The following is a 72,089-nucleotide window of genomic DNA, read 5'->3' on the forward strand; positions in this document are numbered from 1 at the left end:
TTTTGGAGCCAGTCATCTTTTCTGATGTTATTACTGGAAAGGCAGGTATAACTCTGTGTAGACTCAGAGTTTTCAGAGGTAAATGTTGCCTTTCTACCTTTTGCTCCTGTTCATCAGTCTATGATTTCCTCAATCTTATTAAATCTGCTCACCATTGCTTTCTGTAAGTCCTGAATCTCCTGTCCAGTATTATGCTCCAAAGCCTTCATTAATGATTCTAAGGCATGGAGCTTGTCTGTCAGAGACACCATTTCCTCCCTGGACACTATCGCCTTCATTGATAATTCTAAGGCATGGAGCTTGTCCCTTAGAGATACCATATCCTCCTTGGACATAATCCTCATGGCATGTACTGTGCCTACTTGTATGGAAATCCTGTCAATTAATCTATCAAACCCTTTTGATAAAGTCCAATTTTCACATTCAATGGTTTTAACCCTCTCAGCTAATGTTTCAGCACTTACAGTCATGGACTGGAGGTTACGAGTCATTTTGGTTGTCCCCTCCTTGAGAACTCCAAACTCTGATCTAGTCTCCTCCTTGAAAACTCCAACCTCTTTTTTGAGGAGGTTGGTGTCAGTCTGAACTGTTCTTAAGGTTTTAATCTCTGCCCTCAACATTGCGGATTCAATCTGGAAGGACTGCATCGTCCTTATAAAATATCCAAACACCAGAAAAGCGACATGTCCCAAAAATAACCAAGTAAGAGGAATATCAGAAACCTCATGGAGGATATCCTCCAGGGCACAATTAAAAAGGCCATTGAACTTTTGGATAGTAATATTTTCTGACATGTTCAATCAAAAGAAATTGTTCTTGTATGTATGTATGTTATGTATGTATGTATGTATTTTCAACTGTAAAGAAAAATCTTACATGTAATGACCGTTGCCTGCCAGTAGGTGGCGTGGGCGCACCTGAATCCACGTGGCAATGTGAACCAACAAGCAAACTCTAAAATATATACACTCAAATCCAGAGGTTAAATTCACAGATCGAGCGCTGGGGAAAGACATTGCCCAATGGGGGTAGCAAAAGCCAAGGAAGTTAGTTGCGTGGCCCCACAAATGCTTGGAGATGGCTAGTCAGGGTAAAGGCCGTGGGGCTGCAAATAGACCCAGGTGCGGTGAGCGCTCAGGCTGCTAGGCCCACGCCAGGAGGGGGGAAAAGGCCCACGTTTGGGCGCCAGATGAAGCTGCAGGGCGATTGGTAATGAAAAATCCCCAGACTATCTTAATACAAAATATACAGCTTTAATAAACAGAAGTAAGACTTACACCAACTTACACCAGAATCCATATCTGGATGCAGGAGCCAGGCAAGAGAGAGCTAGTGGAAACACACTTGCCAGGTTTATAGACAAGCTTTAGCCTAAGGGCAACACGACCCACAAACAGAAAGTGTTTGGCCGAACTCCCCTATCAATCTCTCCAATCCTGAATGGAGTGTTTTGTAGAAGCATTAAGTGGGACAGAGTGCCATGACTCTGCATTTTGATTTGTGTATTTTTTTGTGGTGTTTGTATATTTCAAAGAAGTTTCCTTGATGAAGTTTAAGAATACACTTATAAAGACAAATAGATAAAAGGCCAATGTTTATAGAGTGTTGTTAGGAATTGTACCCACTTAGCAAATTAGTGGCTATTGATTCTCCTAAATAGTCAACCGTGACAGCATCAACACAGGTAACATTATATTGATTAAACAGGTTTTATTTATGAATATATGTGCAAATGCATTAACAATTAGTGAGAGAAAAGGACATGAACTTGATGGGAGGGCTTGATGGGATGAAAGGAAAGGGTCAAATGATATAATTAAATTATAATCTTACAAAAAGAGAAGAAAATTACTGACCTAGTTAAGCATATTTGACCATTAACAATAGATGCAGGAAGACAAGCAGTTTTTTCATAAAATCCCAGGTTATATCCTGGGTTCTAATTATACAGTATTCATAGCACTATTCCTAAATACCCTCTTCCTACAAAATCAAAGGTATGCACCTGAATAGCTAGAGTGTCTGGCTAGTGTGCAGAAGCACTAGATTAGATCTCAGATCCATATGATTTTGGGCATCGTAGTAAATTCCTATAAACTCACCTCTTTGACAGAGAGACAGAGAAACAGAAGTTCAAGAACATCCTTCCTCAATAACTATGCTATATGAAAATTGCCTTGGCCAGGTTTGATGGCAATTGCCTTTATTCCTGCACTCAAGAGGCAGAAGCAAGCACATCTTTATGAGTCTTAGTCCAGTCTGGTCTACACAGTGAGTTACAGAACAAGGTCAATCAAAGTTCTCTATGAGGAGCATGTATCAAAAAATTTTAAAAAAGAGAGAAACAAAAGAGAAGTAAAGAAATGAAGCAGGGCAGTGGAAGCATACACTTTTAATCCCAGAACTCTAGGGTAGTGGTAAGTAGATCTTTGTGAGATCAAAATCAGCCTGTTCTACAGACCAAGTTCTGGGACAGACAGGGGCTACACAGTGAAACCCTGTCTTCAAAACCAAAAAGGGAAAAATGAAGCCTAAAAACAAAACAAACAAACAAATAAACAAAAAACCGAGAGACAGAGAAAAAGATACACAAAGAGACTTGCCTAAAACAGATAAGAAACTGAAAAGCAAAAAGGCTAATTTTTATATACAAGATACATACTCTAAATGTAAACTTAGAATGATATTAATTTTTTAATTTAAAATTCTGCTTTTGCTTATTTTCAAATTTTATAATAGATTTCAGTTTTCAATTAAACATGGGATTGTGCATATGCGTGCTGGCTCCTATAGAGATGAGAAGAGATGATCCAGCCCTTACAACTTCGAGTTACTAGCTCTGCAGGTAGAGTTTTCAGTCTCGCCAGTCCACTGTAAAATAACCACACAGAGACTTCGTACTAATTATAATTCTCAGGTGATTGGACCAGGACATATGTAACTGGGCCTTCCATCTGGACAGCCCAGTTTCTAGGCCCTAGGCCCTAGGCCCTAGGCCCTAGATCAAACACCATTCCCATCCTCCATCCATCTCAGTCCATTTGCCAGTCATCAGTATGGCTCCTATGGGGAGGCTGCTCCAACACCTCCCATATGTGACCATGTCATCTACAAATCCCATTTTAGGGTTTACAGGAGACTTGATTATATATGGGATCCCAGGTCCAAGGAGAGATCCCCAGATTGTTCTCTGGACAGAGGAGAGGGTGCCTGAACCGGCCTTGGCCCATAACCATACTGATGAATATTTTGCTTATCACCATAGATCCTTCATCTGGTGAAGGACGGCGATACAGACGGAGACCCACATTGGAACACCGGACTGAGCCCCCCATGGTCCAAATGAGGAGCAGAAGGAGGAAGAAAATGAAAAAACAAATCAGGACTGCGAGGGATGCTATCACCCACTGATACAAGGGGAAGGATCTAATGAGAGTTTACCAAGGCCAGTTGGACTGGGACTGAATGAGGACATGATCTAACCATATTATGTTATGTTGATCTAACCAGATTATGCTGGCCCAGAGTCTTTCTGAAAAGCCATTGACTATGACACTGAGACTTGTTTCCTCTGTATATACTGGATTTTGGGATTCCAGTCTGTTTGAATACTCACCTTGATGGACCTGGAGGGAGGGGGGAGGAACTTGAACTTCCCACAGGGCAGGAAACCCTGACTGCTCTTAGGGATGGAGAGGGAGGAGGAGAGGGAGTGGGGGGAGTGGGAGGGTGTTGGGAGGAGGGGCGGAAATAGAAACTTTTATAATTTAATAAAATTAAAAAAAATAAAAAAAATAAATATTTTACAAACAAACAAAAAAAAAGAAATTTCTTAAAGAAATCTCTTAAAGAAATCTTAAATCTTTACCTTAAATCTTAAAGAAATTTCTTAAAGAAATCTTTTAAAGAAAGCCAAGAAAACCATGAAAACACAATCAAATAACCAGATAAACAATTTAAATAGACCTAAAACCCCTAAAGAAATGTGTAAATGTTTAGGTTTGTGATTCCTTTAAGACTGCTTATCAGATTACCTTTCAAGGTAGGTAATAAAGTGTTTGGTTCTTTCTTGTAACCACAATACACAGCCTGCCAGTGAAGAATACTTTACTTAGATGCTGTTACTCTCTAACCCCATAACTGTGGGTCCAGCATCCTGGAACTTCCGTGAGCTCAGGTCAGCTGTCTCTGTGGGTTCCCCATTATGACTCCCCTGGCTCATAGAGTCTTTCCTCCTTCCTTCTACAAAACTCTCCAGCTCAGCACAGTGCTTGTCTATGGATCTCTGCATCTGCCTCCCTGTTACTGGATAGTGTGACTCTGATAGCAACTAGGGTAGTCACCAGTCAGATTAGAGTAGATAGCCAGTTCAGGAGCACTCTCTACTATTGCTAGGAGTTCTGCTTGGGGCCATTTTTGTAGGTTCCTGATGATTACCCTGACCTCAGGGTTCTTCCCCGACCTCAGGGTTCTTCTCAACCCCATAATGGCCCCTGCTATCAATAATTCTCTTTTCTTACTCTCACCCTCTATACTGCCCCTATCCTACCTAACACAACCAGCCCACCCATCCACTCTCTCCACTTCTAATCCCTCTCCCCGCCCCAAAGCCCTCAGTTTACCCAAGAGATCTTGTCTACTTCCTCTCCCCAGTAAAATCTATGAGTCTCTCTTTCGACCTACCTTGTTATCTACATTTTCTGGGTCTGTGGATTGTAGTTTGGTTGTCCCATATCTTACTCCTAATAACCACCAATGAGTGAGAACATACTATATTTGTCTTTCTGAGTTTGGGTTATCACTCTCAGGATGATTTTTTTTTAAGTTTTATCCATTTGCCTGAAAATTTAATGATTTCCCTGCTCCTCTGCTGGTTGGAGTGCAAACTTGTGCAGCCATTTTGTAAATCAGTATGACAGTTTCTTAGAAAACTGATAAACAATCTACCACAAGACACAGTTATACCAGTTTTGGGCATATTCCCAAAGGATGCAAAATCATACCACAAAGACATTTGCTTACCTATGTTCATAGTAATATTATGCACAATAGCTAGAATCTAGAAACAATCTAGATGCCTCCCAATAGAAGAATGGATGAGGAAAATGTGGTCCATCTATACAAAATGGTACTACTCAGTGGTAAAAAAAAATTAGAACAACCTTAACAATTGAAGTTAACACACAATCTGATGAATTTCATTATGGCATTCTCACACATACACATAATTTACTCTGCTCTTATTCTTTGACCTCCCCAACTTCCATTCCTCTGTTTCTTTCCTGCTCTCCTACAATGCTGAGAGCTTCATTATGCACTCCCTATTGATTTTGCACTTACACATATCTAAATGTCCAAATCAAGAAGATTCCCTCTACCCAACAGTCACCCTGCTCACCTACATTCACTGGACAAAGATACACAACAAGAACTTACCCGCAAGTCTCTGATGTGGGAATCCCCTATGTCTGCTGTGATTGCTGTTAATGAATTAGACTGGGCAGACAAACAAGCACTGTGGTATTACCTGTAATAATGGTGCAGCTTAAGTTTTAAGAAGCACTTAGCATTTTAAAAAGTGCTCCAGGACAGTAAAGGATTACAGATATGCAATAAAAACAAATTCATAGAAAAAAGACCTATAATGGATGTTGAATAAATGTATGTATCCTTGTGATTGAGAAGAAAAGGAGTATAGAGAGTTATAAAAAGAAGTAAATGGTTTAAAAAAAACAGGTAAAGTCTTTAAAGAGATAGAGTACAGATAATCATAGATTAAAAGGAGTAAAAGAAAATAAGCCACATAAAAATGAAAAGTTCACAGAGAGTCTATTTTGTGAATTATGTATATTATTGTGTTTTCCCTGAATTTTTTGACTGTGAAGGAACTAAGTACAGAGAGACATTTTATTGTATGTTCTGCTAAGCTAAATCAGCATGTATATTATAAATGTATCAAGACTTCCAAATTTGGGTCTAAGGATATGTTGTTTAGGAATAAAGGTGCTTCTCTTGTTTCGACAGAGGATGAGAACCTGTGAATTGCTTCCAGACTTGCTAGAGTATGATCCCCTGAAAGGTTGTAAACACACTCAAAAAATTACTTTGCCCAACTGCTGACTGAGATGAATCTAGCACACAAGATACACCATGAAAGACCTGATTAATAGTGCCCCGAAACAGCAAGAATCAATATGGACAAGTCTGTGTCCATATTCCCAAATATTGTTTGTAAATGTTTCTTTACATTTAAATGTGGATATACTATAGAGATTTGCATTAATATGGATCTTGGTTATTGATACAAATTTAAGGTCAATTTTGTTATACTTTGTATATATATTTGAATTCCATGTATACAAATGAAGCTCAGTGCAACCTTGGGAGTCAGCACTCTTCTTCCATCTGGTGGGTGTTGCAGATCCAACTCAGGTCATCAGACTTGGCTCTAAAGACCCTTGTTTATTTGGTGGACCCTTACCCATCTCACCAATCCTACACTGTCCCAGGGATTGGATTTAGGGTCTCACATGTGGGTCAAATGCTCTACCATTGAGCTATGATCCCAGAAACCCTTTCTGTTTAAATTCTAGACAAGATCTCATTAAGTTCCCTGAGATGGCATTGAAGGTTTATATCCTGACTCAGTCTCCAGAGTATCTGTGATCACAGACTTGCACTAGCAGATGCAGCTCTTCTTTTTATGGAATACCGGCATGCAAAATCTCTGTTTTGCCACTGCTACACATCAGTCTCTTAGCATATCTTTCTTATTTAATTCATCATTTTTTTTCTATTTATTTTACATACCAATCAGTTTTCCCTCCCACTTCTCTTTCTATTTCCTTTCCCAAACCTCCCTACTATCCCCCAACATCCACTCTTCCTCTGTCTCCTTTTAGAAAGGGTAAATCCTCCCATGGGAATCAACAAAGCATGCCATATCAGGTGGAGGCAGGACCAAGCTCCATTTCCCTGCACCCCCCATTAAGAATGAACAAGGCAGGGCTGGAGAGATGTCTCAAAGGTTAAGAAAATTGACTGTTCTTCCAGAAATCCTTAGTTCAATTCAAAGAAACTTACATGAATGCTCACAACCACCTACAATGAGATCTGGTGCCTTCTTCTGGCCTGTAGGCAAACATGGAGGCAGAATACTGTGTATATCATAAATTATATATATTCATACACATATTCACACACACACACATATATTTATGCACACACACACACACACACACACACACACATATATATATATATATATATATATGTATATATATATATATATATATATTCCACCATAGGGGATAGGTTCTAAAGAGCCAGTTTATCTATCCAGGACAGGTCATGGCCTCACTGCTAGGAGTCCTACAAAAGACCAAGGTACACAAATGTCAGCCAAATTCAGAAGGCCTAGGTAGGTCCCATGCTGTCTCCTAACGGTTCATTCAGAATCTGTGAGCTCCCAGAAGCTCAAGTCAGCTGTCTCTGTGGGTTTCCCCATCATTATCTGCCCCCCCCCACCTTGGTCATAATCTCTACACCCTCTCTTGAACTGGGCTCCTGGAAGTCGGATCAGTGAAATAAGTTATTGTTTATTTATTTATTTATTATTTATTTATTGTTTTTTGAGACAGGATTTCTCTGTTGCTTTGGAGCCTAGAACTTGCTCTGTAGCCCTTGCTGGTCTCAAACTCAGAGGGATCTCTCTGTGTCTGTCTCCCAAGGTCTAGAATTAAAGGCAAACACTACCACCAACTGGCTACATTAAAAAAATATTTTAGTTTTATTTTATGTGCGTTGTTGTTTTGCCTGCATGTATGACTGTGTGAGGTTGTCAGATCTTAGAGTTACAGACAGTTGTGAGCTGCAATGTGGGTGCTAGGAATTGAACCCAGGTCCTCTGGAAGAACAGTTAGTGGTCCTAACCACTAACCCATCTCACCAGCACATAATGTATCTCTTTTTAAGTGGGAGATTTTACCATCCCCCTGCCCCAGCCTCATAAGCACTTTACAAAAACGTGCCACAGCTGGACTTCCTTATTTTATCTTAAAGCCCTGTTCCCCATGGACCAGATCTACACAGACATTTATCAGCCCTTATGTTTTTGCCTTTTTTTTTCTTTTGTCCCCTCTTGGTTTTTCAAGAGAGGGTTTCTCTGTGGAACAGCCCTAGCTGTTCTGGAAATAGTTGTGTGGACCAGGCTAGCCTCAAACTCACAGATATCCACCTGCCTCAGCTTTCCAAGTGCTGGAATTAAAGGTGTGTGCCACCACTGCTTGGTGAATTTGACCAATTCAGGGTCAAATCAGGGGCACCCTGATGTGATATTTAATCCTTAAATTGGACTTTGATCATCTGCGCAGGGGGAAGAAGTGGCCAAATAAGGGAATAGACCTTGGGGTTTAGCTTTAGGAGTGTAATCAAAGAATTATTAGCAAGGCAGAGGGCATTGTGGAGAAGGGCAAGGCCTGCCAGAGCCACATGCTTGAGTGGGCTAGTGTTCCCTCAATATAGTTTCTTTTTCTTCTTTTTTCCTTTCTTTCTTTCTTTCTTTCTGTCTGTCTGTCTGTCTGTCTGTCTGTCTGTCTGTCTGTCTGTCTTTCTTTCTTTCTTTCTTTCTTTCTTTCTTTGTTTTGTTTTCTTGTTTTTTGAGACAAGGTTTCTTTGTAGCTTTGGAGCCTGCCCTAGATCTAGCTCATGTAGACCAGGCTTGCCTTGAAATCAAGAAATCTACCTGCCTCTGCCTCCTAAGTGTTTGGAATTAAAGGCATTTGCACTACCACCTGGCTCATAAAATCTGTTTCTTATTTTGCTTTTTTACCCCCCTGAGAAAGACTGTTCTGGAATCCAGGCCTAGGCACATACTAGGTTGCTGTGCTGAAGACCTTTAAGTCCCAATTCATGCCTATACTTAATGATCAAGTTCTAAAGCAGTCTGGGTTACCTGATGCTGTGAAAGGGAATTACAGAGGAATTAAATCAAACAGGACACAGGGAGCACCATTTGGTGGAGCCTGGTCAGCACAGTACAGCAGTCTGAGGAGCCCCAAATAGTGACCTACTGTCTTTTCAACTGGTTCATTGATGTGGGCTCTTAAAGGGAGTTTAAGAAAAGTAAAAATAGGAGGTCCACAGTACGACAGGCATTTAATTCTAGCACCTGAAAGGTAGAGGCAGATGGATCTTTCAGGGTATGAGGCCAGCCCTACCTACAAAGCAAGTTCCAGAACAGCCAGCACTAAGACACAAGAAACCCTGTCTTGAAAAAAAAAAAGGAAAAAGAAAAGTCAGAATGAAGCAAAGGCAGGGAGTTTATGAAGATTAGCAAGAGCATACACGCATGACCTTGATTGATTGATTTTATGTGTATGAGTGTTTTACCTGCATGGATGTGTAAAAAACGTGGGGCCCAGTCTGTCCCTACATGAGGTGCAGGCTACACTATGGCCATGGCAGCCAACATAGGAACCTGTAAAAGCCATAAGCTAACGCCACCCAGGGAGGGCCAATATCTAAAGGGAAATGCCTGCCTTTCCAACCATTAGCTGAGCAAAGACCACCAGATGTGCTCAAGTCCAGGACTCACTTATTCTCCTTTACCAAGACCCCCTAGATAAATGTCAGCCAATCAGAATCCTGAATCCTGGAAATCCCGCCACCTCAGCCTCTACTGTGATAAAAATCATACCCTGACTGCACTTGGCACTCTCGGCTCTTAAATGCTGCTTCAGACAGAAGAGAGTCCAAGCTTCAGCTTGAATAAAGGCTCTTTGCTTTGATACACAGAACTCAGTCTCCTAGTCAGCTTTTGGGGGACTCTGTGATCTGGGCATAACATAAACCATGTGTGTGCCAGGTACCCGCAGAAACATTGGATTCACCACAACTAGCATTGGAGATGATTATGAGCCACCATGTCGTTGTTGGGAGTGGAACTCTGTAAGAGCAGCAAGTGTTCCTACCACTGAGGGCTCTCTCCAGGCCCTAGTGTAGATATTTTTACAGTCGCTGTGTGAGCCTAAGGCTTTTCTTAGTGTCATTCAATGTTCAAAGGGTTGATTTAAGACAAAGTGAAAATATTAAGCAAAGTATCCAAATACATTTGGGCTCAGCATGGTGGCACATGCCTTTAACCCCACCACTTACTTGGGAGGCAGAGGCAGGCAGATGCTTCTGAGTTCAAGGCCAACCTGGGCTACACAGTGAGCAAAAAATTGTGTTGGCCCGATAAAGCTCTTTACTTATGCAAATCAGACCAAGTCAAATTGAATTAGAAAACGCTCAGATTTAATGGATACCAGCACTTCCAGGTGGCATTCCAGCCCACAGAGAGGAAACCACATGTTCCTTCTCTGGGTTGCAGTTTAAATACCCTGTGGGGGTGGTCTTGAGCATCTCAGGGAGGGGTCATTGTTTGGCAGGCTTTCTAGGAGGTGTAGTCTAGACTGAGGCAACTCAAGGGGATGGGGCTTGGCATTCTAGACTCTTTGGATATACGGATGTCAGGGGCTGAGGTGAAGTTTTAACCCAAACATTGAGTTCCAGGAAAGCCAGAGATAAACAGTGAGACTGCATTTCAAAAAACAATGAAATTTAAGTTTGAACTGGAAGATGACTCATAATCTAAGGGTTCTTGCTACACTTGCAGAAGACTTCAGTTCAGGTCCCAGCACTCACATAAGGTAGCTCATAACCACCTGCAACTCCGGCTCCAGTGCTTCAAGGCCTCTTCCGTCTTCTGTGGACACCTGTACATATATACACACAAACATACACACATATACATAAAATATTTTTTTAAAAAATGAATAAATATATAAAGTCAAGTAAAAATGAGGTGACACCATGTGGGGGGCTGAGCTGCAGAAATAACAGACTCAAGCCTCCCACCAAGGAAGTGAAGTTCATGCCCTTTTCCCACATCTGAGTTAGATATTATAGCATTCAAGCATCTAGGGCACTGGAGCTGCTAGGGACCACTATCTCTGAAGTGTGTGTCCAAACTCAAGGCCAATGAACATCAATCACAGTCTCAGCTCAGCCACAAACATTTGTTCCTTTTCTCCCTGCAGGGATGGTCACTGCACTAGCTCCAAGCTCCTGCCACCTCAGCTCTGTGCTCCTGTTGCCAGCAGGAGAATAATCTAGAGCTTTGTCCTTGAGAAGATGCTTGTGCCAATGTCCTTGTAGACAGATGCAGACAATGTTGTGGCTCACAGGACCTGTGCAGCAGTATTTCTAGTTCCATTCATTTGCCTGCACACTTAATGATTTGACTGTTTCCCTTCTGATCAGAGTGCTAACTTGTGCAGCCACTTTGGAAATTGGTACAGCAGTTTCTTAAAACATACAGAAACAATCTACCTCAAGACCAAGCTATACATTTTGGGTGTACATCTGAAAAAGAATTTCGCAGACTCCTAGGGGAAAAAAACAATTTATTAAAACAAAACCAGAAATCAATAAAATCGTTCATAATTGTGGCCCAGCCTGAAAGCCAGCTATCAGAGCCGTGGAAAGACAGTGGCAGAGATGACTTCTAGATGACATTGGGTCTGAGAATGAAGGGGACCTTCGTGCCAGGAAGCTGAAGTCACCCCCTTCCCAGTAGACTGGAAATGATGACAAGGGTGGTCCTGATGGGGGCCCAGGCTTGAGCAAGAGCCAGGAGCTGGATAGCAGGGTTGGCCATTCTGATGAGAGTACCTGGAATGAAGAAAGCTCTGAACATGACCTGCTGGGGGATGAGCCTGCAGCATCACCAACACCATGGGAAGCCGACTCAAGTTTTGCTTGCAAGGGGATCCCCTGCTAAGCAGGTACATCCAGTTCAGCATGGACTCTCTGCTGGTTGACGGGTCAGGACTGGGAGGGGCTGACTTGCCTGGGCTCACTGAGGAGGAATATGAACGCTACCGGGAACTGCTGGAGACCAAGTGCCACCTGGAGAATGGTAACCAGCTAGGCTTCTTCTTCTCCCCGGCCTCCAGTGGCAACAATGCACTGGACATCAACCGCAGTGAGAGACTAGGCCATGAGATGGCCATGCTGGAGGAGGAGCTTCTGCACCTAGAGTTCAAATGCCATAACATTTTGTGGGCACAGAAGAAGAAACAGTTGTGTGAATTCTGTATGAAGGCTTGGCTGCTAGAGGAGGTGAACCTCTATGACCTGGCAGCCAGTGAGCCCCCAAAGCACGAACTGTCTGATATCTCTGAACTTCCAGAGACATCAGACAAGGATAGCACAACACTGGGAAAGCTGCCGGAGCACTCAGCTGCTCATGGAGCCTTTGTCCGAGATCCCCCTGAAGTGATCTGCTGCTGGTAATTTCAATTTGAACCTGACCCATTCTGGTCCTCCTGTCACCGCCCACCCCAAAGGGACTCCTTCACCTGGAAGCCCTGCCGTGGACCGGCTCAGGTGAGCCACTCAGACCGTGGGGGAACAGGACGACGGGACAGGAGATTTCAGAATACGGCGAAGGAAATGACAGACAGACCACCCTCCATGTATTTGAGAATGCTGCTGTGTTTTTTTCAGTGCAAGGCTTTAATATTTTTACAAACAAAGAACTTGGCAAAGGCATACATCATCAGATCATAAAATAGAAAACAACAGCATAAAACAGTTTTACAAAGAGAATCTTTAATGTTGCTTTGGCATGAGTACAAGGACTTTTGCTCCCTCACATTCTGTAAAGTCAGCCTTTTTTCTTGTTTTTAGAGAGGCCACTGTTCTAAAGTTAGGCCATCTTTATCAGCTTATACCAGGTGGCTGGCTGGGTTTAGCTAAGTGACATTGTGTGTCTGGGTGAGAAAGAAGAAGGCTACTATCTTCCTGGGAAAACTTTCTGCTAGGAAACTTTAAAGACATGATCTTAAACTTTTCTGAAACTCATCTCATACCATTAATCTCAACTCCCTTCCCTTCCCAACTCTCAGGGTCAGATGTTGTATTTAGCCTAGATTTTCTGGCCATAAGGAAGGCTGCATAGGCCTCCTGTTAAATCGCACGTATTTTCCCAGGTAAATGCCTAATACTGTTTTCCTGTAGAAGGTTTCTAAGGTTTTTCCTAGTAAAATTAACTCCTTTTGTTCCACATCATCAAGGAATTATCCTAATGATGACCCTGCCAATTCCCAGAACTGGCTACTTCTTTTAAGGCTTTAATGAATGGTGGGGCAGAGCTCAAAATGTCCTCAGCAGTCTTGTTTGTATCTGCAACTGCCTGGAATAGTCTGATCTGTTAGCAATATTCAAGGATCACAAAGAATACACAGACAAGGGTAAAGACAGACACATGTAGCTCCAAGGACAGCGAAGTCGAGTCAGTACAAACTGCGACTCAGATGGCATTATACCACAACTGATTGCCAAGGGACCACCTGGAACACAGCTCCGAGAAGCACAGATCCCAATCCTCCAGCAACACCTGCCCGTCCAGTCAGCATTTCTGCTACACTGGCGTGACAGCAGTGGATGTAGCAAAGCCCTGCCAAGTTCTGATTACTCTCTCGGGTTCTCAGGTGGGCTGGAGACAGCACACAGAGAAGCATGTCTGACTCAGCACCAAGACAGGTGTTGCTCTAGAAGCCACAGTTACTTGTAGACAAAGGCAACCCTGAATTTTGTGGTTTGTCTCATTTTCTGTGCTGTCCAATAGATGTTTTCATTTTTGTGGACCTGCTCTGGGGGTTGGCAGATCCTTCAGGCAGCCTGATAAAAGTGGACCCCACCGAAAGCTGGCTGGGAAGAAGGTTGGGTAAGGAAAAAAGGAAGGGTTGTTTGGGAGAGAAAGGAAGGAGATAGGGAAGAATAGGAAGCAGCTGTCATGGTGGTGTCTACTCTGAGGAATGTCAGGGAGGATCTGTGTTAGCTTTCTGGGTGCACCCGTGGGCCTACCTCTTTCCCAGTGAGTGAGATTGAAATCACAGGAATTGTGGGCACAGTAACCATCCAAAAAGAATTTGTTGATGCCTGGCCTATGCCACCTGGAGCAGAGACACTTTTAGTGACCTGAGCAAGGAGCTTAGATGTTCAGGGTTTTGAGAAGCCAAACCCAATGGGCAGCAGGGTAGTCTAGAGATCTGGTAGGAGTTGGGAGGCCTGGACCCAGTGAGAAAGGAAGATGGGCTGAGTGAGAGATGCCTAGACTCTCTTCCAGTGATGCAACTTTCAAATATGACACTTGTTTGGTTTCTCAGTCTTGGTGAAGCTCATGTTGGGAGGCTCCAGGAAACCCCTGTTCCCCACCTACATTCCAAGAATAAAGCAAGCTGCCTGTTTATTACGTTTAATAAAAAAAATCCAGATCCACTTAACCTAGTAGTACAGAAAGTGGGAAAGATTTGCTAAATCATTGGACTGGGAGAAAAATTTCTGAAAAGAACATTGGTAGTGTACAGACTAATGATGGAGGAGGGTTATCTGTCTATTGTGTTATTCTCATTGGTCAATAAAGAGACTGCCTTGGGCCCTTGATAGGACAGAAAATTAGGTAGGCGGAGTAAACAGAACAAAATGCTGGGAAGAGGGCTATGAGCCAGACGCCATGGAGCCAACCACCAGGTCAGACATGCTGAATCTTTTCCGGTAAGCCACCACCTCATGGTTCTACAGATTATTAGAAATGGGTTAATATCAAGATATGAGAGTTAGTCAGTAACTAACTCTCTAGAGATAATGGGCCAGGCAGTGCTTAAATGAATACAATTTGTGTGTTGTTATTTCTGGGACTAAGCTAACTGCGGGAGCTGGGCAGGATGAAAAGCAGGCCTGCCCGCAGCTCCTCACTACAAATGGCCGCCCAACGTGGATAACTGAATCCACAGAAAGCCTGAGAAAGCTTGGGAAAGAATAGAGTAAAGCATGTTTTTTGGTAGCAGCAATTTCTCAGGTCTGCTCTGTTTGCTAGAGCAAGCAAGCACTCTCATCTAAGGGAGGCTTCCTGACTCAGCTTTAGCTGCAAAACTTTGTAGCTCATTAAGAGGTCCTGCCACGAAACACTTAAACGGTGCTGGTGAAAAACTGAATGCATGCTTTTCGGTTTTCAGCCGCAGCAGGAAAAAAAGCTGCACTGTTTTAAAATGCCATCTTTCTGGGCTGCCCTGCCAGGGCAATCTCTGACTGTTTCAGGCAGGCAGTCCGACTGAGTGTGGTCTGTGAGCAGAATGCTGCAGCTTGCTTGCTAGCAGGGACCTTGAAATGCCACAGAGTTGTGGCAATAAAAATGGCTTCAGCAGTACCTCTACCATGAGGCTGGAAAGCTAAGAAATGACCTAGATCCAGCCGTCAAAGCCACGGTTTTAGGCTCATGTGGTCAGAAAAAAGGAGAGATATACAGTAAAGAGAGATTCAAAGACGAAGAAAACCTCTAAATGGTTTATAGTGTGTTACAAATAAATGCAGGATAAAAGTTAAAGTTCTTAAAGTAAAAAGAGAGTAGTTATGTGTGGTGGTACACACCTTTAATCCCAATGCCCGGAAGGTAGAGGCATATTGACCTCTGTGAGTTCAAGGGGTAGAGGTAGATTGACCTCTGTGACTTCAAGGTGTGGTAGCACACACCTTTAATCCCAATGCCTGGGAGGCAGAGACAGAAGGATCTCTGAGTTCAAGGTGTGGTAGCACATGCCTTTAATCCCAGCACTGGGGAACAGAGACAGACAGATCTCTGTGAGTTCAAGGACAGCCTGGTCTACAAAGTTATTCCAGGACAAAGATATACAGAGAACCTGTGTCAAAAAGTAAAAGTAAAAATAAAAGAAATAGAGGTTAAAAATAAAGCTGCATAAAGATGGAAAATACACAGAGAATCTTGATACTGCATGCTATTATGCTCTCTTTGAATTGTTTGAATGCTGAGGAAGGAGCAACAGCTGCTAAAAGATATTTGTTTATAAATGCTGCTGAACTAATCCAAGATAGATATGTTGAAAATACCTTGACTTCTGAATTTGGATCTAAGGATATGATACTTTGGAAAGGAGGTTCTTCTTTTGTTTTCACAGAGGATGAGACCCTGTGGATTGCTTCTATCCCAATATGGTATGATAGACCACGCCCTCCTGAAAGGTTGCTGTGAACACCCTCAAGAAATTACTTCACTCAACTGCCAACTGAGATGAACCTGGCAGACAGGTTTTACCATGAAAGACCTGATTAACAGCGCCCCTATACAGCAGGAAGAAGTTTGGAGAGAAATAACTACGTCCATATTCCCAAATATTGTTTATAAATGTTCTTTTACATTTAAAGGGGGATATGATATAGATATGAATAATTTCGTTGGTATGGATTTTAAGGTCAATTTTGTTATATGTATATATATATTTCTGATCTTGATTGAGGTATTGTGATTGTGTAGTTCATTTAAAAATGTAATGTATAATTAAAAATATAGGTTGTTAATGGATAATCATTGATAATAGTCAAGCTTGTAGTAATGTTAGTTTGATTTTCTAGATGTGCATAGATATATTTCAGATATGCATTCTTCATATCTTTCAAAGACTACAAAACATGGCATTTAATGTTTTAATAACTTAGGCCTTTTCATGACAATGAGACACGTCTGCTCCTGGCAGCACCAATCTACTTCAAGAGGAAGATGGGCATCGAAGAGGCTCCTTATGGAGTCTGATAGCCATTTTGGGCAAGAAACTGCTCTTGCCTGGACTGTTGTATAAACTGGACACAGAGAACCCGCAGAGAGAGGACTGCTGAACTTGCCTAAAGGTGAGATGATCTTTCGAGGTTCTTGATTCATGAAAGAGTCTGCGAGACATTCTGCAGGACACAGCAGATAGTGATTGAATTGCCTTTGAAATTTCCTGCTTCATGGAAATGTCTCTGGATATTATGGGCCTGAAGGCCGAAGATGGATGCCCCAACGGTACAGAGGAACTTTGGGTGACTGTCCAGGCAGCAAAATGTCTCTGTCATTTCTAGAGTTTTGGAAGTTGCTCACTTCATGCGTACTTAGGTAATATATCCTTCTGGAGCCTTTGATGGAGTTAAAGAATGGATAGTAGTAGTTATAGTTTTCCATTATTATGATATAGTTATAAATATTGTGACTGTAATTCTTGCTTGATAACTGTTTTGTTATGTGTAATTTTACTATGTTAAAACGAAAGCCTTTCTTTTTTGTTTAAACAGAAAAAGGTGAAATGATGGAGGAGGGTTATCTGTCTATTGTGTTATTTTCATTGGTCAATAAAGAGACTGCCTTGGGCCCTTGATAGGACAGAAAATTAGGTAGGCGGAGTAAACAGAAAATGCTGGGAAGAGGGCTATGAGCCAGACGCTATGGAGCCAGCCACCAGGTCAGACATGCTGAATCTTTTCCGGTAAGCCACCACCTCGTGGTGCTACAGATTATTAGAAATGGGTTAATATCAAGATATGAGAGTTAGTCAGTAACTAACTCTCTAGAGATAATGGGCCAGGCAGTGCTTAAATGAATACAATTTGTGTGTTGTTATTTCTGGGACTAAGCTAATCATGCGGGAGCTGGGCAGGATGAAAAGCAGGCCTGCCCGCAGCTCCTTTCTACAGACTAAGACTGACAATTAATAAATAGAGACTCACGGAACGGAAGAGCTCCGATAACGCAGACTACTTAATGGGAAATTGTTTTTACCAACTGCAAATGTGACAGAGGACAAATGTCTAAAACTATTTGAAGAAACCAAGAGACTATGTCTCAAGAAACAAATAATACAGTTATAAAATGAGGCCAAGAAATAAACTGAGAATCCTCAAAAGGAAAAATTCAAATGGCTGAGAAACACTTAATGAGTTGTCCTTTTGCCTTGTCTCACTCTATAATTTTCTCTGTGTGCTGGTTGTCTCTTGGAGAACTGAACTTTTCTAAAGGGTAATAGGAGTATTACCTCTATTATTTGGGAAAAAGTGTAGTGATGGGGCAAGTGAGTCTTTAATCTCAGCACTCAATGGCTGACAAAGTCACACATTCACTCAGATATCAATTTAAGAATTATGAGTTTATTTCAAATCTTATTGTATATTAGAGAAAGAAAAAGTATGGACTTGGCAGTAATGTCCAATAGCCAGGTATTATAACTTAATGGGTTGAGTTGAAGTTTACAAGAGACAACGTACATAAAAGTAGTGTATATGTCACTTCTAGGCATCCTTATTAAAAGAAACAGTGAGAGTCGCTAGTTCAAACATACATCTTTCATTGCATCATAGCAGGTGGTTTAGAACCAAAACTACAGCTGTCCCTTTTAATTTCAGAAACGGTACTTCAGTAAGATGTTTTCTTCTTTAACGTTTGAAGTGAATTTCTCTCTGGTCTTAACAAAATTATGCAGCACTTGGGGATAAAGATACATCCCAGCAAGCCTGCACCGGAGGCCAAGATGGAGAAGACCTCCACAGCCACCATGACCTTGCCCTTGGTGCTATGGTAGACAGGAAGAAAAGTGACCCAGACACTGCAGAACACCAGCATGCTGAATGTCAGCAGCTTGGCTTCATTGAATGTGTCAGGGAGATTCCTGGCCAAGAAAGCCACAATGAAGCTCCCTAATGCAAGGGAGCCATGGTATCCCAAGACACAGTAGAATGCAATAATTGAGCCCTTGTTACACACGACAATTATGTGGCCATGGTAATTCTTGTCATCGATGTCAATTGATGGAGGAGCAACTCCCAGCCAAATTGCACAGAGAATAATTTGGATGAGGGTACAGATGGCAATGATGAAGTTGGGTGCACCTGAAATCAGGTAGTATCTCATCCTTCTTCCAGGTGTTGTGACTTTGAAAGCCAGAAGCACAGTAACTGTTTTGGCCAACACAGTGGAAACAGCCACAGTGAATACCACTCCAAATGTGATTTGCTGCAGGATGCACATAGCTGTGTTTGGATAGCCAATAAAAAGCAAAGGACAAAGAAAACAAAAGATGAGTGAGACGAGCAGGGTGTAGCTGAGATTCCGGTTATTGGCCTTCACAAGTGGAGTGTCATGGTTCTTCATGAAGACCCCAAGAACCACAGATGTGAGTGCAGAGAAGCCCAATGCTATCAAGGTCAGAACCATCCCCAAGGGGTCTTCATAGCTCAAAAAGCTCACAGCTTTGTCAATGCAATGGATGTGTTCTGCATTGGCATACTGGTCCTCTGGACACTTTACACACTGATCCACATCTGATGGAGAAAAAGGGTATGATTAGTGCAGCTTGAGAATTTTCTTGACTGAAAATTTTAAATATGTTTGTTGAGAAACATTGCAATGTCTGCACCTTTCCCCAGGAGGTAGTTAAAGATATTGCTGCATAGGAATGCTTCCATTCCACAATACACATTCATTACTTTTAGTGGAATGAAACCAGACAACCATTATATTGTCTAATAAAGGCTTGTTAATAATGTCATTTTTCATGTTTCAAGGAAAGCACAGACTTTTCTAGTAGAAATTTAGGAGATAGAGAATGTGGGAGAAGAGAAAGGAACAAAGGAGAGGAGGAGGAGATATTTGTGCAGCTGTACAGGGAGGGTTGAGATCTTCCTATGAACAGAATAGAAACAGGCACAAAGTATACTAAAATGGCAATTTATAAATGTAAAAGGGTTGCCCCATTTTAGGATGAAGTGTTTAATTTTATTATTAGCTAAACTGGGATCGTCACAAGGTGGTTTTTGCTAGTTTGATTTCATTCATTGATAGCTGGACCATGATAATCCATCTCAGGAGAAGGATGTGACTGAATAAGGCAATGGAACTTGGTGGCTAGCTTTACAATGTAATTGTCTTAGGTTTTATATTTATTTGAAGAAAAATGACAACCATGGCAACTCTTCAATAGAAATCATCAAATTGAGTATCTTAGAACTAAGAAGTTCAATCCATTATCATTATGGTGGGATGTGGTTGAATGCAGTTGGACCTGGTACTGTAGAAGGAGATTTGAATTCATATTTTTTGAGCCATAGTCAAGAGGAAGTAAACAGATACACTGCATGTGGTTTGAACATATATGAGACCTCAAACTCTGCCTCCACATTGGCCTACTTCATGCAACAAGATGACACCATCTCTAACAAGGCCAATCCTCTAAGAAGACAACTCCCCATAACTTATGGTGGCAAATTATAGTCAAGATACTTTAGTAATCTAATGGTTTATATCAAGGCAAGAGAAGGACAGGGTTTGCTAGAGACATGTTTGCCATGCTTGGTCTGGCTAGAGTCCCTTCAGAATCATTAAGTTGTATGTGCGTTCATGTAACCTAACAAAAGAGGTCATGAATATGGTGGTTATTTGGTTCATATGGGGTAAGTTGGAGGGAAAAATAAGGAACGAAAGCTATATAAAGATAATTTTGATGTTTGAAAATGTAAAGCAATTAAATAAATATGCCCTTGGTTTTGTCATCATGGACAGTACGGAGTTGCTCCCCTTGGTATTATTCAATGAAGCCTAAACCTGGCAGTTTTCAAGACCTGACAAGCTGGTGAGAGACCTGCCTCCAGGCTGCACCACCACTCCTGCCACCCACTGAGTCCTGTCCCTCCAAGACACACTTCATTACCATACCCTAAGCACCTCATCATCCTCCCCATTTATAGGCATTTCTCGTAATGCCAGTGGTCTGCTGTGGGACAATCGTGTCGTACCCTGTAAAGACTTGTGTCTTCTATTGGTTTAATAAAATGCTGATTGGCCAATGGCTAGGCAGGAATTATAAGCAATGTGACTAGAATAGGAGAATTCTGGGAGGAGGATATGCTCTGTCTGTAGTCATCACCCAGCAGAGGTTGCACGGAGAGAATATCTCACTTATAAATGGTAGCAAGCCATGTGGCTAACACAAATAAGAAGTATGTGTTAATATAAGTTAGAAGAATTAGTTTATAAGACATTCTGAACTACTAGGCTAATTAGTTTATTATTCAGGTATATATCTGTGTGTTTCTTTGGGACTGAACAGCTGTGGGATCAGGCATGACACAAAACCTCTGTCAACAACAGTCTACATCAACCTACGTGCAAACCACACCCATCAAAAATAAACAGGTAAGTGACCAGGCTCCAAGTTGGACCATCTCAAAATTCAGAGCCTAATTAAAACTCCAGGCATATGTCATGCTTCTCCAAATCCCATTGCAGCACCAGCAAGACACCTTGGCACTGCTCTAACCACTGGTGAAACTCCACTGCTTTGGTGCCTCCCTACCAGTTGAAAAGCAGATGAGAGACCAGACTCCTGGCTGCACCAAAACTCCTGTAACACATTAGATTCTGTCCATCCAAGACCCACTCCACCACAAACCCCACATCCCTGAACAACTTCCTTATGGCCAGCCATCCTTTGCAAGGCCAGAGCACTATATAGGCACAGCTAAAAGCCATATCTTTTGGAAAAAAATCAGCAAGATAACTGGACCTTGTCCCTAACACTGGTGGAACTTCACTGCTGTGGTGCAGCCCCATCAGTTGACAAGCATGTATTTGAACATCTACTTAATGGCCAGTAGTGTCCTGTATATCTAGAAGACTATAGAGAATCAAATACAAACCACAACAGTTGGAAGAAGAGGCACAGACACAAACTATACCAGTTAGAAGCACAGACTATTTAGGCACAGACATAACCCACACATGTTGGAAGAAGAGATGAGCAAATGCCAGAACAAGAATTCTTTCAACAACTAAAAGTGCAATATTGGATCAGTGGTGATTCTACAACATTAAGACCTGAACATGTCAATACAGCTGAAACACTAGAAAACAGCCTTAATATAACACTATGAAGTTGATAAAGGCTCTCAAACAGAAAATGAAAATTTCCCTTAAGAATTTGAAGAAAAGACAAACAAAAATTAGGAGAAGTCAATAAATCCTAAAAGAGACAAAAAAAGGAAAAAGTAATCAAACAGGTAAAGGAAACCATTCAAGACTTGAAAATTGAAATAGAAACAATAAAGAAAATACAGAGAAAGGGAATTCAGGAAATGGAAAATCTGGGTAAGTGAACAGAAACTACTGATTTAATAATCACCTACAGCATACAAGGAATAGAAAAGAGAATCACAGACTTTAAAGACCCAATGGAGGAAATGGATTCATAAGTCAAAGAAAATGTAAAATCCAATAAATTCCTAACACAAAATATCTAGGAAATCAGAGACAGCATGAAAAGATCAGCCCTAAGAAGAAGGAGAAGAATCCCAGCTCAACACAGAGAAAACATATTCATAGAAATATGGAAAATAAAATTATAGGAGAAAACATTCCCAAACTAAACATGGACATGACCAGAAAAGTACAAGAAGCTTACAGAACATGAAGTGAACTAGAAAAAGAAAGTCCCCTAACCACATAATAACCAAACAGTACACAGAATAAAGAAGGAATGTTAAGCGATGGAAATGAAAAAGGCCAAGCAATATATGAATGCAGATCAATCAGAATTACATCTGACTTCTCAATAGAGGCCCTAAAAGCCAAAGGTCCTAAACAGATGTTTTATGGAAATTAATAGACCATAGATGCCAGCCCAAACTGTTAAACCCAGGAAAAATTTCAATCTCCAAAGATGAAAAAGCAAGATATTTCATGAAAAAACCAGATTTAAATAATACCTATTTTCAACTCCAACACTACAGAAAGTGCTAGAAGAGAAACTCCAACCCATGAATGTTAGCTACAAGAAAACACAGGCAATATATATCTCACAATTAATAAAACTCTAAGAAGGGAAATACACACTCTACCACCAATACTGCCACCACCAAAACCAAAAAATAGCAAGAATTAATAATCACTGGTCATCAACATCTTTTAATTTCAATGGACTCAATTTGCCAATAAAAAGAAACAGGGTAAGAGAATGGATTTAAAAATGGGATCCATCCTTCTGCTCCATACATGAAACACACCTAAACTTCAAAGATAGATATTACCTTGATGTAAAGGGTTGGGAAAAGTTTCTCCAATCAAATTGATGTCAGAAGCAAGCTGATATAAATATCCTAATATCTAACAAAATAGAATTCAAACTAAAATTAATCAAAAGATATAAAGAAGGACATTTCATATTTATCATAGGAAAAATCTATCAAGATGAAGTGTCAAATTTGAACATCTATCCCCTAATTACTAGGGCACCGGTATTTGAAAAAGAAACATTACTGAAGCTTAAATCACACATCAGATCCCACATATTAATATTGGAAGACTTCAACACCCCATTCTCACCAATGGACTGTCACACAGAATCTTAACAGGGAAAGAAGGGAGCTAACAGATGTTTTGACTCAAAAGAACTTAGTAAACTACTATGAAATATTTCACCAAAACACAAATGAATATCCCTTCTCAGAACCCCATGAAATCTTTTCTAAAATTGACACATTGTTGGTTGTGATAAAAACTCAACAGATACAAAGAAAGTGTAATAAACCTTGTGTTATATCAGACCACTGTGGGGTAATGTGAGAGTTCAACAGCAAAACAAACTGAAAAATATATGTAGACACATGGAAATTGAACTACTCTCAACTGAACTACTGCTGGGTCAAGGAAGAAATAAAAAAAAAGTTAAAGACTTTCTAGAATTCAATGAAAATGAATCCACAACATATTCAAACTTATGGAACACTAAGAATGCAGTGCTAAGAGGAAACATCACAGCACTTAGTGGCTACATAAAAATGTAAAATAATCTTACATTATTAAATTAATAGTACACCTGATAATTATAGAACAAAATGAAGCAAACTCAAACAGAAGGAGTAGATGACAGAAAATAATCAAACGTGGGGCTGAAATCAATAAAATTTAAACAAAGAGAACAATACAAAGAATCAATGAAACAAAGAGTTTTTTCTTTGAGAAAATCAACAAGATAGACAAACCCTAATCCATACCAACCAAAAGGTAGAGATAGAATATCTACATTAACAAAGTCATAAATGAAAATGGAGAATCATTAGATTATACTTCAAAAACCTAAACTGCAAATATAGGAAAATCTAAAAGAAATAAAAAAACCTTAGTTGATAGGTACTACATACCAAAATTAATTCCAGACAATAAGAAAATAGCAACAGACATTATAAATCTCCCATCACAAAACACCCCAAGGCCAGATGATTTCTATGCACAATTCTTTAAGAATCTCACCAAAAAGCTAATACCAATATTCTTCAAATTGTTATGCACAATACAAACAGAAGGACTTTTGAAAATACTTTTTATTTGACCATAGTTACCCTCATAACCAACCAAAGAAAGAGGCAACAAAGAAACTGAATTAGAGATCATGCTCCCTTGTGAATACTGATGCAAAAATACGCAATAAATTACTGGCTAAATGAGTCCAAGAACACACACACAAAAATCATCCACTGTGATCAAGTAGCCTTCATTCCAGAGATGTAGAGGTGGTTCAAATGAAAATCTGAGCCAAGCGGTGGTGGTGCACACCTTTAATCCCTGCACTTGGGAGGCAGAGACAGGCAGATCTTTGTGAGTTTGAGACCAGTCTGGTCTACAAGAGCTAGTTCCAGGACAGGCTCCTAAGCCACAGAGAAACCCTGTCTCGAAAAAACCAAAAAAAAAAAAAAAAGAAAATCTGTCAAAGTAATCTACCATACAAACAGATGTAAAGAAAAAACCACATGATCACCTCGTTAGATACTAAAAAAAGCCCTTTGATGAAATTCAATACTCTTTCATGATACACGATCTGGAGAGATCAGGTGTAGATATGTTTCGGTCCTGCCTGGTTCCATAGGGATTCAAGAGACACAGAGGCTTATATGAATATAAATTGGTTGGTGTAGTAACTCATGTTTATTATTAAGTAGCTCTTACAACTTAAATTAACCCATAATTCTTATCCATGTTTACCCATGTGGCTTGGTACCTAACTCAGTGAGGCATTCTCAACTTGCTTCTTCTGCTTGTGACTGGTAACGAGAGACTGAGCCTTTCCTCTTCCGAGAATTCTTCTAGTCTAGTTGCCCTGCCTATACATACAGTCTGGCTACTGGCCAATCAGTATTTTATTAAACCAATGCAAACAGCAAATCATTACAAGGTACATGAGCACACAGCAATCAGGGATACAAAGAACATACCTAAACATTAAAAATGCAGTAAAATGAAGCTAAAGCCAACATCAAATTAAAAGAAGAGAATCTCAAAGATATTTCACCAAAATAAGGAACAAGACAAGACTTGCCACTCTTTCTACATCTCTTCAACATAGTACTTGAGGTTCTAGCTATGGCAATAAGATAAGACAAGGAGCTCAAAGTGATAAAAATTGGAAAGGAAAAAGTCAAATTTTTCTATTTGCAGATGGTATGTTGGTATACACAAGTGACCACAAAAATTTTTATCATGGATCTCCTCCATCTGATAAGGGCTTAAGTAATATGACTGAATGCAAGGTTAACTAAAAAACATAGTATTCTCTCTTTATTCAAATGGTAAGTGGGCTGATAAATGAATCAGAGAAGAAAGACCCTTTACAATAGCCACAAATAATATAAAGTATCTGGGGGCAAAAAGAGAAAATATTGAAAGATCTCCCATGTTAATGGATTAGTTGGATTAACATAGTTATATTGGGAATTTTACAAAGAGAAATCTATAGAATCAATTCAATCTCCATCAAAATTCCCAACCAAATTCTTCACAGATTTTACAAGAACAATACTAGAATTCATATGGAACAACAGACCCAGGAAAGCTAAAGGAGCTTCTGGAGGTGTGACCATCCCTGATTTCAAAATCTACTATAGTGATATAGTATCAACTGTTTGATATTAGCATAAAAACAGAAATGTGAATAAGTGGAATTGAGTCAAAAACCGTGACATGAATCCACACACCTATAAATGCCTGATTATTGACAAAGAAGCCTAAATCATACAGCATAAAGGAAAGCATCATCAACAAGTATCTCTATTATAACTAGATATTGACATGTAGAAAAATGTAAATAGGTATATATCTATTTCACTGAAGAAAACTCAAGTCCAAGTCAATCAAAGACCTCAACATTAATACAATTACACTGAAGCTGATAGAAGAGAAAGTGGGATGTAGCCTTGAACACATGGGCACAGGACACTATTTCCTGAATATAACACTAGTAGCACAGACATTGAGATCACCAATTAACAAATGGGACTTCTTGAAACTGCAAAGCTTCTGTAAGCTAAGGACACTCTCAGTAAGACAATATTGCAATGTACAGAATAGGAAAGATCTGTACCAACCCTACATGAAACAGAAGGCTAACCTATAAAATATATAAATAGTCAAGAATTTAAACTTCAAAAGACCAAATAATCTCTTTTAAAAATTGGATGCAGATACAAACAGAGGATTTTCGGCAGAAGAAACTTAAATGCACAAGATACATTTAAGGGATTTTTCAACCTTCTTTGGTCATGGGGGATTTTTCTCTATTTGTTGTGAATGCATTTTATTACCATTGGTTAATAAAGAGTTTGCTTGGGCCTATGACAGTGCAGAATAGATGAAGGTGGAATTTCCATGCAGAGATAGAGAAGAAAAGAAGGCAGAGTCAGAGAGACACCATGTATCTGCTGAAGGAGACAGATGTCCAAGAACTTTACCAGTAAAACCATGAACCTCGTGGTAAAATATAAAATAGTAGAAATGGATTAATTTAAGATGGAAGTGTTAGCTAGAAATATGCCTAAGCTATTGGCCAAATGGTATTGCAAATAATACAGTTTCTGTGTGATTATTTCTCTTCTGAGCATCCAGGAAATGAATGAGCAGTCTCCTTCTAAAGATTGACGCCCAATATGAGGCTGACTACATTCATATAAAACACGAGCATGCTTTCGAAAGGAGTTCTAGACTCAAAATAAAAAACGGATTCTTCTAGTCACATTTTTTTTAGATGAGCTCTGTTTGCTTACAGCAGGCAGGAGCACCGTGCTTACTCTAAGAGAGATCTCCCTGACTCAGCAGTTGCAAGGAAGCCTTCATGGCTTCTTTAGGAGTAGGCTTCCTCTTTCTCCAGTACAAGCAGCTCTGACTCTTTTGGGGGTTCCAGCTATGGAACATTTAAATGAGGTTTGTGATCAGACTGCTACTTGCTTAATGGCAACATAGATCCCGTGTATGCCTGAAAATAGGGCTATGAGTCATGCTAAACAGACGTCCACCATGGTGGACTGGGAAGAGTTAAAGACAAAACATCCTTATTCATTGGCATGCTACATAGCATTTTATAATGTGATCCATCAGGATATTATTACAGTTATGCAATAAAGACAAATCCAGAAAACAAAACACCTCTAAATATGTGAAATCATTGGATGAGTGTATGTAGGCAAGAAAGAGAGAGAGCAAGAACGTGTGCGTGCGCGCGAAAAAAGAGTATAGACTGTTATAATATATAAGAATACAGACAGTCATAGATCAAAGGTGTAGGGATAATAAAATAAATAGTAAACTCCTAGAAAAAAGTAATAATGAAAGAAAAATAAGGCACATAAAAATGGAATATACACGGAGAGCCCAGATTATGCATATTATTGTATTTTATTTGAATTTTTGACTGTGAATGAGCTAAGTACAGAGACATTTCATTGTATGAGCTGCTATGCCAAGCTAACACATGTATTTTAAAGATCTTTTGACTTCAAAATTTGGGTCTAAAGATATATTGCTTTGGAAAAGAGGTTCTGCTTTTGTTTTCACAGAGGATGAGAACCTGTGGAGTCCTTCCAGAGTAATGTGGTTTGATGGACCAAGACATCCTCATAGGTCTCCATAAACCATCAAAATTACTTTGCCCAACAAAAAGCAGGTAGGATGAAATTTGGAGAAAACCACACCCTAATTCCCTAAATGTTTGTTTACTTTTAAAGGGGATATGATATCGAGATGAATACTTTGCATTGGTATGGTTCTTGGTTTATTGATACAAATTTAAGGTAAATTTTATTATATTTGTCTTTGCTCTTGTTTAGAGTACCATATTTGTGCAGCTCATTTAAAAATGTAATATATAATTTAAAATATACCTTAATAGATAGTATCTATAGTAGTCAAGCTTGTACTCATGTTAGTTAGGTTTTCATGATATATAGAGATACATTTTATGTGAATAGGTATTCTCAATTTTCAAAGATCTATAGAATATAGCATTTAATTGTTTTAACAAACTTTGGACTTCTTTCAACCACGAGACACATCTGATTCTGGACACACCAATCTACTTCAAGAGGATTATGTGCATTGAAGAGACAACTTATGGAGTTGGTTTGCCACTTGGGCAAGAAACTGCTCTTGCCTGGACTGCTTGATGGTATGCTGTATGAACTGGCCTTGCAGGACTCACAGGAAAATGACTGATGAACCAACAAAAGGTGAGACAGTCCTTCAGTGGTCCTGCTTCATAGAAAAGACTGCCAGACATTTTACAGGACACAGAAAAAGAAACTGATGAACTTCATCAATACAAGGCAGAAGAGGCATTTAAATTTTCTGCCTGATGGAAAAGTCTGCCAGATACTATGAGACTGTAGGCTGAAAATTGATTTTGCACCATTGGGTGACTGGCCAGGCAGCCAGTTATCTCTGTCGATTTTAGAGTTTTGAAAGTTGCTTAAAATGCACTTCCTATTAATTTAGGTAATATGACTTCCTTTTGGAGTGTTTGATGAAGTTGTAGAATAGATAGTTATAATTATAGTTTTCCTTAGTTATCATAAAAGATAAGGTAGATATAACTATGGTAACTGTAATTCTTACTTGATACCTGTTTTATTATATGTAATTTTACTATGTTAAAGTTAAAACCTTTCTTTTTAGCTAGACAGAAAAGGGGAGGTGATATAGAATTCTGCTCTGTATACTGTAAATGTTTTGTTACCATTGCTTAATAAAGAGGCTTCTTTAGCCTATGACAGAGCAGAATAGAACAATATGGCAATTCCAAGCAGAGATAGTAGAGAAAAGAAGGCAAGGTAAAAATAATGCCATGTAGCTGCCAAAGGAGCTATACACCCTGGTATCTGACCAGAAAAATCATGAGCCTTGTGGTAAAATATAAACTGATAGAAATGGATTAATTTAAGATGTAAGGATTAGCTAGAAATAAGCTTAAGTTATTGCTCAAACAGTGTTGCAATTAATATAGTGTTTGTGTCATTATTTTGGGCCTGGAATGCTGAGAAACCAATGAGCATCCTCTCACTACACTTAGGTATCAGGGAAATGAAAATCAAAACAACTGTGTGATGCCATCTTACACCTGTCAGAATGAATAAGATAAAAATGTTAATGCCAATCTATGATGGAGAGAATGTGGAGTAAGGGGAACACTCTACCACTGCGTGTATGTGTACAAATGTGTACAGCCACTGTGGATATTAGTCTGTTACTTTCTCAGAAAATTGAGAATCAGTCTACCTCCTGACACAATGATACCATCTTGGGCATATTCTCAAAGGAATCATGCCATAAGGATACTTGATGAACTATTTTCATAGTAGCATTATTAATAATAGTAGGAGCCTGAAAACAATCTAGATGGTTCTCATATCTGAAATAAGTAAAGAAAATATGGTACACTTACACAATGGAACATTATTTGGTTGTCAAAAAAAAAAAGAATGACATCATGAAATTTGCAGGCAAATGGATGGAACTAGAAAAAAATCATCCTGAGTAAGTTAACCTAGGTGCAGAAATGTAAGTACAGAATGTTCTCACTCATCAGTGGATAGTAAATATAAAACAAACAATAATCAGGCAACAATTCACAGCCCCATAAAAGCTAGGCACCAAGGAGTACACTAGTAGGAACACAGGGATCTCTGTGGGAAGAAGAAGTAAATGGGATTTTCTGGGAAAACTGGGGAAGTGGGTAGAAGGGAGAGGATGATGGGATAGGAATATGGGGATCAAGATAGTCATATTTAGGGACACAATGGAGAGAGGCTGTCATGAAAGAGATATCTTGTTAGAGGGGGCAACTATGGGGTTAGGGAGAAACCTGGTGTGAGTGAATCTCCCAGGAACCCAAAAAGTTGATACCAGCTAAAACTTCTAGAAATACTGGAGAGGGTGTCTGAACTGGCCTATAATTGTAACATTATTAAATGGGTGCTTTATATAAAAATATTTTTGTGGGACTCCTCATATGTTCTATATCATGTGTCAGTACTTATCAATATTTCCCTAGATTACAAATCACATTGATTCTCTGAAAAAGGGGTCTCTGGATATTGCTTAAAGTTGTCTTTCTTATATTTAACTATTTCTGATAATTGTCCAAGTAATTATCTGTTTTCATTAACTTTACAGAGGACTTGCAATTAGTTCCTATCACACCCACAACACAACAGAGTTCAGTGGATCTGATGACCTACTCTTATCCTGACTGATTCTTACATGAGCATGGTGCCTATAAATGTCTGTAGGGTCACACACATACATGGAAATAGGTTAAACAATCACTAGAAAAGACCTTGTTTAGAATTTCCTCACTGTACAGTTTGATTACCAGAACTGTTTCTTTGAAAAACTGATGTATGCCATGAGTTTTCCTTGAATCAAAGATATATGTAATAGCATATGGTGTGACTTAAAGGGACATTGATATTGATCACATTCTAATAAATCTAACTTGCAAAAGTGATATATTTGATTGAGCAGCAGACTTTTAGACCCTTAGATCATCTCCATGTATGTTAGAGTGGATGATCATGGTGAAGGATTTATCTTGGCAGCAAATACTCACTTGTCTCATTAGAAACTTCATTTTCTGGGCAGGGAGTGCAATCAAAACAGCATTCTGCCATTCCCTGCTGTCTGAACTTTTTAAATCCTGGACCACAATCAGCACTGCACACAGAGGGCGGCATCTGAGGAAAATTAGAGACATGCTGATATCAGTAGTGTTACCTATTTTTCAATAAATATTTGAAATTGCCATGTTAAAATAACAGTAAGCTTTTCACTTGGCATTTAATAGAATGACAAATTATATAAATGTGTAGAAACAATTTAATATAAAGTTGAGTAGCTTCATAAGGCTGAAAATTTAGGAGGAAGAATGAGTTGTTTACTCTGGATGAAATCTACAGAGCATGCAAACTGGTTTTTCTATTTAATTTTTGTCATTGAACACACTCTTGTTTATACCTATGACCCTAACATTAGGAGTTGTGCTGCTTTGATATCTTCATATTTTTTCTCATTTGTTTCTGCATTGAAATTAGCACATTTGGGAGTATGGCACTAGTTGCATAGTTCATAACCTTCTGTGTTCCTCCAGTGGATGTTTTCTTGATGCTCAAGTGAGGCTTGCTTCGAGCACATGTGAAATTTCACTGCTGCTCTCTGAATGACTATGCATCTGAGTAGTTAAACCTTCAGATCAAATGTCCTTTTCCCTGAGAATGACTCTCTGCATCACTCTGAGAACATCACTCTGAGAAAGAATATTAACTGTAAATTTCATACTCCTTTGGCTACCTGAGATGTAACTTCAGATCAAGCTTGAAGTCTCCATTGCAGTTAACTCCTTTAACATTCAAGCCACTTTGAAGTTGGGAAGTTTGAATTAGACACCTTAAACAACCCACAGGGGAATTCTTATCTATAACATTCCTAAAACCCATAATGGAACATATCATTCCTCAATTTTCAAAACCCAATTTCTTTACTAACAATATCTCCACTGTGGAGGCCCAAAAATGTGAGTCCATTTCCATTGTCTGAAGGTCAGAAAGTTTGAGATTGGTCAATATTGTTGGTAACAATTGGGGCCACAGTTGCTGATTTTGACTACACTACATACCTAGGGTATGGATACTTGGTTTTTTGACTTTAATAAGGCTCATACAGTTAGATCCACTCCAGTGTGACCAATGGTCAGGATATTGAAGCATACTTCTGCTCCTTCTTTTGAAATAGAAAGTTTGACCTTAGGAGTGGCTGGCTGCCTTCAGGATACTTGTACTAGGGTGAGTCCACTGCCTAAACAACAGAATGTATTTCTCATGGATGAATTGTGTGATGGCTGAAAGTATTAAAGCAAGCAACTGTTCTAATTGTCATTTGTATCATGTTAAAGAAGCCTTTTTTTTCTTTCTTTTGTTGTATTGGGGTATAAAACTGTAAGTAAAATTATATGCAGGGGGATTTCACTAAACACCTGGATTCCCTCTTGACAATTCTCTCTGTTTTCTGTTTCATTTTTTTACTCATGTGTTCATATTCATTACTTACTTTTCTGATCCCCAAGGTCCTATCTTTTCGAGTTTTATTTTTTGACAAAGCTGGTCTCTGACAAATGGTGCCAAGATATGGGGCAACAGGTGAAGCCTGAAATGCACACAAGTGTGGCCAGCATACATGGGAGTACATGAAGGACCCTGCATGAAGAAAATTACACTACAGGTGGAGAGGTGAGTGATGAGCACTCAGAAATAAGTAATAATAGATAATAAAGGAAGGGAACGTGGGGAAAACATTGGGAGTAAAATTTGTAAGTAATAATTGTATATATGGAACAAGAAAATTGTATTTAACTATCTGCACAGTTACTTGGTTATCTTTTGATAGCCAGAAGAGCTGGGGTAAAGCATAAATACATGCAGAGATTTTGCAGAGTTTGTAGATATTTTAAACAATGCACTTCGTCTTCTCAGTTGGTGGATATCTTCCCCCACCTCTGATTTGCTCTGGGACATGAAGAGGCCAAAGTGTTGGCTCTCACTCACCCTCAGCAAATGACAATGCTGTGGTCAGGGAGCCCCAGCACCCAGTATTGTCGTGGTGAAAGAATACAAAGGGTGTGGGGCCCAAGGCATACCTTTGCCACCAAGGCAGTGCTGCAAAACTGTGCTTATTGAACCACAACCTCTGCAGCTGCTGAGCAGTTGGAAAAAATGAAGGGAATACATGACGCATCTCAACAAAGAACTGAGTTACCCCTGAGATTTGGGAAATCCATGCACACACACACACTATAACCAGCTGAGTCTGACCCATGCTTTTCTGTGTAATGGAGCCAGGATATGCATGAGACAGAAAATTCGAGGGGATATACCTCCCACAGTCAGTGTCAGAAGCTGGTCAGCAGAAAATACTAGAGGCTAATTGGCCCATGAGCCAAGGAGCTTATACGCATAAATCTATGTCTTTTAACAGAGGAAAGGTTTCAGTACTATTTTCCTAATTTTAAAATAAAAAGGCCGAGGTAATGAAGAAATCTGCATGACTATATTAGCCGAAGCATGTTATCTTCCTTGGCATTCTCAGAGCTGCTGCAATGGCAGGCATCTGAGGACCTGAGCTACATTTGCCAGCTGGCCACAGTCTGTGGCAAGACTACTGAACATGGACTGTGCCCCACCCAGACACAAAAGCATATCATAGCCCAGAACCTTCTGGTAACATGTCAAAGTGGGACACAGCCTAGCAGTGGAGAGCATGCCTTGTACTCTGCCATGCAGCCCAGCTCAACAGAACTCAGAATCTGGTGCCCACCCTGATAGCATAGCTACATCAAAAGTAACTTTTGGGAGCTGCAGCTTCAGGTCAGTCAAGTGTCTGTGAAAATGTAAATGGGAAAGTTAAGTCTGTCAGGTAGGCAACTTGGAACTTGAAGTAGAAAGAAAGTTTACTACCCCTCGACCAAAGAATGGATAAGGAAAAGGTGGTACATTTACACAATGGAGTACTACACAGTAGAGACAAAGAATGACATTTTGAAATTTGCAGGAAAATGGCTGGAGCTAGAAAACATCATATTGAGTGAGGTAACCCAGACCCAGAAAGGCAGTTATCACATGTACTCACTCATAAGTCATTGTAAAACATAAAGCAAAGAAAACCAGCTCACATATCACAATCCCAGAGAACCTAGACAATAATGAGGACTCTAAGAGAGACATTGCATAGATGTAATCTCCAAGGGAAGTAGAAAAGGACAAGATCTCCTTAGTAAATTGGGAGCATGGGGACCCTGGGTGGGGGTTGAAGGAGAGTAGAGAAGCAGGGAGGGGAGCAGAGAAAAAGTGTACCGCTCAATAATATCAATAAAAAATAAAGTGCCTCCATAATAAAAGAAAGACAGTTTACAAAATTTTAGGAAAACTTCTGATGGCTGAGACCTTATTTAAAATATCCTATGGAAGACCTTGAATCACTTAGTGAAAGTATGAAAGGGAACAGTGATCCAAATTCTACTAAATAGCTTACAAAACCTGCCGGAGAGGTCCACAAGCAGATAGAGTGTGCTATACAGAAACAGCAAGTATGTTGTATTAATTATGCTTAACCTTGGCAAGACTGTTTATTACCTACAAACTTACCCAACAGAAGAATTATGGCAAGACAATCTGCTTTTATGACTACACATTCTCATTTCACCAGTTAAGGTATTAACCCCACCCCCCTTTTTTTGAAGCAGTTGCTTGCTTAGCATAGAAGAGCAGGATAAGATCTAAGAGATATTTTAGCAGAGAACCTGCTGTGATCAAGTTCCTTCTACTGAGAAACAGATTGATTGGTTATTCCAAAGTAGTGATGCTTGAACAATTTCGTTAGGTCTATTTAAATGCCAGATTAATCATATTTTCCCAGCTGATCCATTGCTGCAATTCACACAACTATATTTCTTTCTTTTCCCTAATATTGTAGCAAAAGATCCCTTAAAGGATGCTATGTTAATTTGTACAGATGGTTCTTCCAATGGAAAAGTAGCATATGTTGCTTATGGAGAAGAACATGTAGTATGAAAAGAACTGGCCTTTACTCAAACACTTGAGCTGGGAGTTATTGTTATAGCGTTTTAGCTATTTGGAGATAAGGCATTTAGTCTATAGACTGACAGTCAATATATATTAATTGTCTTCAAGTCCTAGAAACCATACTATGCATTGGTACTAGCAATAAGTCAGTTAAAATACTAATCCAGCAAATTCAAAATTCCGAACAACAAAGAAAATGGCCATGTTTTATAAGGTATATTAGAGTGCATTTACATCTTCCTGGTTCACTCGTTGAAGGTAATGCTTTAGATCATAAGTTTCCAAAAACAAAATCAATTTATCTCAGGTTGATCTTGCTGAGCAATCATATGCTCTGCATTTTCAAAATAATGGAAGTTAAAGAAAACAATTTAGATTAACATGAAAAGCTGCTTGCCAAATCATTAAGTCATGTGATATATGTTCGCAGAATTTCCCTGTATCTCATCATTTATGGCAAATGAATGTTATTCACATTGCAGAATTTAGCAAATTAAGGTATGTGCTTGTGCAGACACTGAGAGAAACAATTAATAAATGGGACCTCCTGAAACTGAAAAGCTTTTGTAATGCAAAGGACATGGTAAACAAGACAAAATAAAAGCCTACAGAATGGGAAACAATCTTCTTCACTAACCCCACATCAGACAGAGATGGGTCTGATCCTCTCCCTGCATCAGGCATCTAAAACATGGATATGCATGATTGTAACCATATACCGAAGATGGGTAAGTCTGGAAATAGGGAAAGCATTCACCTAAGGCAGGCACAGTCATTTGTCCAATACCAGAAGCTTTGGCTATATTAAAATTATTAAATTGGGAGAAATTGTAGAGGCCCAGACATCTGAGCTTATTTCCACCTTGTCTGAATGTCAATGTCAGAGAGTTTGAAGGTCTAAATGGTTGACAACAACCAGGGCAACACAGCCTGACCCTAGGTTGTGGTTCCTTGGTACTTTGTCATTAAGGTGGCTGATAGAGTTGGATCTACTACACTCTGACCAGTGATCAGGATATTCAAGCATACTTCTTCTCCCTCTTTTGAAATAGGAGGTTTGGACCTTGGGAGTGACTGCCATCAGTATATTTGGGTGGATCTAGGATGGATTCACTGCTTAAACAACAGAATATTTTTCTCATGGATCAATTGGTTGATGGTTCAAAATATTGAAGCCAGTAACTGTCCTACCTGTCCTTTGTATCATGTTAAAGCAGTCTTTCAGCTTCTTCCCTCTATTGTACTCGGGTATAAAATTGTATAGAAAATTAAATGCAGGAGCTTTTCAGTACTCACTGGAACTCCTTCCCAATACTATCCTCTTTTTCTGCTCTATTACTTTTACTCAAGTCTTTATTTTATTTACTAACACTTTTGATCCCCAAACCCCTACCCTGGAAGTGGTATTATTGTTGAAGCTGGTCTTTGACACCCTAGCCACACAGATAAGGAAACTAGATACACACTTGTTTGCATGAATGAACTGTGAAACAATTCATGGGACCAAGCAATGTTCCTCTAGTGAGCAATTTCTTACACAAGGTAAACATCAGGGCTAGAAGAAATGACACAGTCGTTCATAAAAATTTCTCTTCGTGAATAGGCTCAAGCATGACTTCTAGTTCTCCTGTGTGGCACCATGCTGTGTCCAGTTTTCCAAATCATTGTTCTGACATGCATATGCATCAAACATTCCAGTTCTACATGGAAATACATGCAGACAGACACTCATACTCACAGAAAAGGAAAAGGAAAGAAAGAAAAAAACAAGGTTACAATTCATAAGGTTTTTAAATGGGTCAAAAATGTTATGTCAATTCATTGGCAATTTAGAACCCGTTGGCAAAAATACTTAAAGCAAATTAAATAATAAAAATGAATGATTTGTATATGTTTACTTTACTCCTGCCTTACAATTAGTCTCAGTCTTTCAGCATCTGTATCAGGGGGTCGGCAGAAAAAAGGAAAACCTCTGTGTAGTAATTAGAAATGGACCAACAGAAAATTTCTGAATTGCAGGAAAGAAGATTAAATAGTGATAACCACCAGTTGTATATTTATTTTAAAAGCTACAAACATGTTCTAGCATGATAAAAATCACAGTATTCATGTCTAAAATCCTGAAACAATTAATAAATGTCACTTCAAAAAAAAAGTAAAAAGAAGAAACATTATAGGAGGCTAGAAAATGGCTCCTAAAGTGTCAGTCTGCTTTTACTAAGTTACATGGAAGCACAGGTGGACTCACGTGACAGGGTTACTGCTGTGTAATGTAAATCAGTTCATCAGGTCAGACCTACCTGTCTACTTCCTGTGGTCCACTCTAGAATGTCTTCATATAAATGGAGCTGTTGACCATGTGGAAAATATGGGCTAAACATTCCTATCTTCACCTTAAGCCCAAGACCATTTGGGAAATTCCAAATCTGGAAAATGTCATACTCTGGCTGCAGTTTTTCTTTCTGGTTCATAGTCACTCTGTCCCCAACTAGATTAGTGAAGTGGGTCTTCCTAAGTAAGGACTTCACCTGAAAGACAGGCAGCATTCTTTAGTGAATGTGCTCTTCCTTGAAGTCAGAAAATATATCTGATTTCATCTTAAATGCAACTTCTTTGAAGGTGTCCAGGTGAGATATCTCAATGAAAGCAAGTAGATAAATGGAAATATAATAATAGTCCTAGAATTTTATTTCTATCAGAGGAACTATCAAACATAAGCACAGACATACATGAAAACACCAATTGTAACTATTAAATATTCACAAACACATACACACAGACTCATATGCATACATAAATACATACATAAAACAGGCACATACTATTTCCATATACATACACCTGAAGCCAAGAAGGAATATGAACATACAGACTCACAGAGACAGGCTTACGTACTAGGAACAGAGAAAGAGAAACCCACAGAAATGTATACAAGCACACACACATGCTAACAAACTCATGGATGAATATGCACAAGGAGACATATACAGATATAAACAGCCATGCAGGGAGACATTGACACAGACTAATTTATCCTCAAACACAAAGACAGATACACATACATAGGAACAGAAACACATATATACATATGTACAACTCATTTACTAAAACACTCACATACACAGAGCACAGATATGCATAAGAGCAAGCACAACCACAAAACAGACAAATCAAACACGTGGGAACATAGACATATGCACTGACAAATACACATAGGGAGAGACGCACAGAAGCACACCCATAGAGAAAGATAATGACACAAGACCAATTTATTCTCACTAATACAGATAGGAAGATATGCAGATAGATAGAAACACATATTTAGCGTCAAAACAGATATACCCAGAAATATAGAGAAACACACAAATATTTACCCTTACACAATAAGAACCATTCATTCAAACATATATAAGTTTTCTGGAACCCAGAGTTGGGGAAGAATCAGTTTATAACATCTGTGAAAACCATCCCCTACACTGATTACCACATATTTGACAATTAAGGAACAAAAGTTCATCTATTTATCACGGAGAGGATTAATGAAGAAGACTCTTACGTTTCCAGCATTAGAGCAGGGGTGATGATATTCAGGTCTCTGTAACAGAATCACAGATTTTCATTGATAAGCTGTGTCTCCCACTCCACAACCATTGCATATGAGATTTTTACAAATTTCTAAATTTATTTCCTCAAAGGAAAAATGTTCAAAAATCTTCCTATTTGGAGAAATAAATCTTAACCCACAAGAATGGGACAGCTAAGACTCTAGTAAAGACTGATATAGAAACAATGAATATCATCAAATAAAAATATCACCTTCAAGCAGTTAGAATGGGGTACTTCCTGATTGCCCAATGGCTTAAAAAATGTCTCATGGAAGACATGGGCTGTAATATACACAGCATTGTATATGTCATAAAGGTCATCACTAAAAGCCATGTCCAATGTTTGTGCAATTAGCCATTCCAATGAGCGGTTGAATGAGCAGTTCCTCAGTGACTTACACATAGAAGCCAAGACTCCACAGTTAAAGTTCATCCATTCCAGCCCTGCCAGGTGTTCATCCGAGTATTTGAGAGGGTTCACACTCTGGACAAGATTTTTAAAACCAGAAATATCAGCATGGTGGTGTGCAAATGCCAGAGTCCCATGGAACAATTCAGGGGAGACGTCGCTCTTACTTGTAATGACATCCCACTGTGAGGTGGTGACCCACATTCTCTGTATGCCTCGAGATTCCCACATTCTATAGCTGACAGCTAGAGTACTATCTGTATCACCATAAATGATAACAACATTTGAGGATGATGTCAAGATTTCGTTATAATACACTTCAGCTTTTGACACGTACAAATGCATGTTGAGTGGAATCATGTTAACAAAGGCAAAGCAGAGAGTATTTTTTTTCCATCTCTGTTCTCAAATATGAGAGAAATTGGATACCCTGATCATTGTCTGAGATGGTCAGCCCAATCCAGTTCCAGCTGAAGTGAAGTATGAGGGAGACCATGGCCAGGGGTAGAGATGTGTCCTCAGGGGCCATTTGATACAGAAAAGGAAATTGTTCATGATCACTCAGGGTAGGATGGAAGGGTCCAAAGGTAAGATGAAGGAACTAGGAAACAGAGGAAACAGGGAGCATTGTGAAGTATCATGCACTCCTCAGGACTTGTTAAACACACTCTTTCTGCAAAGAGTTCTGAAACACCCTCTTCCTGTTACTCCTTTCTTCATCTCTATTTCAAAAAAATAAATACAGAAGGCCCCTAAAGTATCTGAATAATACCCATGGACAACACAGTTTGACATAAGTGTATGTCCAGTCTCCTCCTCACACTTTTCTTAGCACTGAGAATGGCACCAATGGAGACAGGATTTCTTGCAAACCCACAACCACACAAAACCTCACCTTCTGAGGAACGTGTATGTCCAGTTGTTTTGCATTTTTAGACGATCCTACCCAGCTTGGTCCTGAAATCAAAACTGAACATCCCCTCTCTTGTTGACAGTTATAATTAGGATAACTACCAAGAATGATGATCAAAATTGCAAGGCAATCATCTGTTTGTGACGCACTCGTACAATGATTTCTCTGAGGGAGGAATATTAATGAATTATTTGTTAAAAGATTAAGGTCCCTGTTGACTTCATCCAAGGAAAAACTTAAGGCCAATTCAAACTTATATTTTTCCATTGGTTCTCTGTAAAAGTGATAAAGATTTTAATAGGACAGAAATCTACAGAAAATCATTTACAATCAATACAGGACTATCTGTACTGAATGGTATTCCCAACCAATGCCACCCCAATGTTTGAAAGGTATCTTCTGCGTTGTGATGTTCAGATGACATGAGAAGATGGAAGCTTGAAAAAACTTTAAAATTTTATGATAGTGCATCTCCAAAAAGAACTTGTGCCATCGTCATCATTTACAAAGACCCTTATGCATCTCTTGAGTGCTTGCTCAGAAGGTAAAGATAAGGCCACAGGCTTTGATCAAAGAGTAAACCTGGTCATGATTTCATTCTTAAATTATTGAACAATAAAAAAGGCATGTGATGTGTGAACCATTGGATTTACTGAATTTTCTGTGAAATTAACTGAATTGGCTAAGGAAGTCAAAATGTCTAATGTGTGTAAAATAGTATGGGCAATATTTGGCTCTTCTACTTATAATTATTTATAATCATTGGGCAATATACTTAACATATCCCATCCTATACATCTTCATCTTTATATTTTTTGTTCCTTGATTATCTTTTTTCAGGCATTAAATCATTTTTAAGATATATATTTAAATGTATTCAAATACCAGAGATGTATTTTGTAAATATGTATGTCTGTATGCATCTGTGTACATAGAGAGTATTAATGCACATTTAGGCCATAAATAATAAATGGATTCCATGGTTTTGAATGATTTTTTTTGTTGTAGACTAGACTCACCTCAAAGGCATGGGGCTATACCTGCTCCAGGTCCTGAGTGAAGAAATTCAGGGCATGTAATTCCTCCCTAATATTGCTCACCTATTTTATGTTTATGCCAGTATACCATATATTCACACTGAGTGTATCCCACCAGCATAAATTTTCTTCTGGAAAATATCTTTCCAGATATCTTTCCAGTTAACTTAACACAACATTGGTATTCTTCTGGGATTTATATGTGCCAGTATGAGATGTTTGCCAAATAGAAGACCTTAGTTGTAAACTGTATGGAAAATATTTTTGGAGTTTTATGGATAAAATGGGGTCATGAGTCATTTGGAAAAGAATGATACCAATTTGTGTTTCTGTGTATGGAAAGAATAAAAATGGTTATTTCCTCCTAACTCTTTGCCTATCATCTGACTATTAAACATCAAACAGACGTTTTCATTTTGAATAATTCATTCAAAATTAAATATTATCACTTTACCACTTAGAAACTGTACCACTGTGGTGTTTTTATGTATGAAAATAGACATTTATCTATATATTTTCAAAATAAGTGTTTTAGAATATTCCTTATTACCACACAGAAATTATATCATTGAAAATTTCAGCCACATGCAACAAGAATCTGAGATTAGAACTTGTGAATCTCAAACACTGACTATCTTTAGATTAGGCATCACCTGCTACTGTACTGTGGAAACAGCAAAGAGACAGGCTGTATGTGATGGAATAGGTATAGAGTACTTCTTCACACAGCACCCAGTCTGGAAATTTGGAGGGTATCCTGGAGAAAAATAGAACATTCTCTGGAAAAATAAAAAGTAGAAAAATATCATGTGGTCTCTAAAAGAATGTAGTGTTGTTTATTGGTGTGTAGGTTGGGAGAACAGGGCAGATGATTCAAGGCATTGTTCAGATGTTCACCCTCTTGACCCCTCATGGAATATCCATGATGACATTTACATAGAAAATACAAAGGTACTTACATTTCATGCAAAATGGCTCGACAACACTCAGAAGCATCTGTAAAATTTGTTGGGAGAATTAAAAAGGTATAATGTGGTTGTGATTCTCTATCATACTCTTCTTTCTGCTTCATTCTCCAAAAGCACCTGGGATGGATGAAACTGGCCTCCTGAGATAAAATGTTCTGGAGAAAGAAGAAGAAAACCAAAGTCAGCATGTTTTTCTGCTCTAAACCTGGGAAGTTGAGTTGTGACAGGTCATGTGGAACAGCACATCAAATTGGCACCTGGGTATGGCCACCTGCTTTTATTTCTGTGGCCAAATGAGAAGCTACTAAAGCATTCACGAATCCTTTTTTTAAAACGTGGGCAGATGTTTTATTATCCATTGAGAAAACATTGACTCTTTCTTCCCTGGGGCTCTGCATCTGATTTCCAAAAAACATGGATGAAATTTTATTTCTAAATATATACAAGGACAATTATCCTAGTATTTATGACATCACTCATTTTTTGTGCCATTTTTGAAAATTAGGTCCCATGATTGCCTTCCCAATGTGTTTAAATAAACACCTTTAGAAATGATGTCAGTGATTGGAAAAAAAAGAAGTCAAATTCTCAGTGCTTACTGATGATATGATAGTTTTTATAAGCAGTTCCATAAATTTTACTAAGGAACTTCTACAACTTATAAACACTTTCATTAATGTAGCAGGATACAAGATTACTTAAAAAAATCAGTAGCCCTCTTATAAATACATGATAAAAAGGCTGGAGAATAAATCAGAGAATCAATACCCTTCACAATAACTGCTAATAACATAAAATATCTCAGAGTAACTAATCAAACAAGTGGAAGACTTGTATGACAAGAAATTTTAATATTTGAAGAAGAAATTTTAGAAGACACCAGAAAGTGGAAAGATCTCCCAAGCTCTTCGGTGGGCATAATTAACATAGTAAAAATTGCAATCTTACCAATAGCAATCTACAGATGCAATGCAATACCCATCAAAATCTAGCAAAATTCTTCACAGTCCTCTGGTGTAGGAAGTCCTTCTGTATTTGTGTTGCTTTCTTTGGTTATTAAAAAAACTGCCTTGGCCTAGTTGATGGTATGGAACTCAGGTAGTGTGGGAGATAGAACAGAATTCTGGGAAGAAGGGCAGAATGGCAGATGCCATGTTTCTCCTGCCAGAGGTGAATGCTGGCTAGACTCACACCAATAAGTCACAGTCAAGTGGTGATAGGCATTAATGGAGAATGGTAAACTTATATGTGAGAGTTAACCAATAAGAGGCTTGAGACACTGGCCAGGCAGTGATTTAATTAATACAATTTCTGTGTGGGTATTTAAGGGTTAAGCTAGCTGGGTGGGACAGAACAAAGAGCCCTCTCTCCTTCAACAGATCTTGAAAGAACATTACTCAATTTCATATGGAAAAAAAAACAGGTTAGCCAAAACAATACTGTACAATAGAAGAACTTTTGGAAGCATCACAATCCCTGACTTCAAATTCTACAACAGAACTATGGTACTGAAAACAGCCTGGTACTGGCATAAGAGCAGACAGGAGGACCAATGGAACTGAATAGAAGACCTGATTAGGAATCCACACATCTCTGAACACCTGATTTTTTACTAAGAAGCAAAAATATCAAAAGGAAAATAGAAAGCATATTTAACCAGTGATGCTGCTGTAACTGGATTTCAACATGTAGAAGAATGAAGATAGACCCATATCTATCACCATGCACAAAACTCATGTCCAAATGGATCAAAGACCTCAACATAAAGTCAGACACACTGAACCTAATAAAAGAGAAAGTGAGAAGTACACTTGAACATATTAGCATAGGAAACCACTTTCTAAATATCACACCAGTAGCCTAGACACTGAGAAAAACAATTAATAACTGGGACCTCATGAAACTGAAAAGCTTCTGGATAGCAAAGGGCACTTTCAACAAGACAAAACAACAGCCTACAGAATGGGAAAATATCTTCACTAACCCCACATCAGAAAGACGTCTAATTTCCAAAATATACAAAGAACTCAGGAAATTGTTCACCAAAAAAACCACATAGTCCAATAAAAAATGGAGTACAGACCTAAACAGAGAACTCACAACTGACGAATCTAAAATGGATGAAAGTCACTTAAGGAAATGCTTAAAATCCTTAGTCATCAGAAAAATGCAAATCAAAACAACTCTGAGATTTCATCCTGCACTTATAAAATGGCCAAGATCAAAAACACTGATGACAACTTATGCTGGAGAGGTTGTGGGGAAAGGGGAAAACTTCTGCATTGCTGGTGGGAATGCAAGCTGTTATAAACCCTTAGGATGTCAGTGTAGCAATTTCTCAGAAAATTAGAAAACAACCTTCCTCAAGACTGAATAATACCACTTTTGGGTATATATCAAAAAATGCTCAATCATAACACAAGGACATGTGCTCCACTATCTTCATAGCAGCTTTGTTTGTCATAGCTAGAATCTGGAAACAACCTAAATGCTCCTTGACTGAAGAATCAATAAGGAAAATGTGGTACATTTACACAGTAGATGTAGTACTACACAGTAGATAAAAATAACGACATCTTGAATTTTGCTGGCAAGTGGATTAGGCTAGAAAATGTTAGTTGAGTGAGACAACCCAGACAGAGAAAGACAATTATCACATGTATTCACTCATAGGTGGTTTTTAAACATAAAGCAAAGAAAAGCAGCCTACAAACCACAATCCCAGAGAACTCAGACAACAATAAGAACACTAAGAGAGACTTACATAGATCTAATTTATATGGGATGTAGAAAAAGAAAAGATCTCCTGAGTAAATTGGGAGCATGGGAACCTTGGGGGAGGACTAAAGGGGAGACAAAGAGGCAGGGAGGGGTGCAGAAAAATATGTAGAGCTCAATAAAAACAAATAAATAAATGATGTTGGTGGAATTCGTTAGATGTTTCACAGTGAAACATGCATCATTGGTTCAGGAGGATTCAGAAAGTCAGAATTCATGGTTCCACACTGGGCACTGTATCATAAAGTCCATATCAGGGAAAAGCAGTTTCATGTTTAGAGCAATTGAGCAATATAGAGCACACACAGTTTGGCCAGTTCTACACAAGTGACAGGTCCAAATTATCTAGTCAAAGCTTGTACTTCTGTGGTGTAGAAAACGAATATTAAAGCCAATCTCAGAAATTTTCTAAATTCTACTGCTCCAAAACACTCACCTCATCATAGAACCACAGTTCATTTCCATACTGAATGTTGAGTTTTCTGTATTCAAAAGATCAGAGAGAAAACCAGACCTGTATGCCTCTTTACTAATACTACACAAGACCTATCACTCTTCTTCCCAGTCAATCATTATTAATAAGAAGCTGAGTATTAGATTTCTAAACATGATCTCCCTTCATGATCCCCCGTTCAAGCAGATCAATACTGTGTTTTGACCCACTTCTGGTTTTTCTCTGATTTCCTGCATTATTTTACTCATTATGTAATCCAGTAGCGCCTAAAAAGACGCCTTGTTTATTGTATTTGAAGCAAAGGGAAACTGGGAAGTGATGCTATCTTTATGTGTAAATTCTTCTTGTACCATTTTCCTAGTATTCTACTTAGTTTTCATTTTAACAGTGTGAGAGTGTTCTGCTGAGTGTGGGCTGGAGAGCCTCTTTTAGTGGAAATGAACTACAGAGCAAAAGGACAAACTTAGGGCAAGTGTCTTGCTGTGGGTGGTGACATGACTTATTAAGTATTTGAGATGAGGCAAACAGGACTAGTGTTCTCCTCAGATCTTATTGTATATTTAAAAATAAACATGGGCCATGAGTAGTGGTACACACCTTTAATCTCAGTTCTTGGGAGGCAGAGGCCAGTGGATCTCTGTAGGTTTGAGGCCAGCCTGATCTACAAGAGCTAGTTCTATGATAGTCCCCAAGCTATAGAGAAATCTTGCCTTGAAACACAAAAAACAAATATATAAATAAAAATAAAAAATAAAAATAAACATGTGAAAATTGTGTGATCTGGGCTGTCCAACTGGGAGGCTGGTCACTCACTTGTAGAAGAAAAAATGTTTATCAGATTCACTCAGTGTCACCCAGTATGAATAAATGGATATCTGGTGTAAATATAAAATAGGTGAACAATATTGAGGAGATAGTACATGCCATGATTCCCTGTACTAAGGACCTTGAGAAGATGTGTCCCCATGCTATTGAGGTGAGTCTATTCTACAGAAAACGATCATTCAAAATCATGGGATCCATTCTCTATTAATGCCATAAATAAGCATCAAAACAGTCCAACATTCATTAAATGCAGTTATATACTAGTTACCAAAAAAAAAATTCTACCAAGAAAGTTCCAGAGCTGATAAGGACCTTCAGGAATGTGGCAGAATACAAGATTAACTAAAAAAAATCAATAACCCCCCTATACACAAAGAACAAAGAAGCAGAGAGGGAAATCTGAGAAACATCACCTTTCACAATAGTCACAAACAGCATAAAAGAATCTTGGGGTAACTGTATCCAAGAAAGTGAAAGATCTATTTGACAAGAACTTTAAGTCTTTGAAGAAAGAAATTGAAGAAATCAGAAAATGGAAAGATCTCCCATGCTCTTAGATAGGTAAAATCAACATAATAATAATGGCCATCTTACCACAGAATTAAGGCAATTCCCATTATATTCCCTAGGCAATTCTTCAAAACAATCCTGTACGAGAAGGGAAGTTTCAAGGACATTGCCATCCCTGACTTCAAACTCAACAATAGAGCTACAGTAATTTTATTTTGGTTTTTCAAGACAAGATTTCTCTATAACATTGGAGCCTATCATAGAACTAGCTCTTGTAAACCAGGCTAGCCTTGAATTCACAGAGATCTGCCTGCCTCTACCTTCTGAGTACTGGAATTATAGACTTGTTCCACTACCAACTGGCTGATAAACCAGCTTTGTATTGACATAAAAACAGATGTAGGGACCAAAGTCATTGAATCAAATTCCCTGATATTAGCCCTTACACTTACGAACACCTGATTTTTGATAAAGAAACCAAAATTTACAATGAAAAAGAGAAAGCTTCCTCCACAAATAGTGCCAGCATAACTTGATATTGTCATGTGAAAGATTACAAACAGATTCATAACTATTGTCATGCACAAAACTCAAGTCCAAGTGGATCAAAGACCTCAACATAAATCCACTTACACAGAACGTGAAAGAAGAGAAAATGGGAATGAACCATGAATGCATTGGCACAAGAGACTACTTCCTAAATATAACACCAAGAACGCAGAAACTGAGAGTAAAAAGCATTAAATGTGACCTTCTGAAACTGGAAATCTTCTCTAAGCGAAAGGACTTTGTGTGTGTGTGTGTGTGTGTGTGTGTGTGTGTGTGTGTGTGTGCCTACAGAATGGGATAATATTTTCATCATCCCAAATCTGAAGAGGGATGATCTTCAAAAGATATAATGAACTCAAGAAATTGGATGTCAAAATACAAAATAATCCAATCAATATGAGTCCAGATCTAAACAGAGAATGCTCAGCACAAGAATCTCAGATGGCCAAAAGACATTTCAGGGTTTGGTCAACATCCTTCAATCAGAGAAATCCAAATCAAAATGACTCTGAGATGCCATCTTACACCTGTCAAAGTGGCTGAGATCAAAAGTGCTGAGGATAGGGGTAGACTCATAAGTAAATATCTTCTGTTAGGATGGAGTAGAGCAACCAAATCCCACAGCCAGAAAGGAGAGTAGATCCATACTTTATATTGGCACAAAGAGTAAAGAGGCCTCACCCTAATGAATGGGTAAGTTAAAAGCTATTTCCTGTATGATTTCCTACAGCACCTCCCCTTTTTGTTTAAATAAGATATTTCGTCAGGCAGTGGTGGCACATGCCTTTAATCTCAGCACTAGGGAGGCAGAAGCAGGAGGATCTCTGTTAGTTTGAGACCAGCCTGGTCAAAAAGAGTTAGTTCAAGGACAGACTCCAAAGCCACAGAGAAACCCTGTCTGGAAAATCCAACTAACCAACCAACCAACCAACCAACCAACCAACTAACCAAACAAACAAACAAATAAATGAATAAGAGTTCTAAGCCTAATAGGAAATTATATATAATAAGAACAAATATATTCAATAATTGTCCTATTCTAATGAGTTTAAGTCTTGTATAATATATAACTTGGACAAGCCATTAGAGGAAAGTAACTACAACTATCTAGCCTTCAACCCCATCAAAGATCTGAGAAGGGAAATAACATTACTTGAGTAATCAGGAAGGGCAGTCAAGCAATTTCTAAAATGTGCAACAAATGACAAAGACAACTGGCTACTTTGGCAATCACCCAAAGTCTCATTTGCAACCTTGAAGCAACCGTCTTTGGCTAAGGCCTAGAGTGACTGACATACCATTTTCAGAGTCAGGAAATTATTCAAAATCATCTTACTCTGTCTTAGAAAGATTTGACAGTCCTGTGTATCCATTTCTATATACCATGTACATTGTCAGTTGTTGAAGCATGGGCAGTTCCTTGCCCGAAGGCATGTTCTGCCAAGAAGCAAACAAGCTCCAAGTGGAGTGTCTTTGGTTCTCAATATTCTGTTGGTAATAGATCAGTGCTGTCAGGAACAATCATGTATCACTTCAACAGAACCCTAAGTTATTAACAGGCCATATTCTACAGCTCTTTGAAGTGGTTGAAGATTTCTTATCTATGCAGAATACAATCTCCATGTATCTAAAGAACCTGGTTAGTCTTACTATAAGTATGACAAACATAGATGATTTTGATCTGTAATTCTTAATACATATGTAACTTAAAGACTAAGACTTCGCTGGGCAGTGGAACGGTATGCCTTTAATTTCACTCAGTCTTTTCTGAGCTTAAAGAATTTGCCCACTGAAAACCAAAATAAGTGTCAATGGTGGGTTGTACATATTTTAATTTTCCTTATTCTGTAAAATCGAACACATCCATATGTCTGATTTCATTCATTTGATAACCCTTTGGTTTAGTTGCTGCCTTCCCTGATTTATTTGTATCAGTATGAAATGTACGGGCTCCAGTTATTGGAGCATTACATACAATTCATGAAAGCATCCAAGAAGTTCCCTGAATAAGGCTAATTCTATTGCTTTTGGTATAATTGCTATAAATTTTATCCAAAAAATTGTAGCTTCATAAAAAGAGTTTGGCAATGACTCTTCTGTTTCTATTATGTGAAACACATTAAGGTATATAGGTATCAGCTCTACTTGGAAGTTCTGGTAAAATTCTGCATTAAACCCATCTGGTCCTGGGTTTTTTTTTCATTAGAAGGTTTTTTATGCCAGCTTCTATTTCCTAACAACTTCTAAGTCTATTTAAATTGTTCACCTGATTTAATTTTGGTATATGGTATTTATCTAAAACTAAGTTCATTTCTTTTACATTTTCCAACTTTGTGGCATACAGGTTTTTGTAGTAAGACCTAAAGAATCTCTGAGTTTCCTCAGTGTCTGTTTTTATGTCCCCCTTTTCATTTCTGATCTCATTAACTGGTGGTTTCTCTCTCTGACTTTTGATTAGTTTGATAGGGATTTTTCAATCTTGTTGACTTTCTCGAAGAACCAGCTCTTTGTTTCATTGATTCTTTGGATTGTTTTCTGTGTTTCTATTTTGTTGATTTTAGCCCTCAGCTTATTTCCAGTCTTCTACTCCTCCTGGCTGAGACTGCTTCTTCTTTGTTCTAGAGTTTTCAGCTGTTCTGTTAAGTCTTTAATGTGAATTTTCTCCGATTTTTAATGTGGGCACTTAGAGCTATGAACTTTCCTCGTCGCACTGCTTTCATAGTGTCCCATAGTTTTGGGATTGTTGTGTGTTTATTTTTGTTGAATTCTAGGAAGACTTTAATTTTTTTTCTTCCCTGACCCAGGGGTGGTTCAGTAGTTGACTGTTCAGTTTCCATGAATTTGTAGGCTTTTTTGGGGTAGAATTGCTGTTAAATTATAACTTTATTCCATGGTGATCCGATAAGACACAGGTGGTTACTAATTTTATTTTTCATCTGTGGAAGTTTGCTTTGCCATTTAGTATGATATCAATTTACAAGAGGGTTCCATGAGATGCTGAGAAGAACGTATATTCTTTCCTATTTGGGTGGAATGTTTTATAGATGTCACTTAAATCTATTTGATTCATTACCTCCATTAGTTCTCTTATTTTTCTGTTAGGTTTCTGTCTGGTTGACCTGCCCATTGGTGAGAAAGGAGTGTTGAAGTATCTCACTATTAGAGTGTGGGGTTTGATGTATGCTTTGATTTCTATTAATATTTCTTTTACATATGTGGGTGCTTTTATATAAGGGGCATAGATATTCAGGATTTAGACTTCCTCCCATTAATTATTCCTGTCATGAGTATAAAGTGTCCATCTCCATCTTTTCTAATTGAGTTTAATTTGAAGTCATTTTTGTTAGATATTAGTATAGCCACACCTGCTTGTTTTTAGGTTCGTTTGATTGATAAACTTTTTCCCAACCCTTTACTCTAAATAAATGTCTTTCTTTGCGGTTGAGGTGTGTTTCTTGTAAACAGCAGAATGTTGAATACGTTTTCGTATCCATTCTCTTAACTTGTGCCTTTTTACAGGTGAATTGAGTCCATTGATATTAAGTGATATTAATGACCAGTGGCTCAAGATCTTTGCCATAGTTCATTGTCTTCCCCTAAATTTTGTATTTCCTCAGTATTGAAAGGCACTATAATCTCTGCTAGGTCTATATCTGCTAATTGATAAAGTCTCAATTTATTTTTTTATAATTAATTCAGAGACCTGACTTAATATAAGTTTTTACTTTTTATTTGGTTTATGTGTTAAAAATATCCATTCTAAGATAATATCATCCCTCTATATTAAAATTCCAGTAGCAGAAATTCTGGAAGGCAATGCGATTAAAATACAATTAAGACTTGGATTCACCTATTCCACATGTGCCTCCTGTAATTTCTCCTCAACAGCTGTCAATTTCTTTTCTGCTTCAGCTGTTAATTCTCTGGGACTATTCAAGTCTTTATCACCATCTAAGGTTATGTCTAAATGAATTATAAGATCAGGTGTTTTCCCAGCAGCTGGTTGTAGACTGGAAATGTCTCCTAACCATCTTTGAAAGTCATTAGTAGTCTGCAACCAGTCTCTGCTAATTTGTGCCTTTTGTGTTCTAGATTTCTGCAAACCTTTTTTATTGATTTTTATTGAGCTCTACATTTTTCTCTGCTCCCCTCCTTCACCCTCCCCTTCTCTTCAACTCTTCTGCAGGGTGCCCACGCTCCCACTTTATGTATGTTCTAGAAATAAAACTCGCCTGATAATCAGAGGTAAAACTAAGTCACTAGAGGCCAAGCAGAGGTATCAAGCATCTTTAATCCCAGAATTTGGGAAACAGAGGCAGCTGGATTTCTGCGAATTTAAGGCCACCATGGGATACACAAGAACAATGCAAAAATATTTACACATGGCCATGGCTCAGACCTTTAATCCCAATACTAGAGAGTCAGTCACAAGCCTTTAATCCAGCTCTAGAGATAAATATAAGGTGCAAGGGAAAGCAACTTATTCTCTTTTGGTCTGAGGATTTCTTAGGAATAAGAGCTCTGAATTTCAGAATACTGACTCAACATCACTTGGCAGTACAGCTGTTTTCTGGGACAGATAACTCATGTCTGCATTTGATAGTGAGCATCGAGTGATTGCAAGGGTCTCTAAGGGACTCTCCATGCACCTACAGAGAGACAGAGGAGTTTATCTCAGTAAAGTCTAATAATGGTAAAGAAAGGATGATACTTCAATGTAACAGAGGCCAGTCGGGCCAAAGTTCATTTTGCGAGCATCATGAAGATAAAGACCAGGGTACTCCCTGATGCAAAGTTAACAACACATGCAAAATCACTGTGACTGTGACAGTTTCTGTCTCCAAATCTGTTGTCTCTGCACAGTCGAGCACAGAACCATCTAAGCTGACAGTTGGTAACAGCAGGAGACCAAGAAGGACCAACAAGGGGACACTTAGAGCCATATCTGGGTGTTGGGCCTCATGAGTTCTGTGTGTGAGACCCAGTGTAACTTTGTGAACCTAACTAGTGTTTGGTGAGGCCCAGTGTAATTCCGTGAGACTAACTTGAGTTGGCATGAGGCCTGGAGTAACTTCCTGAGCCTAGCTAGAGTTTGAAGTCCTAGCTAGCTAGGACTGGCTAGCTGACCTAGACCCTCCTCTGCCCAGCAACGTCTTCTCAAGTGTGGCAGAATATTATTAGCACTTATTTTTTACTCTGCTTCAACACATCCCGAGCTGCTCCAGCACCAAGACGACCCTATATAAGGTCCTGGCTGATACCATTAAATGAGATCCTGCTCTGAAGACTCCCAACTCAGTGTGTGTGTGTGTGTCTCCCTCTTGGGCAAGTGGGGAGAGAAGCTGGGCCATTCAATTATCACCATCCCACTGAGACCCAGGGATTGTCTAGTGGTTCCAGCTCTCTCCCAATCACCACGCCCCTCTTCTATTGGCCAGAGAAGCGGGAACATGGGTGTGCCCATAACAGTCTCAATGAGCCCTACTTTTCTAGTGCAGCCTCTGTCCTGCTCACAAGCCTTCCCTGTTGTCTTATTCACTCTCAGTCATTTCTCTTTGCCCTACCTCTGTTCAAAGAACACTTTACCATTGGGGAATGTGTGTATGTGTGTATAAGAGAGAAAGAGAGATAGAGATAAAGGCAGGAAAAGAGACACAGAGAGAGAGAGGCAGAGGGAGAGAGAGAGAGAGAAAGAAAAAAAAGAAAAAAGAGAGAGAAAGAGAGATAAAGAAGAGAGAGAGAGAGAGGGAGAGAGAGAGAGAGAGAGAGAGAGAGAGAGAGAGAGAGAGAGAGAGAGATTTAAACTGTTAAATGTCCTGAGGAGAGAGCTGACAAGGGGCAGCATGTGGCTTAAGACCTCATACACTATCCTTCCTCACCTGAGTACTTGATCCAGTTGTTCATTCAGGAAGCAGACATCATTCAATTGGAGATGCTGGTACTTCTTGAGTTCTGGTACCTGGCTAATCTAATGATATCTGTAATACACTGTTTGACCATCTTGCGGTTTCCAAACCATTCCAAAGGTACAGAGATTCCATTGAGAAGGATTTTCTGAAGGTTTTTCATCTGGCGCAAGCGAGGGGCTATCGTCTCAAGGGTTCTCAATTCCCAACGTGCATTCACTGTGAATTCCTCTATAGAGCTTGGGTCAAATACCTTCAGCAGCATTAGGAGATAGTAGAGAGGGGTACCCCCAAACTCCAGCTTTGGACACATCACCTGCACCATATCTCTTCTCTTGATGGCCCACCAATAGAATTATTTTAGGTATGTAGTGAGATGGCTAGTCTTGAGGGAAAGGTTCATCCACACAGTCACAACCAGTTGTTCCGCTCATCTGGGACCATGCAGCACAGGTCAGGTCTCACTGATGACATCTGGAGAGCAGACACCATCTTCTGTTCCAACCCAAAATTTCCAGAACTTATGGTGGGTATCCCGCAAATGTAGTTCTTGTAATATCCAACTGCTGTTGGTCAAAGGAGAAGGAGATTCAAATGACAGTTTGATTATCAATTTATACTTTGTTTTGACCCCAGTCCTCCACTTCCCTGAAATCCATTCCTTGAACCCAGAGTGTTTTCATTTCTATTGACAGACAGAAGAGGAAGGGAAAGAGCCATTGTGTGTTGACCACATCTCTTCTCAGTGTGCTCCGCACACCACTGTCCTTTTGCATTTTTCTCCTTTTCTAAGCTCTGATTCCACTTGGACCACATTCTGAGGTCTGTGATTACTTCCCTCCACCCAGAGCCCTCCTATCCATGATAACTGTGTCTCACTTACCTAGGTCAATCCTTCTGATTAATCAGCAAATCCAGGCCCCCCAGCATAGCCTTCAGGGTCTTCAGGTTGGGAGTCTTCATCAGAGTTCCAACAGGAAGGCTTGGAAAGGTTCAGGTGCCACTATTGCCCTTATGACGTTTGTCTGTTTGCCAGTGAAGGCCTCTTTAAATAGTGGTGGGAAAAAGCCTTGGGCAGGTTCTTCAGAGTAGCATTGGCCAAGGCATCATTCTTTAGCAGACTTTTTATGGCCAGCCTCTGGAGTGTGGGTCGGGAGCTCATCCTGACATGCAAGTAGACAGATGCTAAGGAAAGAAGCAGAGGAATAAAGCCTTTCAGAGGAAACACCTTTAGCAAGCCACTTTTTGCTCCTTCAACATGTAAACTATTCAGGGACACAGTCACTCACCTGAAGTGTTTGGGAACCTAAGATTTTCTATCACTCACTATCTGTCTTTCTCATAGCCCTCGTTCCCTCGAAGGCCACATGGAGATGAGCATACATTAGAACTAATGATCCTGGTTATCCTGCCTAACCATACTTCCCTGAATCATACTACACTTCAGTAGGCCACGAGAAAGAGGAGAATCAAACATGAACCAGACAGTTTTGTAGGCAACCATCTTCAAATGCCTCTCACAATCCTCACCTGCAATGTTCAAGTTCCCTCACCCAAGCTATGACTTGAATTTAATCAATGGTACTTGTTGGGAGAATCTTTGTAATGGATTCAGTTCCTATTATTCCAAAAACTTTAGAACACAAAGCCAAGTTGAGCACTTGGAAGACACAGGCCAAAAGATCTCTGTGAGCTAAATGCCACCCTGGACAACATGAGGTTGACAGATAGAGTACAAATTCTAATTGGTCTAAATTAAAGAGAAAAAAAACAGAGTTAGATAGTAGGGGGTGAAACCTGAAAGATCAGAGAAGCAGAGCAGCCAACCACTAGTTCTTACCTCTAGGAAATCCTCAGACCAAATATGGTCTCCACAACTCCTCAGACTGAATGCCTTGAGCTCCTGTTTCTTCCTGCCTCATATTTCTCTCCCCACCCAGTCATATCCCTTCCTGTCTCCACCTCCCTAGTGTCAGTATTAAAGGTGTGTGACTCCTAAGTACTAGAATTAAAGGTGTGAGACATTACCACCTGGCTCAGTTGCTCTGCTTCTCTTTTAGACTGGATCAATCTCCTGAAGCTCAGGGTGGCCTTGAACTCACAGATATCCACAGACATTTGTCTCCCAAATGCTGGAGTTAAGGTGTGTGCCACCACTGCCTGGCTCCTATCACTAACTAGCATCTCAGCTTACTCTCTGATCTTCAGCTAAGCTTTATCTGCTAGATCACAAACAAAATATCACCACGTATAATCACGTTGAATTTAATATTTCTAACGTCGACTGGAGTAGTTGTGCAGTGCTTGCTCAGTGTGCCCTAGTCCTTGAATTTTGTAACGTCAGCACTCTAGTAAGACTTCTACAAATGAGTTCCAATTCTTAGTATTCATAACACTTTGCTTCAATGGTGTTCTAGGCTAGCCTGGGCTACATCGGACTTCCAGTTTCAAAATAGCCCCCAACAAACGAGACAAACAACAAAAGCAAAAATACTAACAGGAAATGAGAGACTGGTGATCCCGGGTATGACTGTGTCCTGTGGGGGTGAATGACTTACATAATCAGGACACACAGAACATGTGTTACAGGTCCCAAAGTTCCAAGCATTCACTCCAGGCTTCAAGTCTCCCAGAGTCTTGCCTGGTCATTCTAACCCTCGTATCTCCCTTCCTCTCACACATTCCCTTTATAGCCCCACCTTTCAGCCAAAAGCTGCCCACTCTGTGGATGATTGAACACCTTTCCATCCAATTCCATTTGGATTTTTCCATCTGCTGCTTGAGTAGATAGGTGTGGGAATTTACAAAATCAGAGACTGTAGTCAAATCCCAAACCCCTCTAAAATAATTCTCCACAAACTCTCTTCCCGTTTATCTACTTCCTTCATTTCCACAGCTATACCAGTCCTGCCTTTGATGGAAACATTTCAATGACTAGGCCAGAAAACAGCTTTACTGCCAAGTGTTGTTGAGTCAGTGCTCTGAAATTCAGAGCTCTTACCTCTAAGAAATCCTCAGACCAAAGGAGAGAGAGAGTTGCTTTTCCTCACACTTTATATTTATCTCTAGAGCTGGGATTAAAGGCTTTTGACTGACTCCCTAGTATTGGGATTAAAGGTGTGAGTCACCACCAAGTGTAACTGTTTTTACATTGTCCTTGTGTATCCCATGATGTCCTTGAATTCACAGAGATCCAGATGCCTCTGTCTCCCAAATCCTGGGATTAAAGGTGTTTGATGACAACACTGCCTGACCTCTAGTGACTTAGTTTTACCTCTGATCATCAGGCAAGCTTTACTTATAGAACATACATAAAATATCACTACAGTAAGTAACATACTTGATTTCGGCACTGGTCGCACGTGTTCTAATCCCAGGCTCCAAGACTCAGAATGTCCTCTCTAGCCATTCTGATTCTTATATCTCCTTTTGCCTCTCACACAGATATTACATATACACATGCAAATACTCATACACATAAAATAAAAATAAGTGAATCTTCACACACACACACACACACACACACACACACACTCACACTCACCCCCACCTGCAAATAGAACAAACTCCTTTAACATTTGAAGTTAGTACACAAACTAATGAATATCATTATGGTCTTTTCAAACATGCACATAATTTACTCTGCTCTTATTCATTGACCTCTACTACCTACTGTAACATGAGGGCCGGCTTGTTGGGGTTTCTGTCCTGCCCGGTACCCCACAGCCAGCAACTTCCAAGGAAAATCACACACAAGACTACATAAGATTATAAACTGATTGGCCCATTAGGTCAGGCTTCTTATTAACTCTTATAGCTTATATTAACTCATTATTCTGATCTATGTTAGCCACACGTCTCAGTACCTTTCTCAGCGTGGCAGCTTACATCTTTTCTCTCCAATGGTCTGGGCAGAACTGGCAGAGGAACCTCCCTGCTTCCCAGAATTCTCCTGTTCTCATTGCATCACCTCTACTTCCTGTCTGGTTTTCCCGCTATACTTCCTGCCTGGCCTATCAGCGTTTTATTAAAATACATGATTGACAGAATACAGATAATTCTCCCACACCATTTCCCTTTTTTTTTAAACAAAGGAAAATACCCATAGTCCATTTGTTGGGAATGTGGGTGTAGTATTTCAGGCTACTTCCTGCTGGTTGGGGGCACTGATGATCTTATGGGGACCTAAAGAAAATTTAGACTTATAATCAAGTCCTGACTGGAGTACCCTGTGAGTCTCGATCAGCTCAGGCAGCAGTCTTGAATCTGTTCTGGATGTAGAACTCTGTCATCTGGGCCATCTGTTCCTGTCAAAGATTTCTCAGGTGGCCTTCCTTGATCATACTGGATTTTTCTTAACTCAGAATGAATCCACAGCCTCTCATTTTCTGTGGAAACAAAAGCAAAATCTCTTCTTCAAAGTAACATATCTTTTGACTTCAGTTTTGAAGCCAAGGTATTTTTAAAATACCTATCTTGGGTTAGTTCAGTAGCATTTATAAACAAAAGTCTTTTAGCAGCTGTTGCTCCTTCCTCAGCAATCAAACAATTCAAAGAGAGCATAATAGCATACAGTGTCAAGATTCCCTGTATATTTTCCATCTTTATGCAGCTTTATTTTAACCTCTATTTCTTTTACTTTTACTTTTTGAGACAGGTTCTCTGTATATCTTTGTCCTGGAATAACTCTGTAGTCCAGGCTGTCCTTGAACTCGCAGAGATCCCACTGTATCTGCCTCCCCAGTGCTGGGATTAAAGGCGTGTGCTACAACCCCTTGGAAGTCACAGAGATCTGTCTGTCTCTGCCTCCCAGGCATTGGGATTAAAGGCGTGTACTACCACAACTTAATATATTTTCTTTGTACTATTCTGATTAATACACAATGATTTTCCTCTTCTGTGTTGAACCTTTTGCACAGATGCTGAAAGACTGAGGCCAATTGTAAGTAAGGAGTAAACATATATAAATAATTCATTCTATTATATAATATTTAAGCCTTTTTAAAAACAGATTTTTAAATTGCCAACATCTCTACCCATACATTAACATGATTTTCCTGACCCATTTGGATACCCTGTGAATTATAACTTTGTTTTTCCTTCTCTTTTCTTTCTTCCTTCCTTTCTTTCTTTTTCTTCCTCTTTCTTTTTTTTCTTTTCTGTGGGTATAAGTGTTTCTTCTTCATGTATTTCTGTGCAGTACTGGAATGTGTGGTGCATATGCATGTCAGAACAATGATTCAAGAAACTGAAGACAGGTTGGTGCCATACAGGGGGAACTAGAAATCATGCTTGAGTTTGCTCACGAGGAAACATTTTTATTGACAGTTGCAGCATTTCTCTAGCTCTGATGTCTATCCTGTAAAAAAGAAATTGCTCACTAGAGGAACACTGCTTAGTCCCATTAACTCTTTCACAGTTCCTTCAAGCAAACGAGTGTGTACCTAGTCTCCTTATCTGTGTGGGTTGGGTGTCAGAGACCAACTTCCACAATAATACCATTTTCAGGGTAGGGATTTGGGGATCAGAAAAGAGAGTAAAGAATATGAAGACATGAATAAAAATAATAAAGCAGAAAACAGAGGATAGTATTAGGAAGGAGTTTCAATGAATACTGAAATCCCCCTAGGGTTTAATTACACTTTTATACCCCAATACAGCAAAGGGAAGAGGAGAAAAGAGTGCTTTAACATGATACAAAGGAAAATCAGAACAGTTACTTGCTTCAATATTTTGAGCCATCAAGCAATTGGTCCATGAGAAAAATATTCTATTGTTTATGCAATGATTCACCCTAGACTGAATATAATGATGGCAGCCACTCCCAAGGTCAAACCTCCTGTTTCAAAAGAGGGAGCAAATGTAAGCTTGAATATCCAGAACATTGGTCATGATGAAGTGGATACAACTGTATGAGCCAACTTAATGTCAAGAAACCAAGTAACAACACCTTCGGTCAGGATGTGTAGCCCTGGTTGTTGTCAACAATTTTGACATCAAACTCTCTGACATTCAGAAGGTGGAAATAGGCTCACATTTTTGGGCCTCCACAAATCCTCCCCATTTACTAAATTTAATAAAACTGAACTTCTTCTATGGGACAAATGATTGTGTCTGCCTTAGGTAAACGCTTTCCCCTTTTCCAGACTTACCCATCTTCGGTACACACATTGCAATCATGCATGCACATGTTTTAGATACCTGGAGCAGAGAAAGGTTAAAACCCATCTCTGACATCTGTAAACAAAAGGGTTCAGGAAGATAGCATCTTTTAGTGCTCTGCATATTTGAACCAACGTTTTGTCAAGAGAGTTTACCAGTAATGAAATAATCATGTGTAAGCAGATAATGATTTGCAATATACAAGCTCCTATGGCTACAGTATCTCCTTATTAAAGACGTAGAGGATCAGTATGGGTGGAAATGCTTTACTAAATTGATCTAGAGTTTTCTTAGCAGTTTTAATCTGTATCAAAATCTAAATCTGTCATATCAAATATATCAAATTCAAGAATTTTTTGGAAATGGAAAACTTCTCTTAGACAAGTCTTAATCCTTTTCTAAACATTAACATCTTTTAGTGAAATAAAGCAGTTACAAACATTAACAGGTCACCTCTAGTGTGAAAATTAACAACACTCTATTAACAGGTCAATTCTAGTGTGAAAATTAACAACAAACACTCAATTTGTCAAATCACTATTCTCTTAAATCCATTCTATTCAAAAGACAAGAAAAAGTTTTTGTAATGGATGAGAATCCAATTGCAATGCTGCTTTTAAGTAACTGTACCATTCTTGGAGAGGCATCAAAAACCCTTAGTGTCCCTCCTCATCTCTGAAGAGGGGTTTCAGTCACTCCATATAAAGAGTCTTTTTTTCACCTGATGGAAAAATTGAGGTCTCAGTTCTAAGGTTCTTCCAAAATTTCAACAGCAGATTGAACATCTCATTGGTTATCCAAGTTCTGTGCTCCAAGGTATAAAACAGTCAAATGTTCAGTCTGTGTTTCTTATCTGAATCCAAGGTAAACAGGACTCTCTGGGTTGGAAAGTTTGTGCAGTAAGTCCATCAAGAGGCTAGGAATCACCAGTCATCACTACTATATTATTTCCCTTCTCAGTCTGCAGCATAAAGTTGTAAGCCAGGAACATTGGTTCAGGTACCTCTTTTTTTGAGCCTGCAGCATGGTGGTATGAGAAAGTCAGGAACACAGGCTCCCCCTCCAACTCTGCTGTGGAGTCATTAGCACCTACAATATCATCAAGGATGGCACCCTTCTGGGGCATGCATCTAACCAGATGTTCTATAAGCCATCTTGCTTGATCCTCATCCTATAAAAAAGGAGACATGCCCTTGACCTTGTATAGATACAGGACTGACTCCTCTCCATGATGCAGTGCATGGGTCTCTACACCTTGCTTCAGCACAAGTCACCTTGGAGCCATCATGCCAAAATCTGTCCACAGCAGATTACTCCTGAACAACCATATTCAAAAATATTAGAGTAAAAAGTACATGACTCAAGGCATTATGTGGAATTTGAGGATATAATTATCCTATTTTTTTTAAGTTATGTCTTCAAAGAGCCATGGCCACACTCAATATATCCTTGTCTTTTAGGAATATAAAAAATACCTGTCTTATGTTTGCTATTACATTGGGAACAAAATAGTTGAAATGCTTTACTAATATATCTGGAATATATCTGACTTTACAATTTGGGGAATTTCCATGTATAAGAAGTGTTTTAAGCAATGAGTTATTACATGCTTAGTGGATTACACAGTTTGTGGAAACTAACAGATAAAGCATTACCTTCAAATAATGTACAAGAAAGATTTGAATGCACTCTAAGTACCTTACAAAACATTGCCATTTTCTCTGTTGTAGGGAATTTTGAATTTGCTGGAATAGCATTTTAACTTGCTTATTGTTAATACCAATACATGTATGGTTTCTAGGACTTGAAGAGCATTAAAATATATTGACTGTCAGTCTAAGATGACATAAGTCACAATATAATCCCACACCAGTTCAGAATTATGAATAATAAAAGGGTTATTCATTTAAGGGGAAGACTTACAGATCACTGTGCTAGACAACAGTCCTCTGTGCAAACAGGAACAGAGTCTAGCCATCAGAAGCAGGAGCTAGAAGGAAGAGAGTAGGCACACATTTATCCCTGCTTCTACAGTATAAGAGACCACACCCAAGTGGGTTGGTTCTTAACGGCTTTTGGCTGAAAGAACAGAATGTGCTAGACTAAATGCCTTATCTACAAATAGCTGAAACACTATAGCAACAGCTCCTAGCTCAACTATTTGAGTGAAGGCCAGTTCTTTTTCTACTACATGTTCTTTTCCATAAGCAACACATGCTGCTTTTCCAACAGAAGAACCATCTGTACAAAATAACATAGCGTCCTTTAAGGGATCTTTTACTACAACTTTAGGGAAAATAAAGGAATATAGTTGTGTAAATTGCAGCAATGGATCAGCTGGGAAAATATGATTAATCTGGCATTCAAATTGACCTAATGCAGTTGTTCAAACATCACTACTTTGGAATAACCAAACAATCTATTGTTCAGTATAAGAACTTTGATCACAGCAGGTTCTCTGCTAAAATATCTCTTAGATCCTATCCTGCTTTTATGTGCTAAGTAAGCTACTACTTCAAAAAAAGGGTTTAATACTTTAACTGGTAAAATGGAAGGTGTAGTCATAAAAACAGACTGTCTTTCCATAATACTGCTGTAGGGTAATTTTGTAGGTAATATGCAATGTACTTGCTGTTTCTGTATAGCATACTCTACCTGCATAAGTACAGTATGGCAGTTTCTGTAAGCTATCTAATAGAATTTGGATCACTGTTCACATTAAGAATTTCACTTAGTGGCTCAAGGTTTTCTATAGGATATTTTAAATAAAGTCTCAGCTATCAGATGTTTTCCTAAAAGTTTGTAAACTATCTTTCTTTTATAGGGAGGCACTTTCTTTTTTTTTAATTAATTTTATTGAGCTGTACAACTTTCTCTTTCTCCCTCCCTGCCTCTCCCCTCCCCTTCAGTCCTCTTGCATGGTCCCCATGCTCCCAATTTACTCAGGAGATCTTGTCTTTCACTGCTTTCCATGTGGGTTAAATCCACATATATCTCTCTTAGGGTTCTCATTGTAGTCTAGGTTCTCTGGAATTGTGATTTGTGGGCTGGTTTTCTTTGATGTATGTAGAAGGAGCTGCGGGCTGCTTTTCGTCCGGCCCAGCTCCTGGCCACCTGGCTAGCTTTGCTCCTGAAATAATTACATGGAAACTGTATTCTTTTAAACACTGCCTGGCCCATTATCTCTAGAGAGTTAGTTACTGGCTAACTCTCACATCTTGATTAACCCATTTCTAATAATCTGTGTAGCACCACGAGGTGGTGGCTTACCAGGAAAGATTGAGCATGTCTGACCTGGTGGCTGGCTCCATGGCGTCTGCCTCATTGCCCTCTTCCCAGCATTCTGTTCTGTTTACTCCACCTACCTAATTTTCTCTCCTATCAAAGGGCCAAGGCAGTCTCTTTATTAACCAATGAAAATAACACATAGACAGAAAGCCCACCTACATCAGATGTTGTTTTAAAAAACTTATGAGGGAGTACGTATGATAATTGTCTTTCTGTGTCTGGGTTACCGTCTCCATCTGAGTCTTACAGAAAGTAATAGAAGGAAAATCACAACCCAAGGAATCCAACATTGCCAACTCTGCCTACAATAACTCAGACATCTAGTGACCCTTCACGAGCTTAACTCACAGAAGGGACACATACAAACTCTATAAAACAAACAAACAAAAAATAATAATAACCGGAGTCAACAACCACTGGTCATTAATATCATTTAATATTAATGGACTCAATTCACCTATAAAAAGGCACAGACTTAGAGATTGGATACGAAAACAGGATCCAACATTCTTCTGTTTACAAGAAACACACCTCAACCACAAAGACAGACATCTACTCAGAGTAAAGTGTTGGGAAAAGGTTTTTCAAGCAAACAGACCTAAGAAACAAGCAGGTGTGGCCATTCTAATTTCCAACAAAAGTGACTTCAAACTAAAATAAATCAGAAGAGATGGAGACGGATATTTTATACTCATAACAGGAACAATTCATCAGGAGGAAGTCTCAATCCTGAATATCTATGCCCCTAATATAAAGCCTCCTACTTATGTAAAAGAAACACTTCTAGAACTCAAGGCAGTCATCAAACCACACACACTAATAGTAGGAGACTTCAACACTCCTCTCTCACCAATGGACAGGTCAATCAGACAGAAACCTAACAGAGAAATAATAGAATTATTGGAGGTATTGAATCAAATGGACTTAACAGACATCTATAGAACATTCCACCCAAATAGGAAAGAAAATACCTTCTTCTCTGCAGCTCATGGAACCTTCTCGAAAACTGACCACATACTGGGTAACAAAGCAAACTTCCACAGATACATTAAAATAATAGTAACCACCTGTGTCGTGTTAGACCACCATGGATTAAAGTTAGAATTCAACAACAGTGCTACCCCCAGGAAGCCAAAAAACTCATGGAAGTTGAACAGTCAACTACTGAATCACCCCTGGCTCAAGGAAGAAATAAAGAAAGAAATTAAAGTCTTCCTTGAATTTAATGAAAATAAAGACACAACATACTCAAACCTATGGCACACTATGAAAGCAGTGCTAAGAGGAAAGTTCATAGCATTAAGTGCCCAATTAAAGAAAATGGAGAAAGCACACATTGGAGATTTAAGAGCACACTTGAAAGCTCTAGATGAAAAAGAAGCTGATTCACCCAGGAGGAGTAGAAGACTGGAAATAATCAAACTGAAGGCTGAAATCAACAAAATAGAAACACAGAAAACAATCCAAAGAATCAATGAATCAAAAAGCTGGTTCTTGGAGAAAATCAACAAGATTGACAAACCCCTATCCAAATTAATCAAACAGCAGAGAGGGAACATGCAAATTAATAAGATCAGAAATGAAAAGGGGGACATAACCACAGACACAGAGGAAATTCAGGGAATCATTAGATCTTACTACGAAAGTTTATATGCCACAAAGTTGGAAAATGTAAAAGAAATGAACATTTTTTTATGTAAGTACCATATACCAAAGTTGAACCAAGACCAGGTGAACAATCTAAATAGACCTGTCAGCCGTGAAGAATTAGAAGCTGTTATCAAAAATCTCCCTACCAAAAAAAGCCCAGGACCAGATGGTTTCAATGCAGAATTCTACCAGATCTTCCAGGAAGAGCTAATACCTACACTCCTTAATGTATTTCACAATATAGAAACAGAAGAATCATTGCCAAACTCTTTTTATGAAGCTACAGTTACCCTGATACCAAAACCACACAAAGACACAACCAAGAAAGAGAATTACAGCCCAATCTCACTCATGAACATTGACGCAAAAATACTTAATAAAATACTGGCAAACCGAATCCAAGAATACATTAGAAAAATTATCCATTATGATCAAGTGGGCTTCATCCCAGAGATGCAAGGCTGGTTCAACATACACAAATCTATCAATGTAATCCATCATATAAATAAACTGAAAGAAAAAAACCATATGATCATTTCATTGGATGCATAAAAAGCATTTGACAAAATTCAACACCCCTTTATGATAAAGTTGTTGGAGAGATTGGGTATACGAGGATCATACCTAAATAAATTAAAAGCAATATATAGCAAGCTGACAGCTAACATCAAATTGAACGGAGAGAAACTCAAAGCCATTCCACTAAAATCAGGAACACAACAAGGCTGTCCACTCTCTCCATACCTCTTCAATATAGTGCTTGAATTTCTAGCAATAGCAATAAGACAACTTAAGGGGATCAAGGGGATTCGAATTGGAAAGGATGAAGTTAAACTTTCATTATTTGCAGACGATATGATAGTGTACATAAGCGACCCCAAAAACTCTGCAAAAGAACTCCTACAGTTGATAAACACCTTTAGTAATGAGGCAGGATACAAGATCAACTCCAACAAATCGGTTGCCTTCCTATACACAAAGGATAAAGAAGCAGAGAGGGAAGTCAGAGAAACGTCACCTTTCATGATAGCCACAAATAGCATAAAATATCTTGGGATAACTGTAACCAAGGAAGTGAAAGACCTATTTGACAAGAACTTTAAGTCCTTGAAGAAAGAAATTGAGGAGGATACCAGAAAATGGAAAGACCTTCACTGCTCTTGGATTGGGAGAATCAACATAGTAAAAATGGCAATTCTACCAAAAGCAATCTATAGATTCAATGCAATTCCCATCAAAATCCCATCAAACTTCTTCACAGACCTTGAGAGAACAATAATCAAGTTTATATGGAAAAACAAAAAACCCAGGATAGCAAAAACAATCTTATATGATAAAGGAACTTATGGAGGCATTACCATCCCTGACTTCAAACTCTATTACAGAGCAACAGCATTGAAAACAGCTTGGCATTGGCATAAGAACAGAAAAGTCGACCTATGGAATCGAATAGAAGACCTGGGTATTAACCCACAAACTTATGAACACCTGATTTTCGACAAGGGAGCTAAAGGTATACAATGGAAGAAGGAAAGCATCTTTAACAAATGGTGCTGGTATAACTGGATGTCAACCAGTAGAAGAATGAAAATAGATCCATATCTATCACCATGCACAAAACTCAGGTCCAAATGGATTAAAGACATGAACATTAATCCGACCACTTTGAACCTGATAGAAGAGAAAGTGAGTAGTCTACAAGATATAGGCACAGGAGACCACTTCCTAAGCAGAACCCCAGGAGCGCAGACAATAAGAGAATCAATGAATAAATGGGACCTACTGAAACTGAGAAGCTTCTGTAAAGCAAAGGACACTGTCAGTAAGACAAAAAGGCTACCTTCTGACTGGGAGAAGGTCTTCACAAATCCCTCATCAGACAAAGGTCTGATCTCCAAAATATAGAAAGAACTCAAGAAACTAGACACTAAAACTCTGATTAACCCAATTAAAACTGGGGTACTGAACTGAACAGAGAATTCACAACAGATGAACTTCGAATGGCCAAAAGGCACATAAGGTAATGCTCAACCTCCTTAGCGATCAGGGAAATGCAAATCAAAACAACTTTGAGATATCATCTTACACCTGTCAGAATAGCCAAACTCAAAAACACCAATGATAGCCTATGCTGGAGAGGATGTGGAATGAGGGGAACACTCATCCATTGTTGGTGGGAATGCAAACTTGTGCAGCCACTGTGGAAATCAGTGTGGCGGTTTCTCCGGAAACTGGGAGTCAACCTCCCTCAGGACCCACCAATTCCACTCTTGGGAATATACCCAAGAGATGCCCTAACATATTACAAAAGCATTTGTTCAACTATGTTCATAGCAGCACTATTTGTAATAGCCAGAACCTGGAAACAACCTAGGTGCCCCTCAATAGAAGAATGGTTAAAATAGGTGTGGAACATATACTCATTAGAGTTTTACTCAGCGGTAAAAAAAAATGACATCTTGAATTTTGCATGCAAATGGATGGAAATAGAAAACGCTTTACTGAGTGAGGTAACCCAGACCCAAAAAGATGAATATGGTATGTATTCACTCATAAGTGGATTCTAACCATAATTAAAGGTCTTTGAGCCTATTATTCGTGATCCTAGAAAAGCTAAATAAGAAGGTGAACCTGATGAAAATCATGTAGCTATCCTCCTGGAGAATGGAAATAGACAAGAGTCCCAGGTAACCTCGGGTGCATGGGTGGCTGGGGGTTGTTGGAAGGGGAGAGGGTTAGAGAGAAGGGAGTAGGGGAGGAATGGGGAAAGCTCGGTGGACTGGGATTGGGGGGAGGGAGGAAGGATGAATATGGGATCAGGAAAGAATATATTTCAACTAAGGGAGTCATTTAAGGGTTTACAAGAGACTTGACTATAAATGGGATCCCAGGTCCAAGGAGAGATCCCCAGATTGTTCTCTGGACAGAAGTCCAGAGTCTTTCTGAAAAGCCATTGACCATGACACTGGGACTTGTTTCCTCTGCATATACTGGAGTTTGGGGATCCAGTCTGTTTGGATACTCACCTTCCTTGACCTGGAGGGAGGGGGGAGGAACTTGAACTTCCCATAGGGCAGGAAACCCTGACTGCTCTTAGGGATGGAGATGAAGGAGGAGAGGGAGTTGGGGGAGTGTGAGGGTGTTGGGAGGAGGGGCAGAAATGGAAACTTTTATAAATTAAAAAACTTTGGGAAAAAAAGAAGCTAAACATCAAAAGACCAAATATTCTCTTTTAAAAATAGGGTGCAGATACAAACAGAGGATTTTCAGCAGAAGAAACTTAAATGCAGGAGATACATTTAAGGGATTTTTCAAACTCTTTGGTCATATGGGATTTTTCTCTATTTATGGCGAATACATTTTATTTCCACTCCGGGACAGCCACATTCAGAGAATCCGGGCACATTCAGAGAATCTGGTTGGATCACGTCCTTGTTCAGTCCCAGTCCGACTGGCCTTGGTGAATTCTCATTAGATCAGTCCCCTTGTATCAGTGGGTGATCGCACCCCTCGCAGTCCCGTTTTCCTTTTTCATTTTCTTCCTCCTTCTGCTCCTCATTTGGACCTTGGGGGGCTCAGTCCCGTGCTCCAATGTGGGTCTCCATCTGTATCGCCATCCATCGTTGGATGAAGGTTCCGTCTGATCTTGCCTTCTTTGCTCACGTTTACTTTCCTTCTGCTTCTTGTTTGGGCCTAGGGAGTTAAGTCCAGTGTTCCAATGTGTGTCTCTGTCTCTATCTCCATCCATCGCCATAAGAAGGTTCTATGGTGATAAGCAAAATATTCATCAGTATGGTTATGGGCCAAGGCCGGTTCAGGCACCCTCTTTTCTGTCCAGAGAACAATCTGGGGATCTCTCCTTGGACCTGGGATCCCATTTATAGTCAAGTCTCTTGTAAACCCTTAAATGACTCCCTTAGTTGAAATATATTCTTCCCTGATCCAATATTCATTCTTCCTCCCTCCCCCCAATCCCAGTCCACCGAGCTTTCCCCATTCCTCCCCTACTCCCTTCTCTCTAACCCTCTCCCCTTCCAACAACCCCCAGCCACCCATGCACCCGAGGTTACCTGGGACTCTTGTCTATTTCCATTCTCCAGGAGGATAGCTACATGATTTTCATCAGGTTCACCTTCTTATTTAGCTTTTCTAGGATCACGAATAATAGGCTCAAAGACCTTTAATTATGGTTAGAATCCACTTATGAGTGAATACATACCATATTCATCTTTTTGGGTCTGGGTTACCTCACTCAGTAAAGCGTTTTCTATTTCCATCCATTTGCATGCAAAATTCAAGATGTCATTTTTTTTTACCGCTGAGTAAAACTCTAATGAGTATATGTTCCACACCTATTTTAACCATTCTTCTATTGAGGGGCACCTAGGTTGTTTCCAGGTTCTGGCTATTACAAATAGTGCTGCTATGAACATAGTTGAACAAATGCTTTTGTAATATGTTAGGGCATCTCTTGGGTATATTCCCAAGAGTGGAATTGGTGGGTCCTGAGGGAGGTTGACTCCCAGTTTCCGGAGAAACCGCCACACTGATTTCCACAGTGGCTGCACAAGTTTGCATTCCCACCAACAATGGATGAGTGTTCCCCTCATTCCACATCCTCTCCAGCATAGGCTATCATTGGTGTTTTTGAGTTTGGCTATTCTGACAGGTGTAAGATGATATCTCAAAGTTGTTTTGATTTGCATTTCCCTGATCGCTAAGGAGGTTGAGCATTACCTTATGTGCCTTTTGGCCATTCGAAGTTCATCTGTTGTGAATTCTCTGTTCAGTTCAGTACCCCAGTTTTAATTGGGTTAATCAGAGTTTTAGTGTCTAGTTTCTTGAGTTCTTTCTATATTTTGGAGATCAGACCTTTGTCTGATGAGGGATTTGTGAAGACCTTCTCCCAGTCAGAAGGTAGCCTTTTTGTCTTACTGACAGTGTCCTTTGCTTTACAGAAGCTTCTCAGTTTCAGTAGGTCCCATTTATTCATTGATTCTCTTATTGTCTGCGCTCCTGGGGTTCTGCTTAGGAAGTGGTCTCCTGTGCCTATATCTTGTAGACTACTCACTTTCTCTTCTATCAGGTTCAAAGTGGTCGGATTAATGTTCATGTCTTTAATCCATTTGGACCTGAGTTTTGTGCATGGTGATAGATATGGATCTATTTTCATTCTTCTACTGGTTGACATCCAGTTATACCAGCACCATTTGTTAAAGATGCTTTCCTTCTTCCATTGTATACCTTTAGCTCCCTTGTCGAAAATCAGGTGTTCATAAGTTTGTGGGTTAATACCCAGGTCTTCTATTCGATTCCATAGGTCGACTTTTCTGTTCTTATGCCAATGCCAAGCTGTTTTCAATGCTGTTGCTCTGTAATAGAGTTTGAAGTCAGGGATGGTAATGCCTCCATAAGTTCCTTTATCATATAAGATTGTTTTTGCTATCCTGGGTTTTTTGTTTTTCCATATAAACTTGATTATTGTTCTCTCAAGGTCTGTGAAGAAGTTTGATGGGATTTTGATGGGAATTGCATTGAATCTATAGATTGCTTTTGGTAGAATTGCCATTTTTACTATGTTGATTCTCCCAATCCAAGAGCAGTGAAGGTCTTTCCATTTTCTGGTATCCTCCTCAATTTCTTTCTTCAAGGACTTAAAGTTCTTGTCAAATAGGTCTTTCACTTCCTTGGTTACAGTTATCCCAAGATATTTTATGCTATTTGTGGCTATCATGAAAGGTGACGTTTCTCTGACTTCCCTCTCTGCTTCTTTATCCTTTGTGTATAGGAAGGCAACCGATTTGTTGGAGTTGATCTTGTATCCTGCCTCATTACTAAAGGTGTTTATCAACTGTAGGAGTTCTTTTGCAGAGTTTTTGGGGTCGCTTATGTACACTATCATATCGTCTGCAAATAATGAAAGTTTAACTTCATCCTTTCCAATTCGAATCCCCTTGATCCCCTTAAGTTGTCTTATTGCTATTGCTAGAAATTCAAGCACTATATTGAAGAGGTATGGAGAGAGTGGACAGCCTTGTTGTGTTCCTGATTTTAGTGGAATGGCTTTGAGTTTCTCTCCGTTCAATTTGATGTTAGCTGTCAGCTTGCTATATATTGCTTTTAATTTATTTAGGTATGATCCTCGTATACCCAATCTCTCCAACAACTTTATCATAAAGGGGTGTTGAATTTTGTCAAATGCTTTTTATGCATCCAATGAAATGATCATATGGTTTTTTTCTTTCAGTTTATTTATATGATGGATTACATTGATAGATTTGTGTATGTTGAACCAGCCTTGCATCTCTGGGATGAAGCCCACTTGATCATAATGGATAATTTTTCTAATGTATTCTTGGATTCGGTTTGCCAGTATTTTATTAAGTATTTTTGCGTCAATGTTCATGAGTGAGATTGGGCTGTAATTCTCTTTCTTGGTTGTGTCTTTGTGTGGTTTTGGTATCAGGGTAACTGTAGCTTCATAAAAAGAGTTTGGCAATGATTCTTCTGTTTCTATATTGTGAAATACATTAAGGAGTGTAGGTATTAGCTCTTCCTGGAAGATCTGGTAGAATTCTGCATTGAAACCATCTGGTCCTGGGCTTTTTTTGGTAGGGAGATTTTTGATAACAGCTTCTAATTCTTCACGGCTGACAGGTCTATTTAGATTGTTCACCTGGTCTTGGTTCAACTTTGGTATATGGTACTTACATAAAAAAATGTTCATTTCTTTTACATTTTCCAACTTTGTGGCATATAAACTTTCGTAGTAAGATCTAATGATTCCCTGAATTTCCTCTGTGTCTGTGGTTATGTCCCCCTTTTCATTTCTGATCTTATTAATTTGCATGTTCCCTCTCTGCTGTTTGATTAATTTGGATAGGGGTTTGTCAATCTTGTTGATTTTCTCCAAGAACCAGCTTTTTGATTCATTGATTCTTTGGATTGTTTTCTGTGTTTCTATTTTGTTGATTTCAGCCTTCAGTTTGATTATTTCCAGTCTTCTACTCCTCCTGGGTGAATCAGCTTCTTTTTCATCTAGAGCTTTCAAGTGTGCTCTTAAATCTCCAATGTGTGCTTTCTCCATTTTCTTTAATTGGGCACTTAATGCTATGAACTTTCCTCTTAGCACTGCTTTCATAGTGTGCCATAGGTTTGAGTATGTTGTGTCTTTATTTTCATTAAATTCAAGGAAGACTTTAATTTCTTTCTTTATTTCTTCCTTGAGCCAGGGGTGATTCAGTAGTTGACTGTTCAACTTCCATGAGTTTTTTGGCTTCCTGGGGGTAGCACTGTTGTTGAATTCTAACTTTAATCCATGGTGGTCTAACACGACACAGGTGGTTACTATTATTTTAATGTATCTGTGGAAGTTTGCTTTGTTACCCAGTATGTGGTCAGTTTTCGAGAAGGTTCCATGAGCTGCAGAGAAGAAGGTATTTTCTTTCCTATTTGGGTGGAATGTTCTATAGATGTCTGTTAAGTCCATTTGATTCAATACCTCCAATAATTCTATTATTTCTCTGTTAGGTTTCTGTCTGATTGACCTGTCCATTGGTGAGAGAGGAGTGTTGAAGTCTCCTACTATTAGTGTGTGTGGTTTGATGACTGCCTTGAGTTCTAGAAGTGTTTCTTTTACATAAGTAGGAGGCTTTATATTAGGGGCATAGATATTCAGGATTGAGACTTCCTCCTGATGAATTGTTCCTGTTATGAGTATAAAATATCCGTCTCCATCTCTTCTGATTTATTTTAGTTTGAAGTCACTTTTGTTGGAAATTAGAATGGCCACACCTGCTTGTTTCTTAGGTCTGTTTGCTTGAAAAACCTTTTCCCAACACTTTACTCTGAGTAGATGTCTGTCTTTGTGGTTGAGGTGTGTTTCTTGTAAACAGAAGAATGTTGGATCCTGTTTTCGTATCCAATCTCTAAGTCTGTGCCTTTTTATAGGTGAATTGAGTCCATTAATATTAAATGATATTAATGACCAGTGGTTGTTGACTCCGGTTATTATTATTTTTTGTTTGTTTGTTTTATAGAGTTTGTATGTGTCCCTTCTGTGAGTTAAGCTCGTGAAGGGTCACTAGATGTCTGAGTTATTGTAGGCAGAGTTGGCAATGTTGGATTCCTTGGGTTGTGATTTTCCTTCTATTACTTTCTGTAAGACTCAGATGGAGACGGTAACCCAGACACAGAAAGACAATTATCATACGTACTCCCTCA

General features: G+C 39.1%; 1 protein-coding gene across 2 annotated transcripts; it reads right to left on the minus strand.

Annotated features, from left to right (window-relative positions):
* Positions 1-18,286: 18,286 nt before the first annotated feature.
* On the minus strand, positions 18,287-39,994 carry LOC148121614 (vomeronasal type-2 receptor 116-like). Of its 2 annotated transcripts, none has more exons than XM_087906905.1 (5): positions 39,773-39,994; positions 38,629-39,427; positions 37,113-37,340; positions 30,792-30,915; positions 18,287-19,191 (listed from the first exon to the last, which is right to left on the minus strand). In XM_087906905.1, exons 2-5 carry the CDS (start codon positions 39,184-39,186, stop codon positions 18,287-18,289), a joined length of 1,815 nt encoding a protein of 604 aa, XP_087763031.1. In that variant the 5' UTR covers positions 39,187-39,427; positions 39,773-39,994. The 2 variants fall into 2 exon arrangements, with proteins under 2 accessions (XP_087763031.1, XP_087763030.1); XM_087906904.1 differs by having other exon boundaries at positions 39,722-39,994.
* Positions 39,995-72,089: the final 32,095 nt, after the last annotated feature.

The sequence above is a fragment of the Myodes glareolus genome, chromosome 6 (genome assembly GCF_982192425.1).
Source record: "Myodes glareolus chromosome 6, mMyoGla1.1, whole genome shotgun sequence".
In the NCBI taxonomy this organism is placed as follows: Eukaryota; Metazoa; Chordata; class Mammalia; order Rodentia; family Cricetidae; genus Myodes; species Myodes glareolus.

What these genes read in the sequence shown, in the direction of transcription:
- LOC148121614 (XM_087906905.1), bottom strand. Translation starts at nt 39,186, where the DNA reads ATGATTCCACTCAACATGCATTTGTACGTGTCAAAAGCTGAAGTGTAT. An exon ending in CCCATTCTAACTGCTTGAAG is followed by an intron (nt 37,341 to 38,628) that starts GTGATATTTTTA and finishes CCTGTCTTTCAG; the next exon opens with GTGAAGTCCTTACTTAGGAA. An exon ending in GGACCACAGGAAGTAGACAG is followed by an intron (nt 30,916 to 37,112) that starts GTAGGTCTGACC and finishes AATTTTCCTCAG; the next exon opens with ATGCCGCCCTCTGTGTGCAG.